Source organism: Hyperolius riggenbachi, chromosome 5 (assembly GCF_040937935.1).
Source record: "Hyperolius riggenbachi isolate aHypRig1 chromosome 5, aHypRig1.pri, whole genome shotgun sequence".
NCBI classification, from domain to species: domain Eukaryota; kingdom Metazoa; phylum Chordata; class Amphibia; order Anura; family Hyperoliidae; genus Hyperolius; species Hyperolius riggenbachi.
In genome coordinates, this window is record NC_090650.1 from 215,904,067 (window position 1) to 215,976,155 (window position 72,089).

Genomic DNA, 72,089 nt, shown 5'->3' on the forward strand with positions numbered 1-72,089 from the left:
TTAGATAGTGACAGCGACCCCCAGGTTAGATAGTGACCCCAGGTTAGATAGCGACAGCGACCCCCCAGGTTAGATAGCGACAGCAACCCCCCAGGTTAGATAGCGACAGCAACCCCCCAGGTTAGATAGTGACAGCGACCCCCAGGTTAGATAGCGACAGGGACCCCCCAGGTTAGATAGTGCCCCCCAGGTTAGATAGCGACAGGGATCCCCCAGGTTAGATAGTGACAGCGACCCCCCAGGTTAGATAGTGACAGCGACCCCCAGGTTAGATAGTGACAGCGACCCCCAGGTGAGATAGTGACAGGGACCCCCCAGGTTAGACAGTGACCCCCCCAGGTTAGATAGTGACCCCCCCAGGTTAGATAGTGACACCCAGGTTAGATAGCGACAGGGACCCCCCAGGTTAGATAGCGACAGGGACCCCCCAGGTTAGATAGCGACAGGGACCCCCCAGGTTAGATAGCGACAGGGACCCCCCAGGTTAGATAGCGACAGGGACCCCCCAGGTTAGATAGCGACAGGGACCCCCCAGGTTAGATAGCGACAGGGACCCCCCAGGTTAGATAGCGACAGGGACACCCCAGGTTAGATAGCGACCCCCCAGGTTAGATAGTGACAGCGACCCCCCAGGTTAGATAGTGACAGCGACCCCCCAGGTTAGATAGTGACAGCGACCCCCAGGTTAGATAGTGACAGCGACCCCCCAGGTTAGATAGTGACAGCGACCCCCCAGGTTAGATAGTGACAGCGACCCCCAGGTTAGATAGTGACAGCGACCCCCCTGGTTAGATAGCGACAGGTGCCCCCCAGGTTAGATAGTGACAGCGACCCCTGGTTAGATAGTGACCCCCAGGTTAGATAGTGACAGCGACCCCTGGTTAGATAGTGACCCCCAGGTTAGATAGTGACAGGGAGGGACCCCCCAGGTTAGACAGTGACAGGGACCCCCCCAGGTTAGATAATGACCCCCAGGTTAGATAGCGACAGGGACCCCCCAGGTTAGATAGCGACAGGGACCCCCCAGGTTAGACAGCGACAGGGACCCCCCCCAGGTTAGATAGTGACCCCCAGGTTAGTGACAGGGGCCCCAGGTTAGACAGTGACAGGGACCCCCCCAGGTTAGATAGTGACCCCCAGGTTAGATAGCGGCAGGGACCCCAGGTTAGATAGCGGCAGGGACCCCAGGTTAGATAGCGGCAGGGACCCCCGGTGCCCTTAACTCACCAGCAGCCCAACTTCAGACCTCAGTATCAGCCGGCGACCAGTTAGAGCGGGCGCACCGATCTCGGTGTACACCACGCTGTATATGCGGAAGTGATGTCACTTCCGCATAACAGTGCGGTGTCCGCTAGGTCCTAGCGCCCGCATAGTGGTCGCCGGCTGGTCGGGGGTCTGAAGCTGGGCTGGGTTGCTCCTGCCTGGCAGCGCGGACGGCTGTGCGAGTGTGCGGGTGTCAGCGAGTACGGCGGAGGGGGGTGTCAGAGGGGACGGCCGCGGGGGGGCAGCGGGCGGCGGCGGGGGGGTGTAAAATTTTGCAACACAGGGCAGCGGCAGGGACGGCAACACAGGACTCCGGGTGTCACCCCCTACTGTGAAGACACCCGGTGCGGGCCGCCCCTGCCGCTCGACGGTAGGTACGCCACTGGCTCAGCGGTTTGGAAATTTTTTAACGTGTGTGTCTCAGATCGGAGCAAAGCCATCTGTTGTCTCTGCCAGCAAAAATTGAGCCGTGGAAAGGCCAACTGTCACGTAGGGACAAGTGCTTTACGAAAGCACCTGGAGAGAAGGCACAAACAGCTATGGCAAGAACACCTGAGAAAAGGCAGTACCCCTCAAAAGACAAGCCGCGGAGAACAACCGCGGCAGCCGTCACAGGGGGCTTCTGCTGCTCCATGTTCCCATGGTATTGTTCGTGGCTGGGGGGAGGAAGAATGGATACACTTTTAAACAATTTAAAAATACAACCATCTAAACTTTTAAACAATTTAAAAATACAACCATCTAAACTTTTAAACAATTTAAAAATACGACCATCTATCATTTTCAAAAAATTTAAAAAAAGGGCAAAAAAACTTGCCCTCCGTAAAACATTCTTGGCAAATGCTTTTGACTTGGTTTGTCTTCCGCTGGCTCAAGGGTCCATCTGACCACAGATGCCTGGTCTGCAAAGCACGGTCAGGGCAGCTACAGCATGGGTCTCAGCAGGCTCCCACTTCGGGCCAGAATCCAACCTTTATTCCCCACGGTGACAATGGCAGACTTGCCCTCCATAACGGATTCCCGTTAAAGGATTTAAAGTTAATTCATTTCAAATACACAGCAGGGCCTCGAAAGTCCACCTCCTGTATTGTTATTTTTGGTCACTACCTCGGGGCGGGCGTGCATGCCTGCCTGCTGCCCTCCTTGGATGTGTAGTGGTAGCCGTTTCTCAGGCTCCACACCGGATTCCATCCCTCATTCCCCGGCCATTACCCGGGGTCACAAATGGCAGACTTGCCCGCCTCCATATGATTCTCGTGAAAGGAATGTGGTGTCATCTTTGCCCGCCATAGCTGGTTCTCGTTAAAGGATTTAAAGTACATTCATTTCAAATACACAGCAGGGCCTCGAAAGTCCTCCTCCTGTATTGTTATTTTTGGTCACTACCTCGGGACGGGCGGGCGTGCATACCTGCCCGCTGCCCTCCTTGGATGTGTAGTGGTAGCCGTTGCTCACGCTCCACAACCGGATTCAAACCCCTCATTCCCCGGCCATTACCCGGGGTCACAATGGCAGACTTGCCCGCCTCCACAGGATTCTCATTGTAGCGGTACTGAACAAGTACACAGCAAGTAGAAAATGTAATTTAAAAACAAAACGTAAGCTTTTTAACAATGCCATGGAAAGTTGAGAAGGAAGTCACACATTACCTGACATCACTGAGTGAGGAAGAGCAATCTCGCTATGTTGCGCAGTAGTCCAGCATGGCCGTCACTACACAAACAGCTGTTTGCGGTGCGTTACACAGTGAGTTTGGTGTGTCAGTGTGAAGCAGTACTCTAATTACACTCCCTGATTGATGTATACACATGCAACAAACACAATTGCTAACTTCCAGTCAGAGCAATATCCTGCCTCTATCTGGCCAGCAGACGCTTGTCAGCCAATCAGGTGCACTGTCATACACCCTTTGCCTGCTGTACCATACCTAGCAGGAATTACATAGATTAGCATTCAGGTGGGAGGCTTCGGTTGGACGCAATCGTGAATTGCGTCGTTTAACAGGGGCGCCCCGTGTAGGCACATCTCCCACACGGTCCCCTCCCTAACCACTCACCTGTCAACCGCATCGTAGAAGCTGCAAAAAATAAAATTTAAAATCACAAACACTGGTCCACATGACAGCCCAGGGGCCCCAGGTCTCTCTCACTCACTGGGGCCCCCAAACCACCATGCGACACCTAGAGGGAAGTGCGGGCAAGCCCTGGACCTCTCACCTCCAGGGAACTCACCCCACCACCTCTAAACTGAATGCCAACTGCAACAAACACAATTGCTAACTTCCAGTCAGAGCAATATCCTGCCTCTATCTGGCCAGCAGACGCTTGTCAGCCAATCAGGTGCACTGTCATACACCCTTTGCCTGCTGTACCATACCTAGCAGGAATTACATAGATTAGCATTCAGGTGGGAGGCTTCGGTTGGACGCAATCGTGAATTGCGTCGTTTAACATGGACGCCCCGTGTAGGCACATCTCCCACACGGTCCCCTCCCTAACCACTCACTTGTCAACCGCATCGTAGAAGCTGCAAAAAATTAAATTTAAAATCACAAACACTGGTCCACATGACAGCCCAGGGGCCCCAGGTCTCTCTCACTCACTGGGGCCCCCAAACCACCATGCGACACCTAGAGGGAAGTGCGGGCAAGCCCTGGACCTCTCACCTCCAGGGAACTCACCCCACCACCTCTAAACTGAATGCCAACTGCAACAAACACAATTGCTAACTTCCAGTCAGAGCAATATCCTGCCTCTATCTGGCCAGCAGACGCTTGTCAGCCAATCAGGTGCACTGTCATACACCCTTTGCCTGCTGTACCATACCTAGCAGGAATTACATAGATTAGCATTCAGGTGGGAGGCTTCGGTTGGACGCAATCGTGAATTACATCGTTTAACAGGGACGCCCCGTGTAGGCACATCTCCCACACGGTCCCCTCCCTAACCACTCACTTGTCAACCGCATCGTAGAAGCTGCAAAAAATTAAATTTAAAATCACAAACACTGGTCCACATGACAGCCCAGGGGCCCCAGGTCTCTCTCACTCACTGGGGCCCCCAAACCACCATGCGACACCTAGAGGGAAGTGCGGGCAAGCCCTGGACCTCTCACCTCCAGGGAACTCACCCCACCACCTCTAAACTGAATGCCAACTGCAACAAACACAATTCCTAACTTCCAGTCAGAGCAATATCCTGCCTCTATCTGGCCAGCAGACGCTTGTCAGCCAATCAGGTGCACTGTCATACACCCTTTGCCTGCTGTACCATACCTAGCAGGAATTACATAGATTAGCATTCAGGTGGGAGGCTTCGGTTGGACGCAATCGTGAATTACATCGTTTAACAGGGACGCCCCTTGTAGGCACATCTCCCACACGGTCCCCTCCCTAACCACTCACCTGTCAACCGCATCGTAGAAGCTGCAAAAAATTAAATTTAAAATCACAAACACTGGTCCACATGACAGCCCAGGGGCCCCAGGTCTCTCTCACTCACTGGGGCCCCCAAACCACCATGCGACACCTAGAGGGAAGTGCGGGCAAGCCCTGGACCTCTCACCTCCAGGGAACTCACCCCACCACCTCTAAACTGAATGCCAACTGCAACAAACACAATTGCTAACTTCCAGTCAGAGCAATATCCTGCCTCTATCTGGCCAGCAGACGCTTGTCAGCCAATCAGGTGCACTGTCATACACCCTTTGCCTGCTGTACCATGCTGTCATGTGGACCAGTGTTTGTGATGTATACACATGCAAGATGTTTGAAAGCACGTTAGGCCTGCAATTTAGCATTCAATGTGATTTCTGCCCTTAAAACGCTGCTTTGCGTCACATCCAGATTTTTCCCCGGGACTTTTGGCATGTATCCCACTCCGCCATGCCCCCCTCCAGGTGTTAGACCCCTTGAAACATCTTTTCCATCACTTTTGTGGCCAGCATAATTTTTTCTATTTTTCAAAGTTCGCCTCCCTATTGAAGTCTATTGCGGTTCGCGAACTTTTCCGCGAACCGAACCTTCCGCGGAAGTTCGCGAACCCGGTTCACGAACCGAAAATCGGAGGTTCGCGACATCTCTAGTCCAGAGCCTGGGTGTGAGAGGTCCAGGCCCACCTGCACTCCCCTCCAGGTATCGCATATTGGCCTTGGGGCCCCAGCCAGTGAGAGAGGTCTGGGCCCCTGGTCATCGTGCGAACCAATCGTGTGTTTTTAAGATTTTTCTTTCAGCTCTAGGACAAGGCGGACAGGTGAGCAGTTAGGGAGGGACCCCTGTGGTAAGGATGCCTGCACGGGGCAGTCCTGCTAGTGACGCAATCTTGCGATGGCGTCCAACTGAAGCCTCCCACCTGAATGCTAATGGCTGCTAGATGTGGTATGGCAGGTAAAGGGTGTATGACAGTGCATCCTGATTGGCTGACGAGCGCCTGCTGGCCACTTAAATGTAGCTGGATGCATGTACTGCTGTGTTCTATTGCTTGTGTGTGTTGAAGATAGTAGGAAGGACCTAAGAGATGCAAAATCCATTGATTGAGTATATAAAAAAGGGGGGTTATAAAGGTTATATCACGAACAAAATTAAGAGACAGGAGGGTATCCAAGTTCCTCTCTGGTGTTAGGATAGGTACGTAGAGGGGTTGCTGGGAAGGTGCTGGGTCATATGGAAGTTTAGGGAGGTATGTAGTCTGAGGAATTAAAGGTCCATGGGTCCCAGATCTTGTGAAATCTATCTTCAGAGTATCTTAAGGAAGCTGTCATTTGTTCCATTTTTTTATAACAGGTGATTTTGGTTTTTACCTCTAAAATTGTAGGTGGGGCTATCTGTTTCCATGCAGCTGCTATGGAGAGTCTAGTGGCAGTCAATATATGAGTAATTAAGCGCATTGAGTGTGTGGGAACACCAGGCAAGTTTTTACCCAATAGCATATTGAGGGGATCGAGACGAACCGGGATACCAGTGTCAGAGTTTATCAACAACTGGGTGTCCTTCCAAAGTGTGTTAATTAAAGGGCAAAACCAGAAGATATGAGCAAGGGTACCTTTGTGTCCCCACAACCTCTCCAGCATAAATCAGAGGATCCATTGTATATTCTAGATCAGGGCTTTTCAACCTGTGGTACGCGTACCACCAGTGGTACTTTGCTGTTGGCCAGGTGGTACACACCAGGTTTGTCTGCCATTTGTCATCATCCCATCTTGCCTCCACAAAGTTCAGCTCCCCTCGTTCGCTCCCCGCTGTGCTGTCCTGCGGCATACTTCAGACCTCAGATCAGTGGTGAAGAGACAGCCAGGCAATCGGTGCACAGTGACAGTGACAGTCGGGTTACTGCTGATCTGAGGTCTGAACTATTCTGTAGGGCAGCACAGCGAGGACCTCGGGGGCTAAAGAGGCTTCCACCTTCTTCCACAGTAGAGGGGATCCAGCAAAAGGATGCCCAAAGATCTCCTTGTCAGCATACCAGCATACGCCGTAGCAGCTCTCCGCATGGGCGTCCGCAGAAAATTTTCCAGGGGGGGGCAAAAAGTGGGGAGTTAAAAATTTGGGCTGGTGTTGTGTGGCGCGCGTAGCGCGCCAAAAAATGGAGCTACGTCATGCGGCGCGCGTAGCGCGCCGCGCCGAAAAATGGGTGTGGTCATGAACCAGAATGTGGGTGTGGTCGTGGGTGGAGACAAGTTTACATGAACTAAGCAATGGTGGGACATTAGATTAGGACAATGGTGGCGAACCTTTTGGAGGTCGAGTGTCCAAACTGCAAAGTCACTTTACTATCACAAAGTGCCAACAGCAATTTAAACTAAATACAAACGTTTTAACTCATACATGAACATTATGGAAAATTAAGTTGAAAATAAACTGTGAAGATAAACAATTTCATCCATCGTACTCCTGAAAAAAATTATTCATTTTTTTTAGAACCTCCCAGTTTCATTTTCTGTTTTAAAAAGCAGAAAAAGTAGGTTTAATGCTATTGTCTCATATGATGATGATTCAGCTTTTTCCATAGTCTCGCAGTTAGCAATCATGTGACCCCCAACAAGACAAATTCAGCAATCATGAGGCCCCCCCCATCAAGACAAATTCAGCAATCATGAGGCCCCCAACATGACCAACTCAGCAATCATGAGGCCCCCAACAAGACAAATTCAGCAATCATGAGGCCCCCAACAAGACAAATTCAGCAATCATGAGGCCCCCAACAAGACAAATTCAGCAATCTTGAGGCCCCCAACAAATCATGAGGCCCCCAACAAGACAAAGTCAGTAACCATGAGGCCCGCAACAAGACAAATTCAGCAGTCATGAGGCACATAAATAGACAGCTTTTCACATAAATAGGCAGAATGCCCCCTTAATATGTAGACACCTCTCACCTGGCAGCAGTTCCCCAAAATACACTCAATCTGACAGCAGTGGTTCCCCAAAAATAGGTAGCCCCAGGTCTATAGGTGTCCCCAGAATAGGTGGCCAGCGGTATAGATGTCCCCAGAACTGGTAGCCAGGGGTAGAGATGTCCCCAGAACAGGTAGCCAGGGGTATATGTGCCCAGTATATGTAGGCACGGGTATATGTCCCAGTATATGTAGGCAGGGGGTATATGTCCCAGTATATGTAGGCAGGGGTATATGTCCCAGACAGTATATGTAGGCAGGGGTATATGTAGGCAGGGGTATATGTCCCAGACAGTATATGTAGGCAGGGGTATATGTCCCAGACAGTATATGTAGGCAGGGGTATATGTCCCAGACAGTATATGTAGGCAGGGGTATATGTCCCAGACAGTATATGTAGGCAGGGGTATATGTCCCAGACAGTATATGTAGGCAGGGGTATATGTCCCAGTATATGTAGGCAGGGGTATATGTCCCAGACAGTATATGTAGGCAGGGGTATATGTCCCAGACAGTATATGTAGGCAGGGGTATATGTAGGCAGGGGTATATGTCCCAGTATATGTAGGCAGGGGTATATGTCCCAGACAGTATATGTAGGCAGGGGTATATGTCCCAGACAGTATATGTAGGCAGGGGTATATGTCCCAGACAGTATATGTAGGCAGGGGTATATGTCCCAGTATATGTAGGCAGGGGTATATGTCCCGGTATATGTAGCCAGGGGGATATGTCCCCAGAAAAAGTGGCCATGTGTGCAGGAGGAGGGGAGCAGCGGAGAGAAGAGGGAGAGCTATGGGCACTCACCTTAGGGGGCTCTCCCTCCCTCTCTCGCTCTCCCCTCCGGAGTCCGGAATGAAGTGTGCAGCGGCTGGCAGCGGTGGGCGGAACTTACCTCCTCTCGTCGCACGCGCCGGATGGATTAGCCGCTACTCTGGCCTGATCCAGACCAGAGTGCGGCACCAGAACTTCCGGCGCAGGAGCGAGAGGAGGTAAGTTCCGCCCACCGCTGCCAGCCGCTGCACACTTCATTCCGGAGGGGACAGCGAGGGAGAGAGAGACCCCTAAGGTGAGGGAAGGGGGGGGAGACGTCCGCCCTTCCCCACTGTGCCCATAGCGCTCTCTCTCTTCTCTGCGTGTTCCCCTCCTGCTGGCTGCACGGGCACGCGGCCAGGGGGGGGCAGCGGGCGGCCAGGCTCGGGCAGATGCCCGGTTTTGCCATATGTGCGGACGCCCATGGCTCTCCGCTTTGATTTTGGTGGAAACAGCCGAGCCTGATCGGGTCCGCTCTACTGCGCAGGCCCACAGGTGGTACTTCTAAATTTTCAGGTGATAAAAGTGGTACAATTAGTGAAAAGATTGAAAAGCCCTGTTCTAGATAGTCTATCTGGGGTTAAGTACCAATGATAAAGGATCTTATATATATTTTCTTTTATTTGTACACACATAGAGCTGTGTTTACTGTTTAGCATTTTCCCATATGTCTGTCCAATCTTCTAGAGTAATAGAAGCAGAGAGGGTGGAATTCATGGCTCGTTTTACTCTGGGAGAAATGTACTTCTTATTTGTACGTGTTGTAATTTTAAGATTTTCGCGACAGTTCCTCTTTAAGGAAACCATGAATGCCAACATTTACTGCAACATACAGTCACCATGATAACAGCTCCAAACATACCTCCAAGATGATTTCTGTCTTTTGGGGGTAAGGTACTGGACTGGCCAAGTATGTCTCCAGACCTTTTGAATAGAGCTGACGTATTCCTCGAGGGATGCAAATCAAATGTGGCTCCGATAATGTTTCCATCAGACAAAGCCTTTTGCCACCGCTGGAGTTTGATATGGAACAAGGTGGCATTTGATGCTATGTCCTTAACCATAGAAAAGATTCAAGAAGAACTTCCTAAACTTACAACACAGCATATTGAATTGAAGGATAAACTTAAATCCCTAGTATCTCCAGAAATATATGAACAGTTTTCCTCGGAACTGACAATGCTGGAGACACATCAAAAACAAATAGAGGCTATTAAACGTGACAAATTCCAACGTGATGAACACGACTATAATCTTGGTTATGTGTCTTCATGGCAAAAACCAATCAGGAGACCTAGATCTCCCCAGAGACCAAAACAGGGTGGTCCTGAGGATAAAAGACCAATAGGAGCTACTTTACCTGATTCTTCAGATATCTACACTAGTTCCTCCCAGGAGGGTTTTTCAGACAATGTGGCAAGTCTGGATGGACACGGAGGGGTGGCCGAAAGAGGAGAAGGAGGAGGAGGCATCAGAGACCGGTGACGGTCAGGTCAACAAAGACAACCCAAGAAATTATTGTGGTCAACATTTTCTCCATAGACCTGACCCAACCTCAGCTATCTGCACTCAATTATGGCCTCTCGTTCTCCCCTACCAATTTTCCAGATCCCTTAGAGATCGATGTTGAGCTACAGAGATTTTTTCATGCTGTTAAGCTTAAATATTTTTTCTCAGTTCCCCGACCATTTGCAAATATCCAGGATCCAATGAGGGAGTCAGATAGTCTCAGTTTACGAGACACCACATTGCGTGTTAAAAGCTTTCAGCCTACATCTTGCCAGATTATAGACGTATATATCAGGAAAGTACAGGAGGAAGTGGACTCCTTGATAAGGAAATCTAATCTTACTGGTCTACAAATATGTTCAAATATTAATATGGCTGAAAGATCAGCCATCAAGGAACTTGCTAACAATCCTCTAATTACAATTAAGCTCGCCAATAAAGGCGGGCTTTATTGTAATTAGTCATGGACACAGACAAATATTGCAATGAAGTTCTGAGACAATTAACGGACACTATTACTTACTTACCTATACCTTCGGATCCTACAATAGAAATCCAGAACAAAATTGGACGGATAGTTACGTAAGCCAAATTGGAAGCAGTCATCGATGATAATCTTGCAGAATACTTAATACAACCTAACCCAGTGATCCCTGTGATATATGTCTGCCCCAAAATACACAAAAGTTTGGTTGACCCACCAGGCCGACCTATAGGGGCTGTTTTATCCCCCATTGCTAAATATCTAGATCAGGTCCTCAGACCATATGTCATATCACTCAAGTCATATTTGAGAGACACTCAAATGTTCCTCAATATCTTGAAAAATATGTCCCCTATTGTAGAGGTCTGTTTGTTGGTAACCATGAACATTGAAAGTTTATATACATCCATACCACATGAGGGTGGTATGGAGGCTGTGCAGTATCTGTTAGAGACCTCGTCAGATTTTTCCAATAAGCAGAGACAGGTTATTTGTAAATTACTTGAGTTGGTATTGAAATGTAACTATTTTAAGTTTGATGATCAACTTTATATGCAAATGAGGGGAACGACTATGGGGTCGAATATGGCCCGGCCTACTTAAATATATACATGGGTGTATATGAAGAGATGTTTGTTTACTCAAATTTGTTATTTCAAAAATATGCGATACAGTGGTTTCGCTATATATTTATTTATTTATTGTATTTATAAAGCGCCAACATATTACGCAGCGCTGGACAATAAATAGGGATACATACAATATTTAGGGGTGACATACAGCAAAATGACAATACCTGAATACAAGAAAGACCAGATCATGCAGCACAGTATGAGTACAAGGTAATGCTTAGTCACTGGAGGGGAGCATGGAGATCACACAGCACAGTATGAGTACAAGGTAATGCTTAGTCAGTCACTGGAGGGGAGCATGGAGATTGGTATTTACTCGGAGACTGGTATTTACTCGCCGACAGCTTTCCTGAGATACCACATTTTAAAAATCCACCTCTTATCTCATATAAGAGAGCTCCCAACCTGCGAGACCAATTGGTTAGAGCAGATTTTGATCCACACCACAGGCAAGTTCAGTTAAGATCTAATCGCAGAGGAACGTTTCCATGCATGAATTGTGTCCATTGCAACTCGGTAGGGGTGATCAAATTGTACACCCCTACAAAGGCACAAAGTTTAAGATACATGGCTGCTTCACTTGTGATGCAAGCTATGTTGTCTATGCATTAAAGGGGTGCCTCTAGTCATTTTGTCACTCCAGGCGAGAAAACCTGTGGCGCCCCCCCCCCCCCCCCCCCCTCCAGGAAAATAATCATAATGCAGCATCGTTTCACCAGAAAATAATCATAATGCGGCAGAGTTTCATCAGAAAATAATAGTAATTATCGTAATTCAGAATCGTAATTCACCAGAAAATAATCGTAATGTGGCAGTGTTTTACCAGAAAATACACTTATTGCAGCAGCTGTTCACCGGAAAATATTCGTAAGGTGGCAGCGTTTCACCAGAAAATACACTTATTGCAGCAGCATTTCACCAGAAATTAATCATAGGGCAGTAGCGTTTCACCAGAAAATAATCGTAATGGGGCAGCGTTGTCAGAAAATAATCGTAATGTGGAAGCGTTTCACCAGAAAATACACGTAATCCGAGCAGAGGGAAAGAGTAGAGAGGGAGAGGCAGCATAAGATGTAAGAGGGGGGTAGAGGAACAGAGAGGGGGAGGGATAGACAGCATAAGATGGAAGAGGGTGCAGAGAAACAGAGGGGAGAGGAAGAGACAGCATAAGATGGAAGAGAGTGCAGAGGAACAGAGAGGGGTAGAGACAGCATAAGATGGAAGAGGGGGCAGAGGAACAGAGAGGGGAGAGGGAGAGACAGCACAGCACTAAAGCACAGGTTTACAGCTTTACCAGCCTACAGCCTAACCAGCTTTCAAAGAAAACTCTAGTATCAAAAGAGCAGGGCACATTCTAGCAGTTATAACAGTACTGGGAGTCTGCACACAGGACAGGAAGTGTTCTTAGCAGCCTGCCTGCATACCTTCTCTTCTGCCTGTGCATGCAGCTTATCATCTCTGGAGTAGTGATAGGTCGTTCGCGAACGAGCCGGCTCTAAGAGCCGGCTCTTTGCTGCGAACGACAAGAGCCGGTTCTCAGTTTTGAAAGAGCCGATGCCTCAGCCGCCCCACAGAGCTCTGCTTTGCTCTGCAATAAAGGGCGCTGAGGCATGCTGGGAGATGTAGTCCTCCTCTTGCAGCTTGTAGGAGTGTATGGGGCGGAGAGCAGTAGCAGGAGGGATTGCCCCAGTCAGAGAAGCAGTCTGGAATTGTCATGGAGACGGGGGCGGGGCTTTTACTCCGATTCTGAGTGGTGTTTAGTGATATTTAATGAAGAGCCGATTCAGAGCCGTAAGAGCCGGCTCTTTAATGGGAGCCGATTCAGAAGAGCCGATTCTCTGAAAAGAGCCGGAATTCCCATCACTACTCTGGAGCAGGAACTTCCCTTCTCCCGGGCTGTGTTGCTGTCTTGTGCGGGGGCGGGGCTCCAACACGGACACATCACATTCTTCTCTCTGTGACTGCATCTGTCCCCTGGCTGTCTCGCTCCAGTGTCTGTGTGCAGCCAGTGACACAGGTGGGGGGTCAGACTGTCGGGGGCATAAGATGGCTGGCCGCTGGCTCCTGGTTTGACTGGCGTGGGGCGGAGTTAAAGGCTGGGCCACACGAGGTAAACACTTTACCTGTGTGGCTACTGAGAAGAAGGAGCACGGCTTTAAAGAAGGAGCCTGGCAGAGAAGAGCAGTATTGATTGCTCTATTGGCTAGGGAGAAGTGGAGGTGGAGGCACTGCTGAGCACATGGTAGCATGCCGAGCACCGGTGACTGAGTCGGGAGGTAATATAATATAAAAAAAAACAAAATAAAAACATGGTCACGGTAGCAGCGGCGGGGGAATGCGCCTCACCGCCTTATGGCGCCTCACCACCTCATGGCGCCCCAGGCAACCGCCTATACTTGCCTGGTGGGTGAGACGCCCCTGCATTAAAATGTCCATGTGGACTTTTATATGTTGGACAGACAATGCAAAAGATTAAAAAACGGCTATCATCACATAAGCATGCGATTAGAGAAAGCTTGACTGACCAAGCAGTAGCATACCACTTTAAAAAAGCTAATCATCATGTTAGCCAACTGAGATATATGGTCATTGAACAGATTGGGCCCCTTAGGAGAGGAGGTGATCGATTGAAAAAACTATTATATAGATAAGCGTTTTGGATTAAGAATCTGGACACTATGGAGCGTAGAGGTTTAATCAGAGAATTAGATTTGTTACCGTTTATATAAATATATGTTTCACTCTTGCTCCATAGTGTTCAGCTTCATGGATCATATTTTCTATCTATTAAGTTATGCTAGAGTTACTACTATTAACTTATGCTAGACTTACTTCTAACATTATAGTCTCTGCTACTAATACATCTAACGCTTTATTACTTCCCTATTTTCTCCTCCTTCTAGTTTCCCCGATTTATTGATGTATGTGCAATGTTATGCACGTATGTGCAATGTTATTTGAGACAATGTGGATGTCTGGCCGTGGGCGGGAGGTTTCCTCGCATTGGCCGCCACCTCAGTGCCTGCCTCCTTTGTTGACATCAGAGCAGCGTTATCTCGCTGACTGCCTCTGCAGTTGCCAGGGGAACGCGGGCGGTGGCGCATGAGCACCGCCCACCCGAGTCACACAGACTAGTTCCCCATCAGGTCCACCGGTGCGACAGCCTGGAGGGAGTAACAGTCGGTGCGACCAGGCAAGAGGGAGGCGCTGGGTGTGAGTGCGGTCATTGGTGGGGTGTGGGAGGTGGGATGACCCATGTTTAAACTGACCTATGAGAAGAATTTTGCAACAGTTCCCCATCAGGTTCGCTAAGAATGGGACCATTAGATTTGTGTATTTATATTGAATGCTGTGATTGGTCATTTGTTACTCAATGCTGTGTATATAAAGCTGTGTCATATCAGTTAGCATTTGTATATAGACAGCTCAGCTATATGCTGTCATGACTATTTGAAGAAAAGAAAAGAGCAGAATATACTGGATGGTGCCGACCGTGCTGGACTGGTGCGCACCATGGCCAGAGTGCAGGCCGTGGCGGTTTTAAAGCCCATATGGTCGCCGGGCTGTGGTAGCTCAATGATAGAACAACAGTGACTGTCCAGCTGATCAAATTTGGTCTGTCCACAGTAAAGCAACGACCTTATTATCTTGGGTGTGCCCCCCCCCCCCCCCCTTCCCGAGACACTCATATAGCCGGCGGTCATTGCTTCATTGTGATACGCAAGCCCCTTCACCTCAGCAAGGTAATGATCACGAAGGGGAATTGGCACATGTACATGCATTTTGTTTTGCTGTTGCAGCCGCAGTTCAGCCAGAAAAAATTAGGCAGGCATGTACACCCACCAGAAAAACTATTATAGCGGCCGCTGCTAGCAGCAGCCTTAAAAATTCAAGAATCCACCTGGAGTCCTGGACCCTGTTGTTGGTGGAGGCGGAGAAGGCAGTCAAGTGGCCTGCAGGCAGAGGTGCTGTGTGGGGAGCGACTTAGTCTTGGGGCAGTCAGTCACACGGAGTGCAGGCAGAGATGCTGTGTGTGGGGACTGACTTAGTCATAGGGCGGGCAGCAGCCCTCCGGGATCCATGCCTCATTCATTTTGATAAAGGTGAGGTACTGAACACTTTTGTGACTTAGGCGACTTCTCAGTGACAATGCCTCCAGCTGCCCTGAAGGTCCTTTCTGACAGGACGCTTGAGGCAAGGCAAGACAGAAGTTGGATGGCAAATTGGGAGAGCTCTGGCCACAGGTCAAGCCTGCACATCCAGTAGTCCAAGGGTTCATCGCTGCTCACAGTGTCTACATCCACACTTAAGGCGAGGTAGTCGGCTACCTGCCGGTCCAGGCGTTGGTGGAGGGTGGATCCGGAAGGGCTAAGGTGAGGCGTTTGACTAAAGAATATCTGCATGGGCAACATCACCATGAGATCGCTGGAGTGTCCTGTCCTTGCCTGCGTGGACAGGGGAGAAGGATTAATGGCAGTGGTACCTTTATTGCGTTGTGCTGTGACATCACCCTTAAACGCATTGTAAAGCATAATGGCCAGCAGTGATGAGCGAAATTGCAAGTATTCTTTTCATCGAAATAAGTACAATGTTCGCTTTGACAAGCGAAAATTCGCCCGAATATTTTAGCGTTTATTTTCGCCTAATGTCCGCGCTTTTTGCTGTAAATTACAAAGCCTCCTTGCTAGCTAGAATCACCAAATTAGCAGAGTATGTTAAAGAGAACAGTGGGTATAAGGGGAAAAAAATAACTTTTCAAAAAGACCTTATAGTTTTGGAGAAAATCAATTTTAAAGTTACAATAGTAAAAAAGTATACATTTATATTTACATAGTGATTTGAATTAAAACAAAATTATATGAAGTGCACGCGTCAGTATTATTACAGTGCCAGGGGAGCAGCGGCTCGGTCAGAGTGACCATCACCCCCATAAGGCAGGAGAAGCAGGCAGTGTATATATCCCATAAAATGACAGTGGCGGGGGGAGCAGTGGCTCGGTCAGAGTGACCATCACCCCCATAAGGCAGGAGAAGCAGGCAATGTACTATCCCATAAAATGACAGTGGCGGGGAGAGCAGTGGCTCGGTCAGAGTGTCCATCACCCCCATAAGGCAGGAGAAGGAGGCAATGTACATATCCCATAAAATGACAGTGGCAGGGTGAGCAGTGGCTCGGTCAGAGTGACTATCACCCCCATAAGTCAGGTCCAGGAGAAGCAGGTAGTGTACATATCTCATAAAATGACAGTGGCTGGGGGAGCAGTGGCTCAGTCTTAGTGACCATCACCCCTATAATGTAGGAGAAGCAGGCAGTGTATATATCCCATAAAATGACAGTGGCGGGGGGAGCAGTGGCTCGGTCAGAGTGACCATCACCCCCATAAGGCAGGAGAAGCAGGCAATGTACATATCCCATAAAATGACAGTGGCAGGGTGAGCAGTGGCTCGGTCAGAATGACCATCACCCCTATAATGTAGGAGAAGCAGGCAGTGTATATATCCCATAAAATGACAGTGGCGGGGGGAGCAGTGGCTCGGTCAGAGTGACCATCACCCCCATAAGGCAGGAGAAGCAGGCAATGTACATATCCCATAAAATGACAGTGGCAGGGTGAGCAGTGGCTCGGTCAGAATGACCATCACCCCCATAAGTCAGGTCCAGGAGAAGCAGGCAGTGTCTCATATCTCATAAAATGACAGTGGTGGGGGGGCAGAGGCTCGGTCAGGGTGACCATCACCATCATAAGTCAGGTCCAGGAGAAGCAGGCAATGTACACATCCCATAAAATGACAGTGGCGGGGGGAGCAGCAGCTCGATCAAAGTGTTCATCACCCCCATAAGTCAGGAGAAGCAGGCAATGTACATATCCCATAAATTGATCATAAGGGCGGGGGGGGGGGGGGTCATCAGCTTGGTCTGTGTGACCATCACCCCATAAGTCAGGAGAAGCTGTCAGTGAACAAATAAAAAAAATTATCGGAACATCGGCTTGGACACAGCGACCATGCTTAAAGGAGAACTGTAGTGGGGGTAATGGAGGCTGCCAAATGTATTTCTTTTAAAACAAAACCAGTTGCTTGGCAGCACTGCTGGTCTCTCTGGCTGCAGTAGTATTTGAATCAAACCAGAAACAAGCATGCAGCTAATCTTGTCAGAAATCTGACACAAATATCAGAAACACCTGATCTGCTGCATGCTTGTTCAGCGTCTATGGCTAAAAGTATTAATGGTAGAGGATCAGCATGATAGCCAGGGAACCGGTATTGCTTAAAAGGAAATAAATATGGCAGCCTCCATACACCCACTCAATACAGTTGTCCTTTAAATGACTACTGTAGCGAGAATAATATGGAGGCTGTCATATTTAATTCCTTTGAAACAATACCAGTTGCCTGGCTATCTTGCTAATCCTCTGCCTCTAATACTTTTAGCCATAGAACCGGAACAAGCATGCAGCAGAACAGGTGTTTCTGACATTATTTTCAGATCTGACAAGAGTAGCTGCATGCATGTTTCTGGTGTGATTCAGACACTACTGCAGCCACATTGATCTGCAGGGCAGCCGAGCAACTGGTATTGCTTAAATGAAAATAATTATGGCAGACTCCATATACCTCTCACTACAGTTCTCCTTTAAAAAAGACTTTTGTTTTAGAATACATCTACAATCCAGCCTGCTGTAGCTTGTATTTGTGGAGATTTTCAAACCACAAACACACAGTAGACTGCAAATAAATGATCAGTAGCTAGCCATGGTGTAGCTAAGAAGCTGTGGGCCCCAGTGCAAGTTTTGCATTGCATTGGAGCACCCCAAGCTCTCTATACATAACAATTGATACGCCACACCAAAACCAATCAAGGACAACCACAGTGTCAGAGGTGCAAGAAAGGGATGGGAAACAGGGTGTTAATGGTCACTGCTATTCTAATCATCTATAGAAGTGAATATTATCAGCATAGGACCAATAAAGAGCTAATACTGTGGTTGGGGGTGGGCCCCTCGAGGCCCCTCTGGTCCAAGGGCCCCGATGTGGTGGCTACCTCTGCACCCCCTATTGCTATGCCCCTGGTAGCTAGCTAAGCTCTCTCTACTCCTATCACATCCACTAACTCTTCCCAACAGAGGCTGGTGTGTCTTTGAATGACTAGATTCAGCACATGTGCCATGCAGGGTACTTGTGTCAGCTTTTTTAAATTCAACGCAGAAATGAGATTGCTGCCATTGTCACACACCACGTTGCCGATCTCCAGCTGGTGCGGGGTCAGCCACTGATCCACCTGTTTGTTAAGAGCAGCCAGGAGAGCTGGTCCAGTTTGACTCTCCGCTTTGATGCAAGACATGTCTAAGATGGCGTGACACCGTCTTACCTGGCATGCAGCATAGGCCCTGGGGAGCTGGGGCTGTGTAGCTGGAGAGGAGATCGCAGCACCAGTAGAGTTGAACTGCCACTCAGCCAAGGAGGAGGAGGATGATGACAGCGAAGAGGATGTAGCAGGAGGAGAGGAGGTGGCAGGAGGCCTGCCTGCAAGCCGTGGAGGTGTGACAAGTTGGTCCGTTGCACAGCCACGTACTCCCTGCTTGCCATCGGTCACCAGGTTGACCCAATGGGCTGTGTAAGTAATGTACCTGCCCTGACCGTGCTTGGCAGACCAGGCATCCATGGTCAGGTGGACTCTTGACCCAACGCTGTGTGCTAGAAATGACACCACTTGCCTCTCAACTCCACGGTACAGTTTGGGTATCGCCTTTTTAGAGAAATAATTGCGGCCAGGCATCTTCCACTGCGGTGTCCCAATGGCCACACATCGGTGTCCACTGGTATGGTAACAGCTGGCGAGCTAACAGTTCCGCCAAGCCAGCTGTCAGACACCGGGCAAGGGGGTGACTGGCAGAAATTGGTTCTTCTGCTCAAAGATTTCCTTCACAGACCCCTGGCTGCTATGGGCAGAGGAGCAGGAACCGCTCAATGTCAGAGGCGGAGTGGAGGAGGGTGGCTGTGAAGGTGCAAGGGAGAAAGCGGCTGAAGATGTTGCACCTGAAGGAGGAAGAGGAGAAGGAGGGTGGCTTTTCTTTTGTGTGCTGCTTTTACTCAGGTGCTCTTCCCATTGCAGTTTGTGCCTTTTCTCCGTGTGCCTTCGTAAGGCACTTGTCCCTAAGTGGGTGTTGGCCTTTCCACGGCTCAATTTTTGGAGGCAGAGAGAACAGATGGCATTGCTTCGATCTGAGGCAGACACATTAAAACATTTCCGAACCGCTGAACCCCCCTGGGGTGATGGTACTATGGCGGCATCAGCAGCTGACGTTGAAGGGCATGTTGGCTGGCTGTACATAGGTGGCAATACATGGTGCCGGACACTGCCACCAGCTGTTTGTGATGACGAGCTCCCCCTGCTTCTTTCAGGAACTCGTCTCCTCCTACTCCTCTCTGACTCCCCCTCTGAACTGTCCCCCTGTTCATCTCCTCTATTGGGAACATACGTGGGATCCGTATCATCATGATCATCATAATCATCCTGCCCAGCTTTGCTTGCCTCAGACACCTCCAAAACTGCACCAACAGCAGGTACTTCATCATCCCCCTCCGCACACGTTACATCCATAGTGTCACCTAACTCAGACATATGAGTTGATGTAACTTGCTTAGCGCCTTCATCTGGTTGTAACAATAATGGCTGTGCATCAGTGATTTACCCACCAAATAACTCCTGCGAACTGTCAAATGTAGCGGTACTTGGAGTAGTGCTGGTGGCTGCGGAAGATGAGGTGTTCTGTGTTAAATAGTCAACCACGTCCTGACAATCTTGGGAGTTGATGGGACGTGCCTTCTTCTGAGCACTGTACTTTGGTCCAGAGAGGCACGAAATCACATCACCGTGACCTCGCACAGACCTGCCAGGTGGCCTTCCTCTGGGTCTGCCTCTACCTCTGCCTCTACCTGTTTTGTCAGTTTTGTCCATATCGGGGGGAGGGATGAAGTGAAAGGTATGCACTGACTTGAGTAATACAATGTGCAGTCACACAGGTGCAGTTAACAGGTATGCACAGAGTGGTATATTACACTGCGTGCACTGACGTAGGTGGGTGGGTGCACTGAAGTGAACAACAGGTAGTAGTAGGTATATGCAGTGATGGGTATTACAATGTGCACCTGTCACACACAGACAGGTACCGGACAGGCACAGTGACACTGCGTGCGCTCACGCAGGTGGGTGGGTGCACAGTGAACAACAGGTAAGTATATGCAGTGGGTATTACAATGTGCACTTGCCACACACACAGGTAGTAGTCACTGAATGTGCTGGGCCTGGCAGTGGCACACACAGTAGGAATTACCAAGGCTGTCTATGCAACACAAGTGTCAGTGTGACACACACACAAAAAAAAATAGATCACAAGAACAAGATTAGCTCTCAAAATAGCTGTTGTGGAGTGCTTTTTTAGCAATAAGAATCAGCAAGAAGCAAGCTAAGAAGCCTACAAGAGCCTAACTAAGCTTTCCCTATGAGAGTCTGCAGCAGCTATCCCTTCACTAATTATTGCAGGCACACGAGTGAGTGAAGAGCCTGATGCTGCCTGCCTTTTATAAGGGGGGTGGGGCTCCAGGAGGGAGTGTAGCCTAATTGGCTACAATGTGCCTGCTGACTGTGATGTAGAGGGTCAAAGTTGACCCTCATGATGCACTATGGGGGCGAACCGAACTTCCGGAAAAGTTCACGGTTCTCCACGATCGCGAACCCCGGAAGTTCACTGGGAACCGTTCGCTGGCGAACCGTTCGGGCCATCTCTAAGCATTAATGGCTGTGTGTTAGGTTATTTTGATTTTGGACAGCAAATTTACACTGAAATACAGAAATTTGCCTTCTTAAAACAGAAGGTATTTGGGATTATTCAGGTTGGAGTGAGCATATGAGGTGTCTTACAATGCATCACTACTAAGTATGCAAATCATCCCTTTGTTGTCACTGTAAGCCAAACACATCTCCAGAACCCCTGGAATGCAACGATGTGTTAATTTATAATACATCTGACACATCATTTCATTCCAGTGGTTCTGGTGGTGTGTTGGGCTTACAACGACAACAAAGGGATGATTTGCATTTTCAGCAGTGATGCATTGTGGGAGACCTTATGTGCTCACTCCAACCTATATAATCACAAATACCTTCTGTTTTGAGAAGGTACATTTTTGTTTTGCGTAGCATTTTTAGTAAATGGGGTTTTTGGTCCTTTTTAGTCCCTTACACACACCAGAGTTCACCATGAGCTGGCTGGGCAATCTGTAACTCCACATTTACACTGTTATACAAACTGTACACTGACTACTTTACGTTGTATCAAAGTGTCCTATTTTCAGTGTTGTCTCATGAAAAGAGATATATGTACAGAGTGTTTTTCTCTGTATGCCTACTTGCTTAATTATGCTACCAGTTTTTGCAAACAATATTGTGACAATCCAGCCCCCGCAATCCTGTCTAAATGATGTTAAAAGACCGGTTGCTGGATCGATCAGCTGATAACGTGGCAAAGCGAGCCAATTCTGTCTAATCTGCTAGCATTACCATTCGGGGATTAGTTGCAACTAAAGGCTTAAACAGACTGACGCTAAAGATCGGTCGCACTACTGCCAACAATGTAATGTGACAACCATGTGCCAATCCCGCATTACCAGGCCACAGTTGCCCTGCAGGTCTCATTCACTAGAGATTTCTGGAGGCAAATTCACTGTGGTGCCCATACATGTACAGTCTCGATTGTATGTACAATCGGTAAAATATAAATATTGATTTCACGCTGGAAATCGGCAATTTCACTGCCACCACTGTCCATGTTCGAATGGAGCAGGCAGACTCCAACTAGCTGCTCCTAATAGGAAAAAACAGTTATTTACAACCTAGCTATCAAATCAGCAATTTATAAGAAAATAATAAAACAATGCGGTAGTATGACTCTCCGGAGGGCAGATTCTTTGTAGCAACAATCAGATGACCAGAACAGGCACAAGACTGAACAATAAAATTGTTAGTTTTATTCTAAAACTACATACACACAGTATACTTTAACCAACAGATTGGGTTGATAGAAATGAGTAGAGATGAAAAGTAATTAGAATGTCTTACTATACAGTTCAAAATACTGTTACTGGTAGTCCATGCAGTAATCAAAAGTCCTTGGTGAAAAGTCCAAGATGGCGATTGCCATGCGGCCAGAGGCCTTTGTGAGAAGTAATCCAAACAGTGTCCAGCTGGCTGTCGATGGATGGTAATTCGACATCAGATTACAGGTATAGGACAATTGGACTCAGTGTGTCATTGTGTTTTTAATCCTAAATGTAGTTGGGAGGGGTTATGACACGTACAAGTCGAGCCTTGTGAAATTTGAATAGAGGCAGTACCCCTTGCACAGAGAGAACTTTTCCTGTTTTGCCCGCTTTCTTCATGCCCATAAGTCACATTAAGAAACAAACTGCCTAATCACAATCAGCATAATTTTATGAATCCGGTGATATGGAATATGACAGGGTAGTGTAACAATCGGTGTAACAGAGAGGGTCTGATTACCGGTGAACTGCAGTATCACCGAGAATACAGAATATACCCGATTATTGGTGATCTGCAGTATCACCGATAATCAGATATATCTACTAACCTCTGAACACCTGAGATAAGAGAGTGTTTGGTGAAACAGAAGTACTATGAGAATTGCACCTCAGGAGGAGGTACAGGAGCAGTAGAGAGTACTGCACAACCGTATGTTCCTTCCGATGGCCTAGACTCTCCCGGGGGAGGCAGAGAGTAGGAAGGACAGAACGAGAGTGACACCAGTGAGAGGGTGTCACTAACAGGTCTGGGAACTGCCTCTAACAGTAAGGCCAGCCCTCGAGGTCGGACAAGCCAGGTCGTTAACACACAGACAGATAAGGTACAGATTCAGAAGACGGATACGTAATAGACAGGCAGAGTTTGGCAACGGGTATCAGAATAGCGAGGTACAGAGTCAGAAGGCTAATACAGAGTTCAGGAACGAGCAGAGTTTGGCAACGGGTATCAGAATAGCGAGGTACAGATGTCAGAAGGCAAATACAGAGTTCAGGAACGAGCAGAGTTTGGCAACAGGATATCAGAAATAGAAAGGTACAGGACCAGAGTTCAGAAGAATAGTCAGGCAGGCAAAAGGTCATAACAAATAATACAGGTAATATTCCTAACGCTAAGGTGTGAGGTCCTTGATCGTCAACACCTTTGGAAACTATGCTAGAACACAGATACGAACAAGGTCTGAGTGCTACCACATTGTGTGCTAAACCTCAAAGTTTGGGTCTAATATAAAACACCATGATAAGTGCTTCTCAGAAGTGAATATAAGCTACAGTACATACAAAAAAGGAACTTCTGATGAAGAAAATACAGACATGTACGACAACCAATGCCTATAATCAGATTATAACTTTTATTGAAGCCATCTACAAAAAACATAAAAACATTAAAACCAATATGGCGTGGCAAAAGGGGAGTGAATACAAAGTTAGACCCCTCAGTTAGGAGGTCTATAACCACAGTATCAATCACAAAATGACAGAGTAATAACACAATGAACAATATAATATTCTATAAACACAATGCACGTCAATAGCTGGCAGCTGTATTGCTAAAGGTAAATATGATGTTAATAGATCATATGAGCAAAAGCCTACAATCTCATGGTTCTATTGGTTACAGTACATACGGACCTCAAAGGGTAAGCAAACCATCTAATATGAGAAAGAGGCTGAAAATAAAGACTGCCATCTCTTGAGAAAGCGGGATTGCCGCGATACGCGTGGAGGGATAGAGCATAGGGGGCCACACCATCTCCATCTCCTTAACGGCAGGTAATTGTTTTGTCATTTATTTTTCTATTTTCTTTCCATTATCGCATGGCGGTGGCAGTCTTTATTTTCAGCCTCTTTCTCATATTAGATGGTTTGCTTACCCTTTGAGGTCCGTATGTACTGTAACCAATAGAACCATGAGATTGTAGGCTTTTGCTCATATGATCTATTAACATCATATTTACCTTTAGCAATACAGCTGCCAGCTATTGACGTGCATTGTGTTTATAGAATATTATATTGTTCATTGTGTTATTACTCTGTCATTTTGTGATTGATACTGTGGTTATAGACCTCCTAACTGAGGGGTCTAACTTTGTATTCACTCCCCTTTTGCCACGCCATATTGGTTTTAATGTTTTTATGTTTTTTGTAGATGGCTTCAATAAAAGTTATAATCTGATTATAGGCATTGGTTGTCGTACATGTCTGTATTTTCTTCATCAGAAGTTCCTTTTTTGTATGTACTGCTACCACATTGTGATCGCAACGCCAGACAACCAGATAATGACCAGCACCCAGTATATATACACCTGTGCTCTCCAGCACCTCCCTAAAGTGCTGGACCAATGAAAGTTGCTGTAATTGTCAGCTGACCGGCCTGGTCAGCTGACCCTTCTCTGACTGCCATAAAAGTTCTCCCTCTCCGCGCGCACGCGCGTCATTCTGAACCTAAGTGGACTATCAGTCCCAGCCACACCAGTACTGCTTTGCAGTGTCTCCGCTGACCCATGTGCGGGGTTGGTTGCACCGCTATCTGCACCGGCGGCTGCCTCCCCGTGCTGGGTCAAAGTGTCAGCAACAGGGCCATGCATGCTAACCGCCGCGTCAGACGCGGCGGTTTTTCCGCATTCCGCCATGCTCTCCATGGAAACAGCCGCCTCACGCTGAGTAGAGGCGGCTGATTTTCCGCGTTTCCTTACAGGTAGCCATTCAGGGTACTGTGCCGTGAACGTTTATTCCTCCTATTGGGAATCTCAGATCTGTGTGGGAATTTCCCCCGAGCATGTGTCAGGAGATACCCAGTGAGGCCTCGGAAGGTGGTTCATTTAGTATCGTCCTAAACCATGAAATATTGTAAAACTGTGCCTATTATTAAATATAGTTTTGAAGGTTGGTTGAACTCTTGTGAGTCTCCAGCTGGATTGATAAGGATCAATCCTGTGTCCCTTTCAAGTCAGGACAGAAGGAGCTAAGTGTCAGACTCCTGCAGGGTCGGCTCCTAATGGTCTAAAGAAGGATGCCTTTTTACGAGGTTTTGTCAACCTTATCCGTAATGGATGGGGCTAAAAACCTTCTAGGAACTCTTGTGAAAAGCTTTCCACACCTAAGTGAAAGGTTCTGTAATTAAAAGCTATCAGTGATTGGGGGGCAGAGCCAGGGAGAAGAAAAAAAAAGTTGATTTAAAAAAATGTCATTTTTGGTATTTGCAATGAAATGTGCGTTTGTGATTTAAATGGCGCATATGCGGTTTTCTCGGGAACTGCGTAGGTGTCACAAATATAAAAACAGGCCTAACTATTATCTAATCCCTTAGATAAACTGCTGGGATTTAAAACCTTGTATGCTTCGCAAAAGGTCACATTAGCTATAGAAATGCAGAAATATTGAAACATTTGTATTCAGTCTTAACAAGCTATTATCAATGTAGAAGTGTTGAATCAGAGTATTACACAGAGAAGGTACGCAGGGCATCTTTAAAATGCTGAAGTTGAATGAAATCACATAAAACATCATCTTTCTAGAATGTATTACAAATGATTACACAAAATTCTCCTTACACATTCAGAACATTGTTTTATTATTATTTAGATTTTTCAGTGGGAGTTACTTCATTTTTATTCATTTCGCATATATCAAAACCCAGTAGTGACTACATTAAAGCTATACAAATTATCTGTTATTAGCTTGGATAATACTGCTAACGTAAATGGTGATGATGTTCATCCTTGTATTGTTCTGTTTCTAGAACACAAACAGGAACATCTTTTGTTGCCCTCATACCCAAACCTTTATTATTTCAAATAAAGGCAAATGTGGGATTAATAACATACAAAATTGGTTCCTAAGTTTACAAAATATTATAGCATAGGCTGATTATTTAGAATACTTATTAACTGACACAATTTTATTTAATATTTATAATTAACATAATTTGAATAGCAAAATCCAGTTATTTTGTGAGAAAGAGAATTGTAACGGTCGGTGTCAGCACACAGAGAGTATCTGATTATTGATGATCTGCAGTATCACCAACAATACAGCTATATACCTGATCATTAGTGATCTGCAGAATCACCAATAATACAAGTATGGCTAACCTCTGGACACCTAATAACGTGTAAGTGTTTGGGTGCAACCGTACTTCAAACTTTAATGAGGCCTCACCAGAGGGGCTGGAGAGGAATAACCAGTACACAGAGTGTGTACTAACGTATCACCTCCAGCAAGCTGGAGAGACACTACTGAAGAGGCTGAATCTCCCGGAGGGCGGGCGATACAGACTATACAGCAGAGAACACCTCACCAGTGGCGAGGGCCCACTGGCGAGTAGAAGGGTCAGACAGGCAAGGTTCGGCAACAGAGAGGTAAGTATCGGTGCCGAATCGTGAGACGAGAGAGTAAACGGTAATCAGGCAGAAGTTCAGCAATGGGAAGGTACGTATCGGTACAGAATCGTGAGACAAGAGAGTAAACGGTAATCAGGCAGCGGTTCAGCAACAGGTAGGCAGATAGGCGAAAGTACAGGATCAGAAGGCACGATCAGAGTCAGAGGGAATAGCTAAGAGTCATACACAGGAGTTTAAACAGTAAGCAATATCCTAGTCTTGATGTGAAATCCGTAGCATCAACACCAGGGAACTAGTCTAAACAAATAACGATAAACAGATAACAATCTCCTAGTCTTGGTGTGAAATCTGTAGCATCAACACCAGGGAACTAGCCTAAGGTCTGAGCGCTAACACGCAAGTATTCACGACAACAGACAATCCCAAACTGAAGCCCGGAGGCTTATGAAGCAGAGGAGACCTCACTGGCACACCCCTCCGAATCAGCCAATCCTGGGCGCCGTGGGACTCCTCTGACGTCTCTCCTCCCAGAATAAAGATCCTGTCTGTGCGCGCGCCCGCGCAAGACAGCGACCTTGTGTGCAGCAGAAAGCCCCGTCCTCGGCGTCCTACACGCCGAGAAGACGGGCAGGGGAAGAGAGACAGCTGTGGCGGCGGACGCGTTCGCCGCAGCCGAGATCCCCCAGGTCACCTCCGTGGAGGCAGCTGCAGCGGCGGCACCGCTGCTATTGCAAGAATACACATAAATGCAAGTACTTGGGCCCATAATAACATGGAACATAACTACATTTATTATTGGTGCTCTTTTTGAAATATAGACAGAAGAGTGTCCGCACAATGTCCTATAAATCAGGTTCCTTTATTGTGGACGTATCCAAACAAGCTCACACATCATATAACTGACATGTTTCGAACCAACAGGTTCTTACTCATAGCTAAAAGATCAAATGACACTATGCAACCATATATACCTTCCTCCTGTGGAGAAGGGGGGTGGGCCAAAAGCCAGGCACTCCCCTTTAAACTCCACTTCAAGGAAGAGATATTCACAATCCAAAAGAGATTAACATCTATTGTTCAGTACCTCTCTTGATATTACCTAGTATATGGTATACCAGCAATCTTGATATATAGAACAATCGATAAAATAAATAAAATCAAATTTTGGCAAACAGTATGAGAACAGCAAAATATAGTCAGTAGCTACCTATTAAGTTATCAGTGCTAGATCCCAACGGGAGTTCGAACCTTTAGGGGTTCTCGTACCCATTCTGAAAATCCAAAGGGCCTCACAACTAGTAAGTCGTTTAGAAAAGTCCCCACCCCTCTGGGCTGGGAAAACCCTCTCCAAACCATGAAAGCGGAAAGAGGACATGTCGCCACCGTGAACAAGGCGAAAATGCTTCGCCACGTTCGAAATATTCATACTAAGCCAATACGGGCCGCAGTAGTGTTCCCCAATTCTGGCGCATAAAGGTCTCGTGGTACACCCCATATACTGCAGGGAACATTCGGTGCATGTGATAAGATATATCACATTTTGCGTACCACAATTTATAAACTCTTTAATGGGGAACCTGCGCCCGTTCGAGGTAGACGTGGCCTCCCGTGTTCGCATATGTACATCACTGTAGCGACATGTCTTAACGCCACATCTATGTGAACCAGACAGGCTGAGCCATGTTTAAGATCTAGACTTAGATTCAAAAAACTAGGTGAGAGGAATTGGGCCAAAGTGGGAGCTCGTCTACTAGCAAAGCGTACTCCCTGTTGTAAGATATCCCGTAATTCTTCATCTCCTTTTAAAACAGGAAGATACCTTTTTAGAATAGACACAATCTTATTAAACTCCACACTGTAAGTTGTGACAAAGGTAGGCCTGGAATCTTTAGTATTTCCCCCACTGAATGTTGTCAGTAAGTGGTCCCTACTTTTTCTACTGGCCCTAGTTTTTCCCCTTTTGATCATCCAGTCGGGATAGCCCCTTTCTCGTAACCTATCCTCTACCTTCTCAAATTCCTCTCCAAGCCACCCATCATCCGAGCAATTATGGCCAGTGGTGCTCAGCAGAGCTCGAATATTCGAGTAGCTCGAATATTCAAGCTCTTTTTCAGCTATTCGAGCTCGAATACCGAGCTCGAATAGCTGCAGCTATTCGAATGGGCTATTCGAGTTAATTCGAATAGCCCATTCACTATTCGCGCTATTCGAGCAAACAGCGCTATTCGAGCTCGAATACCGAGCTCGAATAGCGTCATAGCCCAGATTGATGTCCTTAGAGCCAATCAGAGGGCTCCCAGGCCCTCTGACGGCAGCCAATCACAGAGGGGGACCTTGGCCAGCCCCTACCCTATAAATAGCGGCCGCCATTTTAGGTTTTTCCGTCCTTGCCTGACTTTGTACAGAGAGAGATCTGCTCCTTTGTGCTTTGGCTTAGCAAGAGCTTTATTGTGGTCAATCACCTAGCGTTTTTGCTCACATACACCTCCTATATACACCTATATTGTTGTTAGTTAGATAGACATTGTATTTTAGTTAGTAGCTTGTGTGTTACATAGAGACAGCCAGCTGCTGCAGGCAAGCTTACACAGCTTTAGGCCTCAGGGCCTTGCCTGTGTGGGCACAGCTGTCCTCCTGTCCTCTGTTAATTTATTTCTCATCTATACCAGTGTTTCTGCTGTCCTTTACTACTGAGTGATTGTATTTTGTAGTATACTGTAACTGTACTAGGACACTCACTGTCACTGTTTGTTCGTTCATAGCTCCTGCGTGTGTGTGCACTGTCTGTACAGTACACACACTCTATTTCCTTCTGATTACTACTGATTATTGTAATTTCTAGTTGTACTTACTGTTACTACTTACTGTACTAGGGACACTCAGTCACTATTCATAGGCTAGCTCCTGCGTGTGTGCGTGCGTGCACTGTCTGTACAGTACACACACTCTATTTCCTTCTGATTACTACTGATTATTGTAATTTCTAGTTGTACTTACTGTTACTACTTACTGTACTAGGGACACTTAGTCACTGTTCATAGGCTAGCTCCTGCGTGTGTGCGTGTGTGCACTGTCTGTACAGTACACACACTCTATTTCCTTCTGATTACTACTGATTATTGTAATTTCTAGTTGTACTTACTGTTACTACTTACTGTACTAGGGACACTCAGTCACTGTTCATAGGCTAGCTCCTGCGTGTGTGTGTGCGTGCACTGTCTGTAGTGTACTACACACACTCTATTTCCTTCTACTGAATCTGATTACTACTGATTATTGTATTTTCTAGTTAGTGTACTAGGGGACACACTCACTGTTCACTGTTCACACTTACTGATTACTGAATTATTGTATTTTGTATTAGTACTGTACTAGTAATCACTTAGCGATCTAATCACTTAGTGATTAGTGTCACCTCACCCACCAACCCACTCCATTAAAGTACCCCACTTTTTCACCCGCCCTTTTAAAAAACTTTTTTGTTTACGCCCAAAACATCAAAGATGTCTGGAAGTGGCAGCCAGCGCGGTTTGGGCAAGGGGAAGGGCAGCAAGGGAATCAAGAGGAGAGGGAGCAGCATTGTGGCAAGCCGCGGCCGCGCCACCATGCACAGTTCCGCAGCAGCAGCAGCTGCGTCATTGGCTAACATTCCTCCTATAGCCACTGGCCGTGGACGCCTTGGGTGCCGCCCAGCAGGAGCAACTCACGCTGCAGAGACACAGCAGCAGCAGCAGCAGCGTGTAGTACCTGCTCTTATTTTCCTCCAGCCGGGTCGGAAACGTCCCATTGAGGAAAAGGATGCAGACACTGTGGTGCAACTGATGACGGAGGATGAGCAGCCCGCCATCAGCTCTGCATCTGAGGCCTCCACCCTCACCACCACCACCACCACCCCTGTTCGCAGCAGCCGCCCAGCAGGGCCTGGGGAGGAGGCCAGTTCACCGTCAGTCGCCGACCTGTCATTCAGCAGTCTTTTGACCCCAGGCATGATGAGTCAATTGTCTGCTGTTGTTGGCGATTTGGAGGAGGAGATGCTGATGGGCACTTTGGGGGATGAGGGATTGGACAGCAAGACTGTGGCGATAGTCAAGCAGCCCATCCATGCATCAGGAGAGGAGTTTGGGGGGTCATCATCCCAGCAGGACATGTTTCAGGAGGGGGAGGATGATGATGACACGGTGACAGACAAAGACTGGGTGCCACCAGCTCCTGGGGATGTCGTCGTCAGCAGCTCTGAGGAGAAGGAGGAGGATGCGCTTGTGGGCCTTGCAAGGAGGCGCATCGTTGCAAGCATTGGCAGCAGTAGACAGGTCCCACAGCCTGCTGGTGTCTCAGGCTCAGCAGCAGCAGCAGCAGCATCTGCCAGTACCACCACCAGCCGCACCCAAACCCCCCCCCCCCCAACCACCACAGGGAGACAGGCAGCAGCGGCTCCAGGCCGTAGGGGGTTGTTCTTGTCACCAATCTGGCGATTTTTCACAATGCCCACAGTGTACAGCGAGTACGCCACTTGCAACCACTGTCAGCGGAAGTTGAGCCGAGGTGCAGACCCCTTAAAGTTCAGCACCAGCTCGCTCATCAACCACCTTGCTGCTAAACATTTCCACCAGCATGAGGAGTTCCAGAGGCTGAAGGCATCTGGTGCTGGCAGTGGCACCACACCCATCACTGCACAGCCTTCAGCAGCAGCAGCAGCAACAGCAGCCACCCGCCCTCCTGCTCCTCCAGCAGCACCAGCAGGAGTGCGGAAACGCACTGCTCCTCCCCCCTCTGCAACTCCTGCCGCCGACACTGAGGCCTGTTCTGGCAGCCAGTCCTCAGTGGCCTCTTCTGCTGTGTCCGCTGATTCCCGTGCTAGCAAAAGGCCATGCCAGAGCCTTTTGAGCGAGTCCTTCCGGGGGGTGGTTAGGGCTCTGCCTCCCAGCAGCCGTCGCGTGCGTCAGCTGAACGGCTTGCTGGCACGGGCCATGTGCTCCCAACTCCTGCCGTACACGCTCCTGCAGGAGGGTAGCGACATGCGTGCGCTGCTTGCTTGTGCAGCCCCAGACTGGCAGCTCCCCAGCAGACACTTCTTTGCCCGCAAGGCCATTCCTGCACTGCACCGCTTTGTGATGGCCAATGTGGAGTGAGGGCTGGAGCACGCGGTTGGTGAAAGGGTCCACGTCACCATGGACTCCTGGAGCAGCCGCTTCGGGACAGGCCGCTACCTGTCCTTCACTGTCCACTGGGTCAGCTTGGTGGAAGGGGGTGAGGATGGGAGAGCAGCAGCGGGCACAGCAGCAGCAGCAACACAGTGGGTGGTGCCACCCCGCAGGGTCAGGGGAACTGCAGCAGGTTCCTCCGATCCTCTGCCATCCTCCGGCACACCTGGCCAAACCCCCCGCCTCAGCAGCAGCGTGAAGGCCCGCCACTGCCAAGCGCTGCTGCAGTTGGTCAGCCTTGGGAAGACCAAACTGACGGCAACCCATGTGTTGGCCAAACTCCAGGAGCAGGAGAGGATTTGGCTGACCCCCAGAGGCCTCAGAGTCGGAGAGGTGGTGGCCGACAATGGGGCCAATCTGGTTGCCGCAATAGACAGGGGAAACCTGACCCACATCCCCTGTCTTGCCCACGTGCTGAACCTGGTGGTGCAGAAGTTCTTGCACACCTACCAGGGGATGGGCGAACTGCTGGAAACGGCAAGGAACTTTGTGCGTCACTTCCGGCGCTCGGCTGCAGCCTGTGCGAGCCTGTAAGACGTGCAAAAGGAGCTGGAGCTGCCATGCCATCGGCTGATCCTTGACGTTCCAACTCGCTGGAACTCCACCCTGGCGATGTTGGAGCGTCTGGTTGAACAGAAGCACGCTGTCAACCAGTACCTTGCCCTTGCCACTGTTTCCGCAGCTCAGAAAAGGGACAAGACCAGCAACATCCCGTCCATCGTCCCCGATGACGACTGGAGGCACATGCAGCAGGTGTGCTTAGTGCTGGCTCCCTTTCTGCAGGCCACTAACATGGTGAGCAGGGACCATGCTGTGGTCTGCAAGTGGGTACCCCTGGTTTGTCTGCTGAACAGGGCCCTCGATGCTTTGCTGGAACAGGGAGCGGCAGCCTTGGACCAGCAGGAGCGGCAAGCAGCTGCACAGTCCACCTCTGAGGGGGAGAAGGAGGAGGACTTGGTGGAGGTCCCTGACCTTGCTGCTGATGAGGGGGATCAGCACAGCGCAGCTGAGTTGGTGCGGGGGTGGAGAGAGGATGAGGCTGAGGAGGCAGAGGAGGAGGATGAGGACAGCACTGCCGTCGATCTGCCAGCACACGTGGCCCGCCTCTTCCCAATGGCAGCGCACATGCTGACGTGCCTGCGCAAGGACCCCAGGGTGATCCAGATGAAGCAGAGGGAGGACATCTGGATCAGCATGATGTTGGACCCACGCCTCAAGGGGAAGTTGAGTCAGTTCCTGCCGCCTGCAGGAGGAGAGCCAGCGCAACAAATAAGGAGCTTGCAGCAGGCCCTTGTTGAGCGCTTGGAGGAAGCCTTCCCCCAGCCTTCCACCCCCACTGTCCAGCCAGCACAGAGGCAGCAGCAGGTGCCTGCATCCAGCAGCAAGCGCCCCACAAACCTGCTGTCTCTCAGCAACGAGCTCTACAGGACTGTAGAGGCTCCGGCAGCAGTGACCAGAGAGGAGGTGCATGCAGCAGCATCCTCCTCTGGTCACAGCCAGCACCTGACCCGCATGGTGGCTGACTACATGGGGTCCTACAGCGGGCTTGACAGCGATGCCCCTGTTGATCCCATGGAGTATTGGGTCAAGCGCCTGGAGATCTGGAGCGAGCTGGCGCAATACGCCCTGGAAGTGCTGTCCTGCCCCACTTCCAGCGTGCTGTCCGAGCGCTGCTTCAGTGCAGCTGGTGGCGTGGTCACCGAGAAACGCTCACGTCTGTCTCACAAGTCTGTGGACAGACTGACGTTTCTCAAGATGAACCAGGCGTGGGTGGAAGGCGAGTTCCTGGCCCCTGTTGTCGGCGAAAGGTGGACATGAACTGGCTGCCGGAAGAACCATCGTTAATGTGCCTTACCACCCTTTACCACCTCCTGGCTCCTGCTCACTAAGCCAGCCTGGTTCACTTTGACTATTACGTCGCCTGCAGCCACACATTTTACATCTACAGTGGGCTGCTGTGTACTGCCCTGCTGCTGTCTGTCTGTCTGTCTGTGTTTCCCACTGCCAGGGTACACAGACTTTACCTTCTGCTGCCGCTCTGCCACCAGCTATTACGTCCAACAATAGCTAGCTATATCTGTGTAATTTGCTGTAAAAAAAAAAAAAAAAAAGTAAACCATTAAAAAAAAAAACAATTTTTAATTTTTTTGAGGTGCCCGGGTTGAAAACTGTGTTGTCCCAGTTGTGTATTGGACACGATGTGGGCTGCACGACCGCTGTATGGGACCTCCTGTTGTGTTTATTTAAAGCCCTGGTATCAACGCTAGGTACCAGGGCTATTATGTCACGCTGCCTACCTACCTGCTGCCACACTCACACTACTCCTCCATTCCTCCTGCTGCTGCTGCTGTCTGTCTGTGTTTCCCACTGCCAGGGTACACAGATTTTACCTTCTGCTGCCACTCTGCCACCAGCTATTACGTCAAACAATAGCTATATCTGTGTAATTTGCTGTAAAAAAAAAAAAAAAAGTAAACCATTAAAAAAACCCCAATTTTTAATTTTTCTGAGGTGCCCGGGTTGAAAACTGTGTTGTCCCAGTTGTGTATTGGACACGATGTGGGCTGCACGACCGCTGTCTGGGACCTCCTGTTGTGTTTATTTAAAGCCCTGGTATCAACGCTAGGTACCAGGGCTATTATGTCACGCTGCCTACCTACCTGCTGCCACACTCACACTACTCCTCCATTCCTCCTGCTGCTGCTGCTGTCTGTCTGTGTTTCCCACTGCCAGGGTACACAGATTTACCTTCTGCTGCCACTCTGCCACCAGCTATTACGTCCAACAATAGCTGCTCTCATTACTCCTCCATTCCTCCTGCTGCTGCTGCTGTCTGTCTGTGTTTCCCACTGCCAGGGTACACAGAATTACCTTCTGCTGCCACTCTGCCACCAGCTATTACGTCAAACAATAGCTATATCTGTGTAATTTGCTGTGAAAACAAAACAAAAAAAACCATTAAAAAAAAAAAAGGTTTAATTTTTCTGAGGTGCCCGGGTTGAAAACTGTGTTGTCCCAGTTGTGTATTGGACACGATGTTGGCTGCACGACCGCTGTCTGGGACCTCCTGTTGTGTTTATTTACAGCCCTGGTATCAACGCTAGGTACCAGGGCTATTATGTCACGCTGCCTACCTACCTGCTGCCACACTCACACTACTCCTCTATTCCTCCTGCTGCTGCTGCTGCCTGTCTGTGTTTCCCACTGCCAGGGTACACAGATTTACTTTCTGCTGCCACTCTGCCACCAGCTATTACGTCCAACAATAGATACTCTCATTACTCCTTCCATTCCTCCTGCTGCTGCTGCTGTCTGTCTGTGTTTCCCACTGCCAGGGTACACAGAATTACCTTCTGCTGCCACTCTGCCACCAGCTATTACGTCAAACAATATATAGCTACTCTCATTACTCCTCTATTCCTCCTGCTGCTGCTGCTGTCTGTCTGTGTTTCCCACTGCCAGGGTACACTGAATTACCTTCTGCTGCCACTCTGCCACCAGCTATTACGTCAAACAATAGCTATATCTGTGTAATTTGCTGTGAAAACAAAACAAAAAAAACATTAAAAAAAAAAAAGGTTTAATTTTTCTGAGGTGCCCGGGTTGAAAACTGTGTTGTCCCAGTTCTGTATTGGACACGATGTGGGCTGCACGACCGCTGTCTGGGACCTCCTGTTGTGTTTATTTACAGCCCTGGTATCAACGCTAGGTACCAGGGCTATTATGTCACGCTGCCTGCCTCATTGACTGCCTGCTGCCACACACTCATCCTCCTCCTCCTGCTGCTGAATTTACCTCCTGCTGTCTGTGTGTTTCCACTGCCAGGGAGCACATACAATGGCGCTTCCACCATGCGCCACCAGCTATTTGTTACGCTCAAAAATAGCTGCATTTCTTTAAAAAAACAAAAAATATATATATACTTTTTATTAATACTTTGTGATATTATTTTTAAAGGTGTCCGGGTTGAAAACTGTGTTGTCCCAGTTGTGTATTGGACATGATGTGGGCTTCACGACCGCTGTCCGGAACCTCATGCTGTGTATTTACGGCCTGGTACCACCGCTAGGTACCACACAGCCTATTATGTCTCGCTGCCTGCCTCATTGACTGCCTGCTGCCACACAATCATCCTCCTCCTCCTGCGGCTGCTGCTGAATTTACCTCCTGCTGTCTGTGTGTTTCCACTGCCAGGGAGCACATACAATGGCGCTTCCAACATGCGTGCGCCACCAGCTATTTATTACACTCAAAAATAGCTGCATTTCTTTAAAAAAAATATATATAAAAGAAAAATAAGTGAAGAAGAAGAAGACGATATAGAAGAAGAAGAAGATATAGAAAAAGAAGAAGGAGAAGAAGAAGAAGATATAGAAAAAGAAGAAGACGAAATAGAAAAATAATAATAAGAAGAGGATATAGAAAAAGAACATATAGAAAAAGAAGATATAGAAGAAGAAGATGAAGAAGAAGAAGATGAAGAAAAAGAAGATGAAAAAGAAGATGAAGAAGATGAAGATGAAGAAGAAGATGAAGAAGATGAAGAAGAAGAAGAAGATGATGAAGAAGAAGATGATGAAGAAGATGAAGATGAAGAAGATGAAGAAGAAGAAGATGAAGAAGAAGAAGAAGATGAAGAAGAAGATGAAGAAGATGAAGAAGAAGAAGAAGAAGAAGAAGAAGACGATATAGAAGAAGAAAAAGAAGATATAGAAGAAGAAGAAGAAGAAGATATAGAAGAAGAAGAAGAAGAAGAAGAAGAAGAAGAAGATATAGAAGAAGAAGAAGAAGATATAGAAGATAAAGAAGAAGAAGAAGAACAAGTATATACACTACTGAACAGAATTTTGGACACAACTTCTCTTCTCTTTCCACCTCTTTTTTTTTTTAAAGGAACATCCCCACATAATCACTTGCTGTTGTTACTTGGAAAAAAAGATGTTTCTTGCATCATTCACCCTCAAAACAAGTGTTGGAAGCTATTTAAGGCCAATTCGAATAGTCAGCTCGAATAATGAGCTCGAATACCGACTCGAATAGTGAGCTCGAAGTCCGAGGTCGAATCGAATAGTAAAAAATATTCGACTCGAATATTCGACCGAATTCAAATAATTTACTATTCGAATTCGACCAAACTCGAATAATAAAAAGGGGTATCCGAGCATCACTGATTATGGCACGCCCTGATAAACTCGCCTACAGGAACCGCACAAATCGTATGCTCCGGATGGCAACTCGTGGCTCGGAGAGTAGTATTGCCACTGCAAGGTTTTCGAAAAGTTCTAGTATGCACCTTCCCCTGGATTGGATCTCCCACCAAAGTGACATCCAAATAATCAATTGAGTCAACACCCCAATTAGAGGTGAACTGTAGATTTAAAGAATTTGTATTTAGGTCACTCAAAAAGGCAGGGATATCCTCCGGAGCCCCCCCCCCCCCCCCCTCCGACCAAGAGCAGGTCATCGATGTACCTCCCGCACCAAGCAACACTCCCCAGACGGCGACCCCCACCCCCAAAGATGTGGCACTCCTCCCACCACCCCATATAGAGGTTGGCCAAAGATGGAGAAAACTTGGCCCCCATGGAGGCGCCACACCTCTAGAGGTAAAAGCCGCCGTCAAACATGAAGTAATTGCGGGTCAGGAGGTACTCGACGGCCAAACATATAAAGGTCCGGAGCTCCTCAGGATAGGCAGAATACTTCCTAAGATGGTAATTAATAGCCTCTATGGCCAAGCTATGAGGGATACATGAATAAAGGGCTTTCACGTCAATAGTGATCCATATATAATGTCTTTTCCAAACAAAGCCCTCTAAACTAGAAAGTAAATGCTTAGTATCCCTGATATAACCTGGAAGTCGCCTAACCAGTGGCTGTAGCATAGAATCAACCCACTAATTCAGGCGCTCCCCCAGGGAGCCAATACCGGCCACAATAGGCCTGCCCTCCGCTCTTTTTGAAATGCTTATGAATGCATATGTCGCTTCTGAGCATCCTCAGATGCAACATGTTGTGGATTTTGGTAACTGATTTCACAGTGGGAACTTAGGCAACTCTATAAATAAGTCCTCACCCAACTTGATCATCAGGAAGCCGATCTCAACCCCCCCTTAATTTTTCATATGTTCAAAACTGTTATTTTCATCTCTATTGCTCTCCTCCTATTGCTCTCCTCCTACTCTGGTTGGTCATTCTGCACAATGAAGGGGGGGGGGGGGTCTGGACCTACTCTCTGTTTTAACCTATGTACTAATACCTCCACTTAAACTGTTTCCTTTTTAGGATGTTGGCCTGACCCCCTCCCCCCTGCTTCTTACATCTAAAGGTCTTCTTACATCTTCTTACATCTAAAGGTTGCGTTTGTACTACGGAACCAGCATTGCAGCTCATCCATGGAGCTGCCTCATCCTCAGTCTGACCATTTTTTGACCCTGAAACACTTGTCCAGGATTTTTAGGTGTAAGCCTGTGCCAATTTGGTCCTTAATTGGTTCCCCCTTTATTCTCACTAATAAGATTCTCTTCCTTATCTATATCTATACAGGAGTGGCTGTATACTGTACTGGTTAAGGGCTCTGCTTCTGACACAGGAGACCAGGGTTTGAATCTCAGCTCTTCCTGTTCAGTAAGCCAACCCCTATTCAGTAGGAGACCTTGGGCAAGACTCCCTAACACTGCTAATGCCTATAGAGAACGTCCTAGTGGCTGTAGCTCTGGCACTTTGAGTCCGCAAGGAGAAAAGCGCAATATAAATGTTCTGTGTCTGCGTCTGTCTACAAAAAGTGGCTTAAAGTTAATATGCATTCCTTTTTTTATATTTATAAGTATCTTTCATCCTCATTCTCTTCTATTGCTGTGATCCACTGCTTCTTGCATTCTTGCATCTTCCTTCTAACTTAGCTCTTCTCTCCTAAGATGAAACTAAGCTTTTTTTTATACAACTAAGCTTTTTGGTCAGTTTTTAGCCTTATATTACATAGTTACATAGTTATTTTGGTTGAAAAAAGACATACGTCCATCGAGTTCAACCAGTACAAAGGTTGAAAAATTATATACATAATTATATTTAATAATTATTCTCTCCTAATGGCTATATAAGTGGCAGCTCTATTCAACAAAATGATCAGAGTGCTCACCAGGTCCTCTGCAACTATTTACTTTAAAACTTTCTGAAGCATGTCATCTGTTTATTAGACTAGTGACTTCATCTGGAGAACACTAAATCCAATTTCACTTTTTCAGAGTTTTCTCCCAAGTGATACCTTTTTGTCTTATATAAAAATAACTTTTCAGCACATTGCAACTGAAAAAGTACTAAAACATCAGTAAACATAGTAATGCCAAACTTATTTGAGTTTTTTTACTTCTATGGTGGGAACTTTAAATGTATGTTATTGAAAAGATTTGAAAATCACCTTGGAGAAAACTTAGGAGAAAAGTGAATTGGATATGGGCCTATGTGGCTTTTCTAAAAAAAAAAATCAAATGTTTTTTTTTTTTTTGGGGGGGGGGGGGTCAAATGCTCTGAATTAACTTGTTATTTCCCATAGCCAAACCAATCAGCCTAGTCAATTATTATTGGTTGAATCATGAGGGCTAATCCATTGTATTGGTGTAATATGTGTCTGCCAGGTAGCTGTCTCCAGGATTCTTCTAGGGCAGTGACCTAGGAGTCTTTGGCAGTCCAGTGACCACTAAATGTACTGATCCATCAGCCTTTGTGATGTTCTTTTAAAAAGGTTTGGATTTCCTTGGATTCTCTGCCCTGTATCACTCCTGTATCTGACTGGTGTGAAAATGTCAATTCATTTCTTTCCATAGCAACACCATGTCTGTGAACTGTAAACCCATTTTCTTCCTGTATTGCTGCCCATATTTCGATAGGGGTTGGTTGCTTTCCAGTCAATGGAGAATGCTGTCCAAAGGGTCAGTGTGTGAAGGTTCAGGTCTAGGTTGAGCCCTGTTAGCCACTAAAACATAAATGGAATGGACTACAACACACTTCCTGATGATAACCAAAACTAGTTTTAAGTTTCATATTTTAAGAAGATTTATATTTAACCTCCCTGGCGGTGCATTTCTGTCAGGAATTAGGAGTCAAAAGCGGTACATTTTTTTTCGTTAATTTTAGGCCTCCGATTTTTAAGTCTTAACTCACCAAAATACATCCGAATAAAAGTGTGGTAGACATTCTGCATATAAATAAAAGTCAGGAACACAAAATTGTTGAAGTAAATAAATTTATCAATAATCTGAAATAAAATTGTATAAATAATGCAGCAGATTATGCAGTATGTACATATATACTCCTAATACACCTCCCGTGTGTGGTATATTTTAAAGCAAGGAATTGCACACAGGGCAACATCACAGTCTGGACAGTAGAATCGTGATTCTTTCCGGATTCTTTTCCCCTTCTCGTCGCTTTTGCTGCAGCACACATGACATGTCCTAGTTGGGGCATTTTTTTTGGGAGTTGGTGGAATGTATTCCATAAAATGGCGGCCAGTGAGGCGCTCCGGATTTACCACATAAGAGGCACGGCGTCCAACTCTGGCATCCGATGCAGTCTGGTACCTTAGACAGATACATTCGCACAGTTTCCAGATGAAATCAGCGTGCGTCACTGGCCTGTCACTTCCCTGCTTGTGCAGAATGTATGCATTCCAAATGCTTTGTTCCAGTAGGTGCCGGAAAATCTTCTTATAATACTTTTTCTGCTGTTTCCTGACAGCAGGATAAAAGGTCACCGCCTGGTCAGCTTTGTCCACACCACCCATGGTGTGGTTATAGTCCACCACGACCTGCGGTTTTACCATATCTTTTCCTCCTCTCGTTCTGGTGGGGACAGTGGAGGTGTCGTGAACAGTAGAGAGGAGACAGACGTCTTTTTTGTCCCGCCACCGGAGGGCTAACATCTTCCCTTTCTGCCAAGCAGCTATGTCCCCAGTCTTCAGCTTCTGCTTGGCAAAGGCCGACGGCATCTCCCTCCTGTTAGGCCTAACAGTGCCATAGATGTCAGTCTTATGCTTTATAAGAATCTCAGACAGTTCAGGGGAGGTGTAGAAATTATCTGTGGTGAGACAGTAGCCTTTGTCCAACAAAGGCTCCAGAAGGGACAATACAGACGATGTCGCCACTCCAAACTCTGGGACAAAATTTTGTGCCTTTTCCCGTATACAAAATAGTATTCCAGATGTAACCGGTACTTGACTCGCATAGCGTGTATGACTTGATCCCAAAGCGGGCCCGCTTGGAAGCAATATATTGGAGCCAGCTCAGCCTCCCCTTATAGGCCATCAGGCTCTCGTCCACGCTGATGTCCCTCTGTGGCACATACGTGGTCCTGAAATTTTCCACCACCATCTGGTAGACCTCCCAAATTTTTTTTAGTTTTGGAGCAGGGTGGGTCGACTCCTCAAAAGTTTCATTGTTAGAAAAGTGGAGAAATTTCATTATAAGGGAAAAACGGTACTCGGACATAACTGTACCGAAGAAGGGGGTTGCAATGATCTTATTCGTGCTCCAGTACCATTTCTGCAGGGGCTTCCCCACCACTCCCTGCAGAATGATCAGGCCCAAAAACAGCCAAATATCCGCTGCTGTTACCGGCTCCCAGGTCCTGCTTCTGGAAAAGGGTCCTTGAGGAGTAGCCAATTGTTGGGTCGCATAGCGATTAGTCTCCTCCACTATCCTCTCAATAACCGCCTCCGAGAAGAAAAGCTGCAGGTATGCCAGGGGGTTGCACTCGCACTCCTTCTTCAGGCCAGGCTCCCCAGTAAAAGGGAAACGTGGGGGCGGTGGCGGAGCCTGAGAAAGGTCGATGGGGCACCAAACCCGGACATCACTAACGTCGCTGGTGATGGCGTCGCTGTCGCTGTCGCTATCTGGGTCGGATGACAGATCCCCAGGTGCGTCGCTGTCACTGGAGTCCGCCAGTGACTGCAGATCGCTGTCCTCCAACTCCGTCAGCGCTTCCGCGGTGAGACGCCTTCTGGAGGATGATGCCATAGTAAATCCAGGCAGAGGTCGGTGCAGGCAGCAGGCAAAGAGTAGTCCAAGTCCAGGCAAAAATCATCAACGGGTAATCAATCAAATCCAGGCAGAAGGCAGAAAGAGTAGTCAAAGTCCAGGCAAAATCAGCAACGGGTAATCAATCAAATCCAATCAGAAGGCAGAAAAAGTAGTCAAAGTCCAGGCAAAATCAGCAACGGGTAATCAATCAAATCCAGGCAGAAGGCAAAAAGAGTAGTCAAAGTCCAGGCAAAAATCGGTAACAGGTAGGCAGAAATCAAGATTAGATAAGCACTCACAGAGATCACAGCCAGCTCCTCTCCAGCTCAACAGCCACCTCAGCAATCCAGGAAGCAAAAGGCAACATTGCATTGGATACAAAATCCCATTGTATCCAATACAATGCTGTTTTGGCCCAATCAGAGGAGTTTATTTCAATTTTTTTTTATACTTCCTCCCTCCCTCCCGCCCTCCCTCCCCTCCCTCCCTCCCTCCCCTGTGACCCTACGCTGCCCCTGTCACTCTGCCGCTGATCGGCTAATTTTGTGGGCTAATTTTGGCCGCCGGGTCCCCAACGATCAGAGCGGTAAGGGGGACTCCGGCGGCCGGGTGGAAGAAGCCTGGGTCCCGCTGACAAGCGCTGATCGCGCACGGGACCCAGGGATTGGCTGCAGGCATTTTTTTTTTTCCAACAGACTCCCTCCCCGATGATTTCTCGCCGCCCACGACGTCACGACGCACCGCCGATCCTCCCAGCTAATTGGCCGCCGGGTCCCGGAAGATCTGAAGGTAATGCGGACTCCGGCGGCCGGGGGGAAGAAGCCTGGGTCCCGCTGACAAGCGCTGATCGCGCGCGGGACCCAGGAACTCAATGCAGCCATGTATTTCGCTCACACGAGCAGAGCTCGGGCTTACCGCTCCTGACATGTGTCAGCCAGCCCGAGCTCTGCTCGTGAATACCGCCAGGGAGGTTAAAGAGAATCTGTACTGTCCGATTTGTACAATATAAAACATACCAATCGAGTCACTGTGATCTCCTGGATCCCTCTTTGCTGTTTCCGCTGCTCCCTGCTGAGATCCTAGCTTTTAATCACCAGTTTTAGGCAGTGTTTACAAACAAAAAACATGTCCGCTAACCAGGAAGTGATGTTTGTGTATATCATGTTACAGTATACTACAAGTTTTTATTACAAAGTGAATTATCTGCACTCCAGTCAGGGATTGTCACAGTTTCTCAGCATGGGTGGCTCATTCCCCCCTCAGACAAGCTGAAATTGAGAAAGGAGACCTGTCTGTGAGGGATAAACAAAGCACACACACAGAGCCTACAGGGGGAGTGGAGGGGGTGCATAACTTCTCCCTATCACAGCAGAGGCAGTGCATTCCTCTCTGGGTCGACAAAGCTTGACAAAGATAAGAAGATTAGATATATTACAAATACAGTGCAACTAGAAAAGGCTGCAGTAAGCCAGACCCTATTAGAACAGGTATAAGAACTTATAGGATAGAAGAAATAAGGTTGAAAAGTTTGTTACAGAGTCTCTTTAACCTTCCCAGCGTTCAATTTCCCCAGGATTTTTGTGTAACCAGTGATAAAATTTATTTTTAAAACTTTTTTTTTCCTGTAACTTGCCAAAATGTGTCAAGCAAGGGTCTAGTATACAGTGCAGGAGAGTATTGATGTGTATGCATGTTTATACTGTTCACAGCATGTTTTTTTGAACGGACATTTCTGTCCATACCGCTAGGGAGGTTAAGAGAAATACATACCTTGAAAAAATTATAACCATGTGTTTGATACAGTTTTAATAGTAGTACCTAATATCTGCTTAATGTCTATCAAATTATACGTTTGACAAAAATAATAAAAAGAAAAAAAACTAGCTTGTTCCTAATCCCTAATTATTGTATAACTAAAATGCAAACTGTATGCTTTCAACCACTGTCAAACAATTTGTGAAGGACAGTCTGCACAGCAGATGAAACAGAGGGGGATACCAGCTGTCTAGTGAGATAAGCCTCATGGCTTAGTTGCTCAGTTGGTTGCTCAGTTGGTTGACAGAGGCTGACAGCGAAGTAATTGTAGGAAACAATTGGATTGCCCACAATCCCTGATTATTTGAGCACAATCATCAGAATGGGTTCTTATCATTTACTGGCTTTAAATATCATGCTTCTCCCTTCAAGATGACAAGTGTAAACATTACTATTTCATAATTATCTTTTTATGAGCTGGCAAATATAACTCACTATATTACAAGAACTAAATATTACAGAGGAAGATAATGAAGAAAATAATCCTTCAATTTTCATAGTTCTAAGCTATTTAAATGGTAATTTTATTTGTATCTGAGCATTGACATTTTTGGACTAAATTATAGTTTATTCTACTAGAGATGACAGAATGGTACACATTTAAAAGGAGGGCCTGGTAAAATAGGCCATAGGAAATGCAGACAGTAGAATATCAGTAATTTAACAAATACTCTGCTATATCCGATCCTCAATAGTAGAGTATTGATAATTATATGAACTGTAACCTAACGCTCATACTTACCTCCTATGCCTAACACTAACCTCTCCCACCTACTCCTAACTCTAACCTCCCCCATCTATGCCTAACACTAACCTTCCCCCTATATACACCTACAAGTAGCCTAGTTCCAGCCAAACCTAACACGGACTGTCCCTCTATATATGCCTAACGCTAACCCTTACAATGATAACCCAGCACTTAAAGCCCCCCTGCAGTTGGCTATACTATAACTGAGTGCCCACCCCAGTGCCCATACTTTCTCCTGGCACTAAAAGGCTGCCCAGCTCCGACACACTACTATGCCCAGCTACCGTAGCTGAGTGGACTTTATTTGAATTTAAAAGCTGTGTGAACCCCGGCGCACTCCTATAGGCAATATAGCACAGAAAACTATAGCTTGACAATTTACTGGAGCGACTGTAAAGCTTTTCATTACAGCATCTGTAAAATCCCAATTTACCCAAGCGGCTGTAAAGCTATATTTTACCCAAGTGTACCTTACACTAAAGTAGCTTACCATAAATTGTATATTATTTAGGATCAGTTAAAAGAGCCACTTAGGGCCTGTTTCCACTGCATGCAGATTGGATGCAGAATGGATGCAGAAAAACGGACTCCAATGAATGCCTAAGGGCCTGTTTCCACTACACGCAGATTGGATGCAGAAAAACTGATTCCAATGAATGCCTATGGGCCTGTTTCCACTAAACACGATTTTTCTGATGTAAAGTTTCCCATAGGCATCCATTGGAGTCAGTTTTTCTGCATCCATTCTGCATCCAATCTGCGTGTAGTGGAAACAGGCCCTAATGGGAAAATCTGCATCAGAAAAATTGCGTTTAGTGGAAACAGGCCCATAGGCATTCATTGGAGTCAGTTTTTCTGCATCCATTCTGCATCCAATCTGCGTATAGTGGAAACAGGCCCTTAGTATGTGTTCCTGCCTCTCACTGAAAACTCCCCAACTGTTTATGCAAAGCAGAGCATAAATCACTGCATTCATACTGCAGGCAGCTGTGAATCTTCTCAAATGCCACATGCAAACTTTGGGGTAGTCAGGCTGAGACTTCTGTTCAAAGATGCAGAGTGCGCAACCCTTTCACACCACATCGTCATGCTACCCACCAAAAGTAACTTAAATGTGTTGGGCCCCTCAGCAAAATAAAATCCCTACAGGCCTAATCTCCCCTCCCCCTCCCCCCAGCTCTGTTAGGTAGCCTGTGTGAGCTGCCCCCTCCCCCTGTACTGTGGTATGGTTGTCTGTGTGTGCTGAAAATTCCCCACCTGACATGCCCCACACAAGATGTAGCATATCAGCAGCAGCGGAGTCAGTTACTTGGCTTGCAATACAGGTCCTCACTCTTCAGTATAGCTTTGCTATGCAGCCTATTTCCTAGTGACTCCTGTCTCAGCTTGTCATTTGTAAGACAGGAGCTACAAGGTGCTAGGCTGCACCATCTGCTGCTACACTGAAGAGGGGAGTGAGCACTTGTCCTGCCGCTGAAAGCAGGGAAAGTAGCATGCTCTGCTGCCGCTCCTCTGCAAGTTACCACATGAGCAGGCCCATATAACAGCTGCAGGGAAAACATGTCCAGTGAATGTATCCATGCATGTGAATGTGTCTTTACAGTTTGATTGAACAGACATTGTGTTTCTTTTTATATTTTAATATTTAAGATGAAGATTTGACTTCTAAACTGAATCCTTTATTAATGTATAGTCCCACTTTATAAGCCCACTTTGACTTCATAGTCATGTTTTCCTGAAATTCAAAGTAAGAAAATTAAATTTGATGCTTCTGTATGCAACAAAGCAGTGCAACCAGCATTTATTACAAACTGCAGTTAAGTCCATAAGCATTTTGTTATTGGACTTCACAGTCAACAAGCAGTTATGACCACTCATAAAATAAAGTTTATTGTGAATAGTAAAACAAAATAGTAAACAGAAGAAAGGTGGAAATGAAAGTATTAGGTCAAATCATGGAAATTAAGACAGCAGAACACACACAAGGAACAGATTTGGGGATAATGACCAGAACTTAGCAACCTAGAGTTTAGCTACTGAATATATACTGCATGAAGAAGGGGCCTTTATAAGGAGGTCCTTTGGTATTGCACAGTCAATCCCCAGGCCAATGCAGAACACCTGCTGGTAGGAAAATGTAAGTACAAGAGTCCAAGATACCACCTGCAGGAGTTTACCATAGACCAAACACACAATGCCACAAGAAGGGCAATTAGAGCATTATACATATCTTACAAAATGTGTATAGTGATACTGTTTCCATAATTTTAGTTCTGTAAGATACTACAATGTCATTATTGAAGTAAACAAAATGTAAGTGAAGTTTAGTCTTTGAACTACAGTATAATTGTATTATAAGGGTTTAGCAAAAATATAAGTTATTTAGGAATTACAGCCATTTTTTTACATAGCCCCATCTGGTAAACTAACATAAGCATAAATATAAATGTAAATACTGTGCTGAAAATTATTATTTTTTGCTTGATGTATTGAGTCCATGGCTACCACTAAATGCTGAGTTTCCCTTAGTTGTTGCTTGATTTTGTGGCTTTGTACTTTCAGTTCTAACTATGACTTCAAAAGCTCTAGGGTTCCTTTAATTGTTTGTTTTGTGTTGTTGTCTATTTGTATTGTGAGGTGCTGTCCTACCTTTTGTGTAGCATTTGGCTGAATCTAAGCATAGTGTGGTGTAGACATACACATTTCTGAATTCATTATTCTGCCTCTTTCGATTATAAGGTTAGGGACAGTAGGAGGAGCTGGAGTGGGGGGGGGGGGCGAGGGAGGGTTACCATCAGGCATGTCATAGGTTAGATTAGCAGAGAGTTGCAACATGACAGGGCTGTATAATCAATGTCTGGTGCAAATGCCAAAACTACCTCTGCTGAATCTTCCCTTGGGAACCCTTATTTAAATGCCAGCAAATGAGAAATACATACATATAAAAGTGTGTGTGTGTAAACATTTGAAGTACATGTGTGATGTCTGGTGAGAAAACATAATTTCCTATGTAGTGCACCTACATAACAGGTGACATAAACCTATGAGGGGTGTATATTTAAATCAACCCATTATTTATAATTTATTTTGCAAATGTATTTTTTTATGCACTAGCTGTGTATTTCTAAGGACAGCACAATATCAAATATTTGTATGATATCATTTTAGTACATTTTTCTGACAGCCTGCATGAGTATGTGTGTAGGCTTAAAGTAAAGAGAGTGTGAAAAAGAAGCTCTGCAGATACTGTGCCACAATTAATTCTCAGTTTAACTGAAATCTTCTAAAAAACAGCCTAATAAATGTCTATACCAAACACAGAAGAATGTTAAAAGAAGGCTAGAAGCATGACAAAATGTATGCAGAGGCCTAGGGCAAAAAGAGAGAAATGTCTGAAAGCAGTGAAATTTTTTTCTTTGCATTGGTCTTTATAAATCAGCCCGTGTCAATCTATTTTTAATTAAATTAAAATAATTTAAAAAAATAATTTGAGTTACTATCTACTAAGCTTTTAGGATAAAGAAAAGACAATCTGAGCAAAACAGTATTAGTAATGTACATCTGCCTTGCCTCTCTAGGTCAAAGTACAATGTTACCATTTCCTCATGGTTGCATGTATGGAAATTACCACAACTCACCAGGGGGTGTATTTACTAAAGCACAGCAAAAGGCATTGTACAAGCAATGTGCTTGTTATGTATGTAAACTGAGTTGCACTATTCAGTACATGTTATGCATTTAGTTATATACCAGTGCATTCACCCTCCGTGCACAAATGTGAACTTTCAGAAAATATGCTTGCCTCTACCTGTTTTTGAAGCATATACGAAAAAGGGTGCCAGGGTAATTTGGGCACAAGTTGAAGCTGCTTGTAGAATATTGTCATTACTGATGATATTCTACTATTGGGTGCTGGATAATTCCAATAATAGAATATCAGTATTTTATCCATATTTTATTATAGCTTACATTTCCTTCCTCTCACACTTATCCTCCCTCGAGCTACCCCTAACATCACTATCTAAGCCTCACAATAACTTACCCCTACCTACTGCTATCTAAGCCTAACACTAACATACCCCTACCTACTCCTAACCCTAACCTACTTCTATCTCAGTCTAACACTAACTTATCTCTACCTACTCCTAATACTAACCTAAAGCTATCTAAGCCTAACACGAACACGAACCTACCCCTACCTACTCCTAACATTAACTTACCCCTATCTACTCCTAACACTAATCTCCCCCACCAACACACTTACACCCAGTAACTTACCCCACTGCCAACTCTCTACACCACTTTTGGTCTCTCCCCAGCCACGGCGTTTTGGCTGTGTGCGACGCCTCCAGCGCCCAAATTGTCCACTGAGTGCTGTTATAGCCGCAATTAGTATTGTGGTCTATGTGGCGCCCACATTTTTTGCACTGGTTTTAGGATATTGCGGTGGCATGAGGATATTTAATATGCTCCTATAACAAATTGTGAGAAGTTATGTGTACTATAGATGCAAAATTACCAGGCCTTATGGAACGTTTCCTTGTAAAATATTATTAAAGGTTTTTTTTTTTTTTTTTGGTACACATCTAAGCTTAACTCCAAGCACAGTTCCAATCAATTGGTAATCAGAAGGCTCAATTGTTTTTTTGAGTAAATTGGGGCTTTGCAGCAAAAAGTCCTGCCTTGAAATTTTGATTGCATGATTGGAAGCTCATGTGATAGAGGGTCAGATTCCAAGCTCTGTTGATTAGGTTGTGCTTGCTGCCCAAAATGCTTGGTTTCCATTGTACAGACTGAACAAGGGCTGGCAAAGTCAAAATCTGAGAAAATTGCAGCTTACAGTATAGGCAGGCATGGGTGCAGGAAGTGGGCTTCTGATCAGGTATTTTATTTTTTATTTGACATCACTATTCAAAGAGCTTCCACACACTATACATAAACAAACTCTGCAACTGTGTTCTGGGAATTTAAATACATTTCTATCATAGAGGATTGGGAAGAAAATGAGTAATGCAAATATGTCTGGCCATGCAGCGCATCACAGGTTTAAAGTAAAGCTTGTAATATTATTTTTCATAATCTTGTACTGGCATTTATATTAGATGAATACTAGACTGTTAGAGTCAGCATGTGGAGAGCGCCACAGAAAGGAAGTCATGGTAGTGATTTTGTTCTTTGCAAAATGTTACTCTTCATATATTTTAAATAGATTTCTAGAGCAAAGTATTGCTATCAACTTGACTTTAGTTAAAACGATTTCTTTGGCAGAGTTTTATAGCATGGGAGTTTGGCCTGTCATTCTTTTTATAGTTGCTACATCAGCATGTATATTCCAGATTTACTCTATATATCTTTTTTTAGAACCAATCCTTATCAGACCATCCCTACACATGTTATTGATATAACAGTTTCATTATCACTACTATAATGTTTTTTATCTGGTTTTCCCTTTGGATCCAACCAGATGCTTCACTGCAAGCTCTGGATTGCAATGCCGTCAGCTGTTTCTGAGATGGGAGCGATTACTCTCAAGTGCCAAATCAGCAATATCTGCTTGATCCATGAAATAAATGTATCACTGTAGTTAAAGGGTGTGAAAGCATGCAATACATTTTATTACTTAAGTCTCGTTTCCATTAAGCACTGTAGAGCCCAGTGCTCAGTGCAGCTCTGCGTTGCGCGTCACTCCTGGAGGGTGGAGCTTGCGATCCCATTCATTATACTGAATGGGATCACGGGCCCAAATGCAGGCAACCATGTGCTGCGGTTCAGCTGTGAACTATACCGCATGAGTTTACACACCAGAGAGTGCAGTCTGATGTCCCTGTGATTGTGTTTACATCAGCGCAGCTTAAAGCGCGCATATGGAAACTAGCCCTTATTTATGCAGACTGAAACGAAGACACAGACAGATGAGGATCCTGGATGTCCTTTACCCAGTGCCATATACTGATGCCATAGCTTCCAACAAGTTTAATAAAAAGGTTTTGTTGGCTGCAGAATGAAGTTGAAAGGTAATATTTAATGGCATTTAGCCATGAAGTTACACATTCAAAATACAGTATATTTCTGTTTACCACTTGCTTGCTTGTTTATGTTATAACTACATTACAATAGACGTCAGCTAGTCCTTTGGAATATATCAATGAGTCATTGGAAATTCCCCTTTGCTAGACATCCCCCTGTCTTTATGAAGTGTCATTTTAACATACCTATTGTAGTATTCAAAAGCAGCCGGCAGCAAGAAGTTAAACTGCAGTGTATTTTGACAGCTTACTGTTTAAATAGCACTTAAAGAGAAACCGTAACCAAGAATTGTACTTCATCCCAATCAGTAACTGATACCCCTTTCCCATGAGAAATATATTCATTTCTCAAACAGATCACCAGGGTGCTCTGTATCTCTGATTTTGTGGTGAAACCCCTCCCACAGTGTGATGTCAGCGCCTCACAGCACTGAGGTCCTGACATCACACTGTGGGAGCCTTGTTGCATTGTGGCAAATAACAGCTGTTTCCAACTGCCAAAAAAGCAAGCATCATCTCTTTCCAGTGACATCACCTGCCAGCAGTAAAAATGTCACCATGGGATAAATGTCAGAATGTAAATCAGGGAGAGGAAAGATTTTACAATGATCAAACACTGACTAAATAATTTATACATAATTATTGTAAAAATTAAGCACTTTTTTATTACATTATTTTCACTGGAGTTCCTCTATAAGTCAAACACATAATGAACTATCGACAGATGATACATTTGGATGAAAGTAGCTTTATTGATCCAATATGGTAATTATAGCAAGTTAAACCTTTTAATAAGAGAAATAGGGATGGATTCACAAAAGCTTTGTTAAATCAACATATGCATACAGCACACATTTAAGGTGGCCACTAACGGTCCAATTTCTAGTGAAAAATTGTTCGAGCGATCAGAAATTCTGAACGGATTGGTTGAAAATAATTTCAGTTGATGGGCACAATCGATTATGAACGATTAAAAAAAAAATTGTCTGACTGAATTTTTGTCAAACCAAAATTTGGATTTTCTTGATTGGTTGTGATAGATAGGAAGCAAAGATTGGTTCGTTGATGGTGTAGTGTAGTGAACAATTTTTCTTCCGATCAGAATTTCTGATCGCTCAAACAATTTTTCACTAGAAATTGGACCATTAGTGGCCACCTTTAGACATGAATAGCTTTGTGTTCATTTATTTTGATGAGACAGCACATTTATGCTGTTACTAGGGACCTTAGCCCATTTAATAAGGGGCTCTAGGTCTGTCACCGCCGCCACCTGTCAGCGCGCCCGCAGCATGCGTGTGCACACACCTGCAAGCCGGCCCCCTGCCTATCCTGCTCTCGTTCTAACAACGGCTGTCCCTACGGCACATGCACAGTACCGCAGACGCAAGGACACACACAGACATGGACATGGGAAAAAAAGAACACACGATAGCTGTATACTGACTACTTTACACTGTATAAAATTGTCATATTTTCAGTGTTGTCCTGTGTGAATATATATTAAAATATTCACAAAAATGTGAGAAGTGGACTCACTTTTATGAGATACTGTATCTGCTCCTGCTTAAAGCAGTGGTAGCACAAGTGCTACCTTCATACATATCAATGTAACAGAATTCCTTCCTGCTTACTCTGCCTTTTTTGTCTCTCTTGCCTTATCATTGTAGCAAAGCAGAGCACAACCCAGTTGATGTGAGCATTGTCTACAGAGCTATATAGTGGGGTCTTCGCATCCATGGATGCCATTTTCTAGTATGGAACGCAAGCAGCAGAAACTTTGAGGCTGGCAACACACTAAGCAGAAATGCTAGCATTTATGCATTTAGTCAATGGGCCGCATAAAAAAACACATATACATTTTTTTTAAACATTTGTTTTGTTGCATATTTTTCAAAAACGCACCAAAAACGTACATAATGAAAGTCAATGATGACGCATTGTAGTGCGTTTTGTATGCGTTTTTCATGCGTTTTTATACGAGTTTTCTTTTTTAAAAAAACCTACATTTTCTGATGTTTTTCTGCTACCTGTTGTCTTCCTAGTGTTTTGCATAAAACACAACCAAAAAAACGCATGCAAAACGCATACAAAATGCTTATGCGTTTTGTATATGAGAACCACAAATGCATTAAAACGCTTGCAAAATGCAAAAAAACTCGCAAACCGCAAACTGTAGGCACTGGCTTGGGACAACTGAAAGCAGTTATCATATGGTCCTTCCTGAAGATATCAGTAATATTTCAACTAGAGTAAATGCACCAAGGTCGGTTTTAAACCTTATAATTAACATAGTAATGGTACAGAAAACAGTTTTTAGCAGAAGGAAAATGACTGGTAAAACCTTTTCATGTAATTATTTGTATCATTAGAGGCTAGAGTAGTGTGTAAATATGGAACTTTCATATAAAATATATGAATATATTGCACAGCTCCCTGCTTTTTACTGTAGTTAGCATCAGAACTCATATTTGTCTATCTATATCGTTGGAAAATGGCTAGTAAATTGTAATGTAAAATCACACAAGCATGCTTAAAGGCACTTTTTCTTCATAAATATTGTGATTGAGAATTTTCCCACATTGCAGCAGATCAATGCTTATTACATGATGATGACATCAGTAGGTCAGGACCATTGAGTATGATTTACTAAACTTTTACTAAGCTTGAATTTTTTTGTGAAAATGCCTAATGTTGCTAACCTCCAGCCTTCTGTTTTTTTGTAATTGTTGGCTGGAGGCAAAACTCTTTATGTGAAGAAGACAGACTCTCGCCCACATTTACAGAAAGACATTTAAAAACACTCGCACACACAAATACACAGACATGGGGGAGGGGTTAAGGATCTGCTTATATTTTTTATTACTTTTCAATAACATTGTTAAAGAGGAACTGCAGTGAAAATAACGTAATGAAAAAAAAAGGCTTAATTTTTACAATAATTATTTATAAAATGACTTAGTCAGTGTTTGCCCACTGTAAAATATTTCCTCTCACTTATTTCTGACATTTATCACATGGCAACATCTTTACTGCTGGCAGGTAGAGATGTCGCGAACCTTCTCGGAAGGTTCGGTTCGCGGAAAAATTGCGAACCGCAATAGACTTCAATGGGGATGCAAACTTTAAAAAATAGAAAAAATTATGCTGGCCACAAAAGTGATGGAAAAGATGTTTCAAGGGGCCTAACACCTGGAGGGGAGCATGGTGGAGTGGGATACATGCCCAAAGTCCCGGGGAAAAATCTGGATGTGACGCAAAGCAGTGTTTTAAGGGCAGAAATGACGTTGAATGCTAAATTGCAGGCTTTAAAACATCTTGCATGGGTATACATCAATTAAGGAGTATAATTAGAGTTTTGCTTCACACTGACACACCAAACTCACTGTGTAACACACCGCAAACAGCTGTTTGCATAGTGACGGCCGTGCAGGACTGGGACGCACCGTGGCAAGAGTGTAGGCCGTGGCGGTTTTCAAGCCCATATGGTCGCCGGGCTGTGGTAGCTCAATGATAGAACAACAGTGACTGTCCAGCTGATCAAATTTGGTCTGACCACAATGAAGCAACGACCTTATTATCTTTTGTGTCCCACCCCCACCCGAGACACTCATATAGCTGGCGGTCATTGCTTCATTGTGATACGCAAGCCCCTTCACCGTGGCAAAGTAATGATCATGAAGGGGGATGGGCACATGTACATGCCTTTTGTTTGTTTTTTGCAGCCGCCCGCAGTGCAGCCAGAAAAATTAGGCAGGCATGTACATGCACCAGAAAAATTAGTGTAGCAGCAGCTGCTAGCAGCGGCCTTAAAAATTGAGGAATCCTCCTAGAGTCCTGGACCATGTTGGTGGTGGCGGAGAAGGCAAGCGGCCTGCAGGCAGAGATGATGTGTGTGGGGACTGACTTAGTCTTCGGTAGTGCAGTAGCCCTCCGTGATCCATTCCTCATTCATTTTGATAAAGGTCAGGTACTGAACACTGTCGTGACTTAGGCGACTTCTCTTCTCAGTGACTATGTCTCCAGCTGCACTGAAGGTCCTTTCTGACAGGATGACTTTGATGAACAGAGGCGCCAGCAGAATAAAAACAACAATTAAAAGTTTTAAAATATGCTGGGGAGGCAGTGGTGGACTTACCTCCGAAAGCAGACTAGACTACTTGTCTGACATAAATAAACACTTTATTAGTACCCCAATAGATGCAACGCGTTTCGCAGGACCAAGCCCGCTTCATCAGGCAATAAAACAGGGGACAAAACAGTAGCTCTCAGGTAGCACATATAGCGCCTCTGTGAGCACAGAGGAAACATGAAAGAGGCCATCTGCACAAAGCTGGATGCAGACGTACTCTCCATCTCCTCTTGCTCTTCCTCAGTGATGGGACGCAACTCCTCTTCCTCCCCCCAGCCACGAACAATACCACGGGAACGTGGAGCAGCAGAAGCCCCCTGTGATGGCTGCCATGGTTGTTCTTCTTCCGCCGCCTCTTCCTCCTCCACAGAAACACCTTCCTCATCACCATCATCAGAGTCTGACTTCTCTCCTTCCCCACACGACTCCTCTTCTTCCTCCTCCTCCTCCCCCCTCTGTGCTGCCGCAGGTGTTGTGGAAACATCGGGTTCGGGTGTAAATCGCTCCCACAACTCCTGCTGCTGTAACTGTTCTCGTTCACACTCCTCCACAGCTGTATCCACCACTCTACACACGGCACGCTCCAGGAAGTAGGCTTAGGGGATCAAGTCGCTGATGGTGCCCTCAGCACGACTCACCAGTTTGGTCACCTCCTCAAAGTGCTCCATGACCCTGCATGCATTTCGCATCAGTGTCCAGTTGTTGGGCCACAACATCCCCATCCTCCCAGATTGTGTCCTTGTACTGTAATGATACAGGTACTGGGTGACGGCTTTCTCCTGGTCTAGCAGGCGAGAGAACATCAGCAGGGTGGAATTCCAGCGCATTCTATCGCAAATCAGGCGTCTCACCGGCAAGTTTTTTCTACGCTGAATGCCATGGCCGTGTAAGAGCGCCTGAAATGCCCACACAACTTCCTGGCCTGCTTCAGGATGTCCTCTAAGCCTGGGTACTTGGACACAAATCTTTGCACGACCAGATTCAGCACATGTGCCATGCAGGGTACGCGTGTCAGCTTTCCCAAATTCAACGCAGAAATGAGATTGCTGCCGTTGTCACACACCACGTTGCCGATCTCAAGCTTGTGTGGGGTCAGCCATTGCTCCACCTGTTTGTTAAGAGCAGCCAGGAGAGCTGCTTCAGTGTGACTCTCCGCTTTCAGGCAAGACATGTCTAACACTGCGTGACACCGTCGTACCTGGCATGCAGCATAGGCCCTGGGGTGCGGGGGCTGTGTAGCTGGAGAGGAGATGGCGGCACCAGCCAAGGAGGAGGAGGATGACAACAGCGAAGAGGTGGTAGCAGGCGGAGAGGAGGTGGCTGGAGGCCTGCCTGCAAGCCGTGGAGGTGTGACAAGTCGGTCCGCTGCGCAGCCACGTACTCCATGCTTGCTGCCATCGGTCACCAGGTTGACCTAATGGGCTGTGTATGTAATGTAGCGGCCCTGCCCGTGCTTGGCAGACCAGGCTTCCGTGGTCAGGTGGACCCTTGACCCAACGCTCTTCGCAATAGATGACACCACTTGCCTCTCAACTGCACGGTACAGTTTGGGTATGGCCTTTTGTGAAAAATAATTGCGGCCTGGTATCTTCCACTGTGGTGTACCAATAGCCACAAACTTACGGAAAGCCTCCGACTCCACCAGCTTGTATGGTAATAGCTGGCGAGCTAATAGTTCCGCCACGCCAGCTGTCAGACGCCGGGCAAGAGGGTGACTGGCAGACATTTGCTTCTTACGCTCAAATACTTCCTTCACGGACAGCTGGGTACTGCTGTGGGCAGAGGAGAAGGAACTGCTGAAGGGAAGAGGCGGTGTGGAGGAGGGTGGCGGATGAAGCGGATGAAGATGATGCACCTGAAGGAGGAAGAGGAGAAGAAGGGTTGCTTGTCTTTTGGGTTCTGCTTTTCCTCAGGTGTTCTTGCCATAGCTGTTTGTGCCTTCTCTCCAGGTGCCTTCGTAAGGCACTTGTCCCTACGTGAGAGTTGGCCTTTCCACGGCTCAATTTTTGCTGGCAGAGAGAACAGATGGTTTTGCTCCGATCTGAGACACACATGTTAAAAAAGCATAGCAGGATCTCTCCGCTCGCCCCTCGTATATAGCTGCCGCGTCTCGGCGTCCTTCCGGTAGTCAGCGTCCACCGCCAACATGCGGCGTCACTTGCCGCTCACCAATCCTCGCACCAATGATGAAAGCGAGGCTTCGAGCGCACGCCCAGGAATCTCCGTGTGCGCAAACCGGAAGGTCCCACAAGGATCAAAATCCGCTCACTTCCGAGGCTATTACACCTTCTCAGGGATCCACCGCGGTTTCAGGAATCCAGATAAACACAAGTCCATATGCAGTGGAAAGAAGACGGATTCGGGAACTCCAAATGCAGAGATACTTTATTTAAGCACAGTGACAGGCTTACAACAGGTTAGAAATGTGCCAGTGTCGACAGCTGTTTCGCATGACCTCACGCCTCCTCAGGACACCAAGGCTTACCCCTTCCTCCCCAAATCCCACCTATATACCTATCTGTGGGGGCGGTTACATCTACCTCAGACTCAGTCTGAGGATTAACCCTTCAGGGAGGGAACATTATACATACATACAATTCTATGCAGTAAAAATCGTGTATACACTTCATTGAATTATCTAAAAAAAATTGTATAAGCAGTGCCTTGCAAAAGTATTCCAACACATCCCATCACCTTAAAGGGGCAGTACAACAAAATGTAAGCAACTCGCATTTCCTTAATAGTGTGTTTCTATTAGGAAGAGCAATACTTATTATATAGTGCTGTTGTTTAAAAAGGTCATCTGAACAGGATTTATAGCTCAGATACAGATCTGGACATAGCTAAGGCAATAAAAGTGACACTCTCTGTGTTCAGTTACTGTGATAACAGCTCTCTCTCTCCTGTTGGACCTGCTCAAAGCCCAGTCCTTCTAATGCAAGCCCTTTCTCCTAATGCTGTGAGAGGTATTAGGTAAATAAACACGCAGCCTGTTTATTTACCTAAGACATTCCAAAGTGCAGTACTGTCTGCTGAATGAACTTGCATTAGGAGGATGGGGCTTTAGCTGACAGGGAGGAGAAAGCTCTATTAGCCTAACTGAACACAGACTACATCCTTCACTTGCCTTATTAGTGATGCCAGGATCTGTATCTGAGCAATAACTTATCATATTCAAATGACCTTTGTAAATGTTAGCGCTATCTAATATGTGTTTCTCTTCCTAATAGAAACATTTCACTAAGGAAATCTGAATGGCCTAAACTTCACTGTACTGCCCCTTTTTTTACCTACAAGTAAAAAAAACCATGCCACCTGGTCCATGGGGGTTGCTGGACCAGAAGGCGCTCATTACCTCCTCTCCCCGCCGCTCCTATCTGCTGCTATCCATCACTTTCATTTTGGTAATCTTAGGGTCACAACAGTGGAGACAAAGCATCTCCAGCATGATCAGGACACACAGAGACATATCCTGCAGATGGGAACATGCCTCTGTGTCCCGTTTTTAGATTTAATAATCCGCCTTGGGTTCTCTTTAAGAACACCATCACCACAGTGACGATGGTGGGGGTGTTGAATAGTTATGCATGCTGAAGTTTTCAGTTATTTTGTCCTATTTTTTAAATGAAAAATTCCAGGGGGGTGGGGGGTGTGAATACTTTTGCAATGATGTGACCAATCAAGTTAGGAAAAAGCATTAACAGGAAACAGAGAATAGAAGTGGAAGAGGAAGGGTGATTAACAAAAAGAAGAAGTAGGGGGAAAACCAATATCTCATCAGACACACCTGCCGCTGTGTTCACCTGCATATTAGATGCTAGTTCATTAGCCCCTTTTGTTTAGCTCATTTAGTTAAATGCTAGTTGGGAACTCTTCATCACTACAGCCCATATGCAATTCACTTTTTCACCTGAGTTTTCTCCTAGGTGATATTTTCGAACTTGTCAATAAAATACCTTTTAAACCACCAGCAAGCAAACAAATACTCAAAATAGTTTTGATAGTACTTTTTCAAATACTCTTTGGTACTTTTTCCATTACAAAGTGCTAAAAAATTATTATAAATCGAAGATAAAAAATGATCTCCTAGGAGAAAACACAGGTGAAAAAGTGAATTGCATATGGGCCCGCATGTTTCTAAATTGAGAATTGCAGACTTTTCTATTCTTTTAGGCTAGGTTCGCAGTGGGTATTGCACTGCATTCCATGTAACAGCATGAACTCAATGGAATCGGAAAACTGCACCACACGGGTTGCATACAGTGAATCATACAGTCACTAAAAAGTATGCTTCACTGTTACTTTTAATGAATGCATTTCCTGGTAACACACTGCTGCAATATGTGGAATGTCCCATGTCATTACACTGCAGTTGTAAAGGTCACATAGCTAATGCATTGCAGTGCAACAAGCTGCTTTACAATATGGCCATTACACCACCCCCCCAATGCACTACTGTGAACGTAGACTTATTGTTAATGCTAGGTGCCATTTCTTAAAAAGCCCTTTCCTTGCTTTAAATGGTAGGATATAATACAGAAACCTTGAAATACTTTCTATCATTTTGGGTGTCTGGACAAACATTGCTATTGACTCATCTATTTTCCCTTCTGGGTAAATTTTTTTTGTAAACCCCTAACATTTTTTATTTATGATTATTATGTCAAAGAAGCTGTGTTAAGGCCCATTTACATCCTGCTCCAACACCACCACACAGTAACTCTCTACGGAATATTTAACAGCCCCCCCCCCCTAGTGTTTCCACCCCTCCCTTTAGATTGTAAGCCTCTGGCAGGGTCCTCCACTCCCTAGTGTAATCTACAGGATCATGTGCTCCTGTCCTACGACAGCCTGTACTTGTATTACTGGGCCTACCTAACCAGCCCATATTGCATGATCATGTATTTTGTACAATTTGTATGTATAACTTTGTTCTATGTGTATAACCCTATGTATGTCATCCTTGTATCATTGTATATATTTATTGTCCAGCGCTGCATAATATGTTGGCGCTTTATAAATACAATAAATAATAATAATAATAATAATTTACACAGAGTGGGAATTCACATGGCGAGAATTCATGTTAGTTTCCTTTAAATGTGTTTATTTTTTTTGTAGTCAGTTCTGATCTGGAAAAAAATTGGACAGCTTGCTGAAGATTTTCACACCAGGCATCAATTCTTCCTGTAATGATTGTCATTTATACTAGATGTATGTCAAAATTTGCATAAAAAGTAGCATGAAATAACGTGAAAATTTGCATATGGAAAAACACACACAAAATGTAATTTCCTTGTTGAAATGGACACTTAAGGATCAGTGTTTTTCAGCTTTGTATACACATTTCAAATGTTTTAAGGCTGCTTTCACAGTGAGACGTTACAGCCTGTAACGCACCCCACCGCACAGCAATGAAAAATCAATGGGCTGTTCACAGTGCCCACATTGGGTTACACAGTAACGCTGCACGTTCGTTTGAAGTGCAGCATACTGTGCATTCTAGCGACTTAAGCCGCGTTAGACTGTTTGCACATGCTCAGTATGTTTGTTTTTTTTTTTATTTCAGGGGCAGAGAGGAGGCGGGGAGAGGCCGCTATGTAGCCAGGCACATGGCTACTTGACATTCACTGCACTTGCAGTGTTTACTTCTTGGAGCGGCCACTGATTGGCTGGCGGGATCACGTGATGTGGAGAGCTCTGCTCACGTGGTCTCCGCAGCACCTCCGACAGAGCAGGCGCACCAAAAGCTGCTTGTAACGCGGCTCTTGGTAGCGTCCTGCTCCAACACCACCAGGCGTTGTGTTAGGGGCACGTTATGTGCCCTAAACGCAACATCTTGGTGAGAAAGCAGCCTAAAGGGATCCAAGCAGCTTTCTTTTTCTGCAGTTTGTCCTGGCTTCTAATATCTGTAGGAGCTGCCATTTTACTCCTCCCCTTTCCTCTGCTCCATGAGAAAGTGTAAATGTAATCAAGTGTGACCGTCTAAACCAGGGGTAGGGAACCTTGGCTCTCCAGCTGTGATAAAACTACAAATCCCAGCATGCATTTGCCTTTATTAATCATGAGTGTGGCTGTCAGACTCCTGCAATGCATTGTGGGACTTGTAGTTCCTTAACAGCTGGAGAGCCAACGTTCCCTACCCCTGGTCTAAACCTTTTGAAGTACATTGTCCTTTTATTTGCTTACTGCTACTGCTAATTACTGCAAGCAGGCCGGCTGAACTAGGGCAATAAAATCCTGTAAAAACATTTTAAATGTACAAAGTAAAGTACCACATTGTTAATATGCATTTTTAACGTGCTATATTTATGCCCTGGATTCTACAAATGGTGGTCAGTTCACTTTAAAGAGGATAGTGCAATCTTGAGGTTTTTTTTTACTACTGTTCAAAATATATGATTACTGTTGCGCTCCTCACACCTGTGCCTTCAACTTTGCAATCAAACTATATCCTTGACCTGCAAAAAAAGCTTCACATAGGGTGATACCGTTCTGTAACATTAAATCTCTTCACTTTGCATGCACGTTAGCCCAAGTGACAATTCACATCCGTGTCAGGTGCTCTCATTCAGTGCTCATTCCGTGACAGTCCCCGACTAATACATGCCAGTACGTGCTGCAGACAGATCATTACAAGACAATACGCTTCTGAAGACTCTTTCACCGGCTTGTAAAGCTGTTTTATATTGGAATAAATGAAGACTTATGACGATTTGGTGTTATGGGATTTACTGGCAGTGGGCCAAAAGTGATTTCTCCACCTGCAATTCGAGGTGGGCTACATCTGGTGAGCGTGTTGGCATGTATTAGTCGGGGACTGTCACGGAATGAGCACTGAATGAGAGCACCTGACACGGATGTGAATTGTCACTTGGGCTAACGTGCATGCAAAGTGAAGAGATTTAATGTTACAGAACGGTATCACCCTATGTGAAGCTTTTTTTGCAGGTCAAGGATATAGTTTGATTGCAAAGTTGAAGGCACAGGTGTGAGGAGCGCAACAGTAATCATATATTTTGAATTTTCCTGGACTGGACTTTCTGGAGCGATCTCACATACTGGTGCAGGCAGTTACATGTTTAAAGTTTAACTGTGGCGCGGTGTTTTTTTATTTGATTTTTTACTACTGTGTTTGTCTTAGCTGTGCATTCGTTTACTCACTTCCTGTCCATCAGACCCCACGGATTTCCGTAATTTGACAAGGGTTCTAAATTACTCTTCTAAAAATGATTTTTTTTAAATTATTGGCACTGCGAGAATACAGCCAAGTGTATGCTTTTGTTATAGCTGATATAGTACAGCTTTTTCTCTTGTATCTTAAAAAAAATCAGCACTGTATTTTTCCACAGATTTAAATGAAATATACTTTTAGAAACTTTAATTGAATGAAGTTCAAAAAACACATTTATTATGCATTATATGCATTTGCAATAACAAGGAAATTATGTTATGGGTCAGTGCCCCCTGACATCTTTTGCACATTAAGCAGCCTTGTTATCCTCTACAGAAAACAGTAAAGTGTTGATTAACTTTAACAACTCAAGAGACAAATTTACTCTATGCAAAGTTTTGTTTATTACTATAACCTTGTAGAATGTAAGGGCTGAAGAAGTGAAAATTGATGCCCAGTCCATCTGAGATTTGCAAATGCATCTATGAAGATATTTAGCAGCTTATAAATGCTGAATGTTGCCATTTTATAACTTTATGTATACTATTCCTTAGTTTAGAGTGTAAAGCAGCTATAAATAGAAAGTGATCTGTGGTATCTCCACTCTTCTATTTGCACAGTTTTTTTTCTGCTTGATGCTGCATGAATGGATCTGCCCCACTCATAAATACAGGTAAAGTTTGAAAAATTAGATATCGTGCAAAAGTCCATTTATTTTAGTAATTCAACTTGAAAGGTGAAACTAATATATGAAATAGACTATTTGCATGCAAAGTGAGATATTTCAAGCTTTTATTTGTTACAATTTTGATGGTTATGGCTTGCAGCTTATGAAAACCCCAAAATCAAAATCTCAGACCATTAGAATATTGTGGAAAGGTTCAATATTCTAGACTCAAAGTGTCAGACTCTAATTGGCTAATTAATTCAAAACACCTGCAAAGGGTTCCTATCTTATATATTAGTTTCACCTTTTAAGTTGAATTACTGAAATAAATGGACTTTTGCACCTGTAAATCCTGAGGATGTATGTGAGCTCAGCAGGGAAATCTAGGATTATCCCATTTATATTTACCAGATCAACACAACTCAGCCACTGAGCACAATTAGTTTAATTCACAAAACATAAACATTAGTTATCTTTCCTTGGTCCTTATTCACCTTTTTCCTTAATTTTCTAATTGGGGATCATTTTTCATCTTCTGTTTAAAATAACTTTTCAGCACTCTGCAATTAAAAAGGAAGAAAAATTTGTGAAAACATACTGTCAAAATTATTAGGATTATTTTTCTTGCTTAATGGTGGCTTGAAAAGCATTTTATTGATGAGGTGAAAAAAAGCACCTAGGAGAAAATTTAGGAGAAAAACTGAATCAAATAAATGCCCTTATCTCTTTATTAACATCCCACAGGATGCAAGCATATTTATGAAGATTAGGTTGTATACAACAGCGGTCCCCAACCTTTTTCATCCAAAGGACCGATTTCCTATATGACACTTTTTTCGTGAACCAGTGGGAGACATAAAGGCTGGGGGCAGTCAGGTAATCTCGGCACCTGCTGGGTGCATCACAGTGCCTGATTCGGGTGCGCCATAGATAGTAATGTTAATTACTGAAATTTGGTAGTGATGGATGAACATCCCCAACAAATGTTCGCAGACTGTTTGCAATTTTCACTGTAAGGTTTGCAAACCAAACGTTCACGGTGAGCCCCATTTAATGGCAGGTGTCCAAAAAACGTATGGCATGGTGGAGGGGAATCAATGGCAAAATAGACACCAAAAATACATATTTTACACAAATCCTTGTAAAAAAAAATTTCAAGGGATGTAAATAGCTATTGACTTAGCGGTTAATAATAAAGTCCGCATACAAACTAGAATCAACAAATTGCAGCGTATGTTAAAAGACCTGGGGCCATATGCAATTCACCTTTTCACCGGAGTTTTCTCCTAGCAGATAGTTTTTCATCATCGATTTAAAATAAACGTTAAGCACTTTGCGATGACAAATTTACCAAAAATTAGGTAAAAAAGCATTGCTAAAATTATTTTGAGTATTTGTTTGCTTGCTGATGGTGTAAAAGGTATTTTATTTACAATATCACCTGGGAGAAAAAAGTGAATTGCATATGGGCCCTTGTAGTTTTTTAAAAAAAATCCACAAAATGACATTTTGCAGCAGAATTTTGCCATTTAAAGGGGAACTGAAGAGAGAGGTATATGGAGGCTGCCATGTTTATTTCCTTTTACGCAATACCAGTTGCCTGGCAGCCCTGCTGATCCTCTGCCTCTAATACTATTAGCCATAGCCCCTGAACAAGCATGCAGCAGATCAGGTGTTTCAGACTTTAAAGTCAGATCTGACAAGACTAGCTGCATGCTTGTTTCTGGTGTTATTCAGATACTACTGCAGAGAAATAGACCAGCAGGGCTGCCAGGCAACTGGTATTGATTAAAAGGAAATAAATATAGCAGCCTCCGTAAACCTCTTACTTCAGTTCCCCTTTAAAGCAGAATTCTGCCATTTAATGCAGAATCCCCTCATATACATTACATGGCAGAATTGCAGAATTCTGCTGCAGGATGTCATAGCTCTGAGGCTTGCTCTACTTAGTACTGCAAGTCCAGGGTTGGAAATTGAATTGATGCATGCTGCACTGTTTGTTGGTTGTTGGGACAGGGATCAATGTGTGCAGCATTCTCCATCATTTATCTGATATCGAGAGGATATGGTGTTGGATCATTTCCGAGGACACTGTTGTGGGAGTAACAAAAGGTAAGTATTCATGGTTAATTAAGAACATTAAAGAACTTTTTGTGGTTGCGTTTTTATTTCATTTTATTTTAACTTTTTGTGGAAATGGGTAAGGGTTACGTCGGTACCCCTATACTTATTTCATCTTGGTGAGGGCAGGCATCTTGGGGTCCCCTTCTTAAAGGGTACTTCCAGATTCCATGCCCCCCCCCCCCAGCACTTGCAATGCTCCCACCTTTTCCTGGGCACCGGAGGTGAGGAAGAGCCTTTTGTCCATGGTTCAGACAAGGGCTCTGGGAAAGAGGGGGAGGCTTGGCCATCCCTCTCTTACAGAGCCCCCATACCATGGGCCATGTGTTATGGTATAGCTCAGGGTATGGAGCCCACGCTGTCTAGGTTCTGGACATCCGGGGAGGGGGGGGGGGAGAGGGCTGGAGGAACAATGATAGGACACAGAGGTGATTGTATACAGAATGTGCCTTTGTGTCATAAGAGGATTCCACAAACCCACCTTGGGTTCTCTTTAACATGATCAGATACAGTGCCATTCTCAAAAGTATTCAACACACAAACAAGGATAGATAGGGGAACTGTTACTTGAAATACTTTATCTATTATATCTAAAACTCCCACCCGATATCTCCTAAGTTTGGGGCAATTCTAAAGCACCTGTATGAGATCTCCGGGATCCCTAGCACACCTAGGACAAGCAGGGGAAGAAAACAGGCAAAGGTGATACCACCGCTTAGGATTGTAATGCGTCCTATGTACAGTGGGATGCAAAAGTTTTGGCAACGTGGTTAATCGTCATTATTTTCCTGTATAAATTTTTGGTAGCTATGATAAAAAATGCAAGTTAAATATATCATATAGGAGACACGCACAGTGATATTTGAGAAGTGAAATGAAGTTTTTTGGATTTACAGAAAGTGCGAAATAATTGTTTAAATAAAATTAGGCAGGTGCATAAATTTGGACACTGTTGCCATTTTATTGATTCCTTTAGAACTAATTATTGGAACTTAAATTGGCTTGGTAAGCTCTGTGACCCCTCACCTACATACACAGGTGAATCCGATTATAAGAAAGAGTATTTAAGGGGGTCAATTGTTAAGTTTCCCTCCTCTTTTAAATTTCTCTGAAGAGTATCAACATGGGGTCTCAAAACAATTCTCATATGACCTGAAGACAAAGATTCTTCACCATCATGGTTTAGGGGAAGGAAACAGAAAACTGTCTCAGATATTTTAGCTGTCTGTTTCCACAGTTAGGAACATATTGAGGAAATGGAAGACCACAGGCTCAGTTCAAGTTGAGGCTCGAAGTGGCGGACCAAAAGAATAGCAGATAAACAGAAGCGATGAATGGTAAGAACAGTCAGAGTCAACTCACAAACCAGTACCAAAGACCTACAACGTCATCTTGCTGCAGATGGAGTCACTGTGCATCGTTCAAGCATTCGGCGCACTTTACACAAGGAGATGCTGTATGCAGAGGAAGCCTTTTCTCCGCCCACAGCACAAACAGAGCCGCTTGCGGTATGCTAAAGCACATTTGGACAAGTCAGCTTCATTTTGGAATAAGGTTCTGTGTACTGCTGAAACTAAAATGTAGTTATATGGGCATAACAAGGGGCGTTATGCATGGAGGAAAAACCACACAGCATTTCAAGAAAAACACCTGCTACCTACAGTAAAATATGGTGCTGGTTCCATCATGCTGTGGGGCTGTGTGGCCAGTGCAGGGACTGGGAATCTTGTTAAAGTTGAGGGATGCATGGATTCCACTCAGTATCAGCAGATTCTGGAGACCAATGTCCAGGAATCAGTGACAAAGCTGAAGCTGTGCCGGGGATGGATCTTTCAACAAGACAATGACTTTAAACACTGCTCAAAATCTACTAAGGCATTCATGCAGAGGAACAAGTTAAATGTTCTGGAATGGCCATCTCAGTCCCCAGACCTGAATATAATTGAAAATCTGTGGTGTAAGCTAAAGAGAGCAGTCCATGCTCGGAAGCCATCAAACCTGAATGAACTAGAGATGTTTTGTAAAGAGGAATGGTCCAAAATACCTTCAACCAGAATCCAGAGACTCATTGGAACCTACAGGAAGCATTTAGAGGCTGTAATTTCTGCAAAAGGAGGATCTACTAAATATTGATTTCATTTCTTTTTTTGTGGAGCCCAAATTTATGCACCTGCCTAATTTTGTTTAAACAATTATTGCGCATTTTCTGTAAATCCAATACACTTCATTTCACTTCTCAAATATCACTGTGTGTGTCTCCTATATTATATATTTAACTGGCATTTTTTATCGTAACAACTAATGATTTATACAGGAAAATCATGACAATTAACAACGTTGCCCAAACTTTCACATCCCACTGTATGATCTGAAATTGGGTACATTTTTGGGTTGCATTAACCGACATGAGAGGGACTGCTTGTAACGCCTCCAACCAGTGCTCTTCTGTAAGATATGGGATATCTTTAACCCAGGAAGTCCAGTGCAATATAGTGTACAGGAAATGTGAAGCACCGTACAAAAGAGTGTAAATGTGGTAGTGGGAAGTACAGAGCAGTCAAGTATAGATGAGAAGGAGGAGAGGGACTGCACAGTATAAGAGAGTGTAAATGAGTATGAGGGGAGTACTGTTGACATTGCTGTGCCCCTCTAGTGGAAACATGTTCTTCACTAGAGGCAAATTGCCTAGATTCAGTGGTAAATGTTAAATATCAGCTCTGTAGGTAAAGTTGTTTTTAGAATTAGATTAATTGGAGGAAAGCTCAAATCAAGTTTGCTTTATGAGTGTCATGACATAGACAGATGTTTGGATGGATACACTGTTTATTTATATGCCCAAATCTCTCTACGAAAATGCTCGAAAAACACTGGATATGAATTAAGAAAACTCAATCTAAGAAAATAAATAAATAAATCAACCAACAAAGTAATTAAAGATACTTTGTTTGAGGCCCAGAAACTGACATGGAGAAGATACAAAAAATGTTTAATTTGCATTCTTTAATGTGACAATATGATACTTTATGCGGCAAAAAGAGCTGCTTTAAAATTAACGTAATTAAATGCAAAGTGCTTTAGTGGTGTCTGTTCAGTAACTATCTGCACACGTTTTATGCTTGGATTTAAAAAAGGATGTTAGATGAAGATCTAGCACACGATAAAAGTGATGAAACTAGAATGCACCCAGATAAAAAATGGCAACTTAATAATTTGCATGGAAACACATTAATTTGCAATCTGCTCACATTAAAATTGTTTCTGGATAATAAAGCAAATGTTAATGTTTCTATTTTTTGAATGCTTGAGTAGATATAATGAATTCTAAGGAATTAATTAATTTACTTTCTAAAGGATATTTTAATGAACATTGTCCAAAGTGCTGCCATATAGGAGAGCATTTCCTTAAATTGTATTTTTAAATAGTTTCTCCAAACCTTAAAATGATATTATTATAAAATAATAAACAGTCAAAAACGTTGATCCTCAGAATAATTAGGACTACTTTTACTTTTCAATATTTTTTATATATACAGTATGGTCAGTTTACGATGTGATTCTTGAATTTGCATTAATCACTCTGGAACATGACCCATAAATTAACCTCTAATGTCACATTAACCAGGAATTCTGGAACCAAATTCTATGCATGTTATTCACCCCAGATGACTCCACACTTCCAAAAAGCAAAGAACTCTCGAGGCGTTTGTTTTTCTCACGGAGTTTCTATAAGCACAGAAGAAAACCACTCTAAGCAAAAGTTAAATACATTTACTCATGTGTTTATGAAAAATAAATTTGAAATTAATTATACATAAAAGAATAACAAGGAAAACTTTCAGTCATATAAATGGATCTTCAGCCATGGACCCAGTGAATAGTCGGAAGTGCTTTAATGCAACCTGTAGGACACAGATCTGTTTATTAAAGTGCCTGTTTAAATTGGTTTAAGGTTATGATCATATATAGCCAAATATTACTCAGATATAAGCAAAGTTTTGCCTCTATATATGGTCAGAAATATTTCTGACTATATGGATAGTCATAAATAGTTAATCGGCACTAGGGAAGTTATTTTGGCATTGTCTTTCTGTTCCCCTGTGGACAAAACATCACACACTGGACAGTGAAGAGTGGGATGAGTGATGACATTTGGAAGTAAAGCAGAATGTTTTGAAGTCACTTGAAAGATAGAAAGGTTAAATTCTGACTTCTCAGTTAACTTTAATGCTTTCTGCCTTAAATTTCAAATTTTGCCGTACATTTGTAAAGAAGAGTATAGAAGATGAGTGTCAGAGTTAGCCATTAGGATTTACTAGTTAGGGGTAGGCTCCAAAATTACAGCTCTGATGTTGCTGCCTCTGGAGTTGAGATACAGTAATGCTGTCCTTTTCTCTCTCCGGCTATTGGTTTGATTAGCCTCCAGGAGGTGTTTTCTCCTGTAAACCTTTCACACTGGGTTCTTTACTCTTTGTGAAAAAACTAAAGTTTATCTTTTAACCTCCCCAGTGTTCAATTTCCCCAGGATTTCTGTGCAAACAGTGATAAAATTTATTTTTAAAACTTTTTTTTTTCCTGTAACTTGCCAAAATGTGTCAAGCAAGGGTCTAGTATACAGTGCAGGAGAGTATTGATGTGTATGCATGTTTACACTGTTCACAGCATGTTTTTTTTGAACTGACATTTCTGTCCATACCGCTAGGGAGGTTAAAGAACATTCCTTATTACAGTGGTTTAGGGCATCTAGATCTAGACAATTGATGTTCAGCCAGATTAATGAATCTGGAAGAAACAGTATTTGATCTCTACAGCAACTAACTTTTTTTAGGGAAGTCCATGCCTCATCAGCAGGATTAGTCATTCACAGTATCTCCTCCTGGCGAGATGCGGTCTCCTCACAAATTCTATGGGGAAAGTTCCTAAACGATGCAACTTTAAGAACAATGTTAATGTGCCAAATAAAATTCCTCATGTTTCTGTCTCAACTTCTTCTGCAAAGAAACCTATGCCTCACTCTGTTAACACCTGTGAAAACACACTGCCAGATGAAAATTGTTGCAATTTTCCTGTCCTCGACATTCCACAACCGAAGGCGATGTGGGATCCGCAAATTTTGCGTTCTGACTCCCCTGATTTGACATGGTTGGCCGAGTTTAAGGGTGATACAGAACTTTGGTTGTGTGAACCTGATACTAGTGTTGGGCGAACATCTAGATGTTCGGGTTCGGGCCGAACAGGCCGAACATGGCCGCGATGTTCGGGTGTTCGACCCGAACTCCGAACATAATGGAAGTCAATGGGGACCCGAACTTTTGTGCTTTGTAAAGCCTCCTTACATGCTACATACCCCAAACTTACAGGGTATGTGCACCTTGGGAGTGGGTACAAGAGGGAAATTTTTTTTTAGCAAAAAGAGCTTATAGTTTTTGAGAAAATCGATTTTAAAGTTTCAAAGGGAAAACTGTCTTTTAAATGCGGGAAATGTCTGTTTTCTTTGCACAGGTAACATGCTTTTTGTCGGCATGCAGTCATAAATGTAATACATATAAGAGGTTCCAGGAAAAGGGACCGGTAACGTTAACCCAGCAGCAGCACACGTGATGGAACAGGAGGAGGGTGGCGCAGGAGGAGAAGGCCACGCTTTGAGACACAACAACCCAGGCCTTGCATGAGGACAAGAAGCGTGCGGATAGCAATTTGCATTTTGTCGCCATGCAGTCATAAATGTAATACAGATGAGAGGTTCAATAAACAGGGACCGGAAACGCTAACCCATCACAGATGTTCATTGTTCATGTTACTTGGTTGGGGTCCGGGAGTGTTGCGTAGTCGTTTCCAATCCAGGATTGATTCATTTTAATTTGAGTCAGACGGTCTGCATTTTCTGTGGAGAGGCGGATACGCCGCCGATCTGTGACGATGCCTCCGGCAGCACTGAAACAGCGTTCCGACATAACGTTGGCTGCCGGGCAAGCCAGCACCTCTATTGCGTACATTGCCAGTTTGTGCCAGGTGTCTAGCTTCGATACCCAATAGTTGAAGGGTGCAGATGGATTGTTCAACACAGCTACGCCATCTGACATGTAGTCCTTGACCATCTTCTCCAGGCGATCGGTGTTGGAGGTGGATCTGCACGCTTGCTGTTCTGTGTGCTGCTGCATGGGTGTCAGAAAATGTTCCCACTCCAAGGACACTGCCGATACCATTCCCTTTTGGGCACTAGCTGCGGCTTGTGTTGTTTGCTGCCCTCCTGGTCGTCCTGGGTTTGCGGAAGTCAGTCTGTCGGCGTACAACTGGCTAGAGGAGGGGGAGGATGTCAATCTCCTCTCTAAAGTCTCCACAAGGGCCTGCTGGTATTCTTCCATTTTGACCTGTCTGGCTCTTTCTTCAAGCAGTTTTGGAACATTGTGTTTGTACCGTGGATCCAGAAGGGTATAAACCCAGTAATTGGTGTTGTCCAGAATGCGCACAATGCGTGGGTCGCGTTCAATGCAGTCCTAGGCCGAAGAGGTCATAGCCTAGGGTCACAAAACCTGTTTATTTGGGCAATTTCAATGGTGGCGAGTCTGACGTACATAAATCGCAGCAATGGCCGTTAGCAACGTCTGAATCTCACGAAATTTCTCATGCAGGTAGAAGACATATTGTTAGACTTGGGCTCCAAAGATGGGTTCCCTACATCTCTGCAAACCAGAGTTACAGGGCTCCAAATTTGGTAAAATCCCCCATAGGCTTTCATTGGGCCTCCTATTTACAGTTCCAAAATCTCACATCTTTTCAAAGGGCAATTACTCAGCAGAGGCAAATTTTCTAGCATTGTAGGGACCCTTAGGGGGAACATGACTGGTGAGTTTCGGGCCCCTAGGCCAAAGAGGTCATAGCCTAGGGTCACAAAAACCTGTTTATTTGGGCTATTTCAATGGTAGTGATGGTGGCGTACATAAATCGCAACAATGGCCGTTAGCAACGTCTGAATCTCACGAAATGTCTCATGCAGGTAGAAGACATATTGTTAGACTTGGATTCCAAAGATGGGGTCCCTACATCTCTGCAAACCAGAGTTACAGGGGTCCAAAATTGGTAAAATCCCCCATAGGATTTCATTGCCTCCCTATTTCACATTCCAAAATCTCACATCTTTTCAAAGGGCAATGGCTCAGCAGTACCAAATTTTCTAGCATTGTAGGGACCCTTAGGGGGAACATGACTGGTGAGTTTCGGGGCCCCTAGGCCGAAGAGGTCATAGCCTAGGGTCACAAAAACCTGTTTATTTGGGCTATTTCAATGGTAGTGATGGTGACGTACATAAATCGCAGCAATGGCCGTTAGCAAAGTCTGAATCTCACGAAATGTCTCATGCAGGTAGAAGACATATTGTTAGACTTGGATTCCAAAGATGGGGTCCCTACATCTCTGCAAACCAGAGTTACCGGGGTCCAAAATTGGTAAAATCCCCATAGGATTTCATTGCCTCCCTATTTCACTTTCCAAAATCTCACATCTTTTCAAAGGGCAATGGCTCAGCAGTACCAAATTTTCTAGCATTGTAGGGACCCTTAGGGGGAACATGACTGGTGAGTTTCGGGCCCCTAGGCCGAAGAGGTCATAGCCTAGGGTCACAAAAACCTGTTTATTTGGGCTATTTCAATGGTAGTGATGGTGACG